This window comes from Puccinia triticina, chromosome 12A, assembly GCF_026914185.1.
Source record: "Puccinia triticina chromosome 12A, complete sequence".
NCBI lineage: Eukaryota > Fungi > Basidiomycota > Pucciniomycetes > Pucciniales > Pucciniaceae > Puccinia > Puccinia triticina.
Window position 1 is genome coordinate 549,062 of NC_070569.1, and position 61,901 is coordinate 610,962.

At 46.2% G+C, this 61,901-nt stretch overlaps 9 protein-coding genes across 9 annotated transcripts; 7 read left to right on the forward strand and 2 right to left on the reverse strand.

Annotated features, from left to right (window-relative positions):
• Nucleotides 1-25,245: 25,245 nt before the first annotated feature.
• Nucleotides 25,246-25,520, reverse strand: PtA15_12A45 (uncharacterized protein; the record flags this gene model as incomplete). The annotated part of the gene is made up of 2 exons (XM_053162071.1): nucleotides 25,246-25,424; nucleotides 25,478-25,520. 2 exons carry the CDS (start codon nucleotides 25,518-25,520, stop codon nucleotides 25,246-25,248), a joined length of 222 nt encoding a protein of 73 aa, XP_053025615.1.
• A 9,308-nt stretch (nucleotides 25,521-34,828) lies between these two features.
• PtA15_12A46 (uncharacterized protein) lies at nucleotides 34,829-35,268 on the forward strand (the record flags this gene model as incomplete). Its single annotated transcript, XM_053162081.1, has 2 exons — nucleotides 34,829-34,899; nucleotides 35,025-35,268. 2 exons carry the CDS (start codon nucleotides 34,829-34,831, stop codon nucleotides 35,266-35,268), a joined length of 315 nt encoding a protein of 104 aa, XP_053025616.1.
• A 29-nt stretch (nucleotides 35,269-35,297) lies between these two features.
• On the forward strand, nucleotides 35,298-37,247 carry PtA15_12A47 (uncharacterized protein; the record flags this gene model as incomplete). The annotated part of the gene is made up of 4 exons (XM_053162092.1): nucleotides 35,298-35,304; nucleotides 35,378-35,448; nucleotides 35,534-35,740; nucleotides 36,945-37,247. The coding sequence occupies 4 exons, from the start codon at nucleotides 35,298-35,300 to the stop codon at nucleotides 37,245-37,247; spliced, it is 588 nt and encodes a 195-aa protein (XP_053025617.1).
• A 111-nt stretch (nucleotides 37,248-37,358) lies between these two features.
• PtA15_12A48 (uncharacterized protein) lies at nucleotides 37,359-37,715 on the forward strand (the record flags this gene model as incomplete). Its single annotated transcript, XM_053162103.1, has 1 exon — nucleotides 37,359-37,715. The coding sequence occupies one exon, from the start codon at nucleotides 37,359-37,361 to the stop codon at nucleotides 37,713-37,715; it is 357 nt and encodes a 118-aa protein (XP_053025618.1).
• A 46-nt stretch (nucleotides 37,716-37,761) lies between these two features.
• On the forward strand, nucleotides 37,762-38,520 carry PtA15_12A49 (uncharacterized protein; the record flags this gene model as incomplete). Its single annotated transcript, XM_053162114.1, has 4 exons — nucleotides 37,762-38,087; nucleotides 38,157-38,264; nucleotides 38,348-38,374; nucleotides 38,454-38,520. The coding sequence occupies 4 exons, from the start codon at nucleotides 37,762-37,764 to the stop codon at nucleotides 38,518-38,520; spliced, it is 528 nt and encodes a 175-aa protein (XP_053025619.1).
• Nucleotides 38,521-51,556: 13,036 nt separating this feature from the next.
• On the reverse strand, nucleotides 51,557-53,020 carry PtA15_12A50 (uncharacterized protein; the record flags this gene model as incomplete). Its single annotated transcript, XM_053162126.1, has 7 exons — nucleotides 51,557-51,604; nucleotides 51,692-51,765; nucleotides 51,836-52,037; nucleotides 52,135-52,203; nucleotides 52,286-52,401; nucleotides 52,510-52,635; nucleotides 52,750-53,020. 7 exons carry the CDS (start codon nucleotides 53,018-53,020, stop codon nucleotides 51,557-51,559), a joined length of 906 nt encoding a protein of 301 aa, XP_053025620.1.
• A 652-nt stretch (nucleotides 53,021-53,672) lies between these two features.
• On the forward strand, nucleotides 53,673-55,039 carry PtA15_12A51 (uncharacterized protein; the record flags this gene model as incomplete). The annotated part of the gene is made up of 5 exons (XM_053162137.1): nucleotides 53,673-53,854; nucleotides 53,924-54,113; nucleotides 54,180-54,434; nucleotides 54,545-54,825; nucleotides 54,895-55,039. 5 exons carry the CDS (start codon nucleotides 53,673-53,675, stop codon nucleotides 55,037-55,039), a joined length of 1,053 nt encoding a protein of 350 aa, XP_053025621.1.
• Nucleotides 55,040-55,471: 432 nt separating this feature from the next.
• On the forward strand, nucleotides 55,472-56,736 carry PtA15_12A52 (uncharacterized protein; the record flags this gene model as incomplete). The annotated part of the gene is made up of 4 exons (XM_053162148.1): nucleotides 55,472-55,583; nucleotides 55,671-56,004; nucleotides 56,102-56,428; nucleotides 56,517-56,736. The coding sequence occupies 4 exons, from the start codon at nucleotides 55,472-55,474 to the stop codon at nucleotides 56,734-56,736; spliced, it is 993 nt and encodes a 330-aa protein (XP_053025622.1).
• Nucleotides 56,737-57,779: 1,043 nt separating this feature from the next.
• PtA15_12A53 (uncharacterized protein) lies at nucleotides 57,780-60,618 on the forward strand (the record flags this gene model as incomplete). Its single annotated transcript, XM_053162159.1, has 14 exons — nucleotides 57,780-57,841; nucleotides 57,921-57,931; nucleotides 58,033-58,090; nucleotides 58,183-58,192; nucleotides 58,295-58,442; nucleotides 58,506-58,528; nucleotides 58,604-58,726; nucleotides 58,812-58,948; nucleotides 59,044-59,442; nucleotides 59,522-59,729; nucleotides 59,838-59,914; nucleotides 60,008-60,134; nucleotides 60,259-60,362; nucleotides 60,480-60,618. 14 exons carry the CDS (start codon nucleotides 57,780-57,782, stop codon nucleotides 60,616-60,618), a joined length of 1,626 nt encoding a protein of 541 aa, XP_053025623.1.
• Nucleotides 60,619-61,901: the final 1,283 nt, after the last annotated feature.

Here is a 61,901-nt window from a genome sequence, read left to right on the forward strand (position 1 = left end):
ACGATGGCGGATTAGCTTTGTTGCAAAAGTTGGGTAAGCATGAGCGAGAAATGACATACTGCACCAGGAAAAAATTCATGTCAACTGGGGGCAGGTGACATGAAGGAACACAGGCTGAGACTCTCCCGCAATTTCAGCATGACTCTGTGCAACAATTTGTTTTACTCATTTGCACACCGGTGAGTAAGATTGAGTCAGCTCATCCACCAACATTGCTGAACTCCTGAGCTCAAAAGTTGGAGTTCAGACTTTTGTTCGGCTTCAGTTGCAAGGATATGCATTTACACCTTGAGACGGATCTCTCTTGACTATGGCCATTGTGTGGCTGGCCATTGCCATTGACACCACTCAATGGCCCATACATACTGGCCATCCAGCAGCGGGGCTTCGCTTGATGACCGGTACACATGTCCACCATCGAGTGATCCAGGGAGGCTTGCCTCTGCTCAATGGCCCATACACACCGGCCATTGAGCAGGGGCTTCGCTCTGCTCAATGGCCTACACACACCGGCCATCGAGCAGGGGCTTTGCTCTGCTCGATGGCCCATACACACCGGCCATCGAGCAGGGGCTTGCCTCTGCTTGATGGCCTACACACACCGGCCATCGAGCAGGGGCTTCGCTCTGCTTGATGGCCTACACACACCGGCCATTGAGCAGGGGCTTGCCTCTGCTTGATGGCCTACACACACCGGCCATCGAGCAGGGGCTCCGCTCTGCTCAATGGCCCATAAATACCGGCCATTGAGCAGGGGCTTGCCTCTGCTCAATGGCCCATACACACCGGCCCTGTGTTGTCCTCCTCGATGCAAGGGCTTGGCCAAGTCCACCCCGAGGCCCCTGTATCATCAAGCACAAGCTGTGCCATCGAGTGAAGGGAAGCCCCAGCTGGATGACCAGAGAAGGGGAAAGCCCAGCTCATTTGTATATATGTATGTACATAAATACATACATACATACATACATACATACATACATACAAACATACATACATACATGTATGTACATGTTCTGAGCATAATATGGCCTGATGTGTTGATGAGCTGTGCTAACCAAGTACACACATGGAGGTGAGCAGACTAGCTGAACATGAAACAAGCTCATTGCATGAGCAGTACAAGTGGTGGGCCGAGTGGAGTTGGAATGGAGACTGAACTGGAGATGCCTTCACGTCACCTGCCCCCATTTGACCTGAAATTTTTCCTGGTGCTGGGAGGTGGTGTGGAAGACAAGCCTATCCAATCAACATGGAGTGGGGCAGAGGCAGGCTGGGTGGATAGGTGGGACACATTGGGAGTACTCATCTTTTTCAGGGGAGACTAGACTTGGCGGCAGCAGAAAGTGAGTTTTGGATGTGAGTTTGAGGGAGGGAGGAAAGAAGAGGAGAAGCCGTCCTGGGAGGAATGGGGCGTGAACGAGGAGTGGCGGGTATATATGGGCTGTAGCCAAGGCGGGTGATTGGCCTTTGTGGGGCCGGAGTGTGTGAGGCCTTTGTAGGTGACATTCAACTTCTGCCTTTGAGAGGATGTGCGCTGGCGAATCATTCTGGTGATCGAGCACCGCGCGGCTCATGAATGAGGATCTAATCAATTTTCTGCGCTTGTAGATGCTGAGAGCATCTGCATATTACTCAAAGACTGGCTGGCCTGCTGCCCAACCTCAACCTAATCCGCAGGCCACTAGCTGACCACTAGCGTGTGTGTGCTGAGGTTTGGTGGACAGTGGATTGGGCCAAACACCCATGGTGGATGGGTCAGATGGCATGGTTGATGGCTGCGCAGGCGAAGTGAAATAAGCGAGCGTGTGACAACATTGCACCTCAGACAGTCCTGGGCGAACGGGATGTCATGATCTGGAGATGTCCACCGTGACGTTTGGCCGAACGTCACGGTGGACACTGGTATGCGAGGATCTCAGATGTTGCATGGTGATTGTGCAGGACCGTAGGAGGGTGACCGACTGCTATCTTTCTTAGGGGGAGAGGACTGACGCCGTCAAGTTTGGTGGTACATGGAGCATTGCACACTGCTAAGAGCGGTAGCAGTGTTGTTAATGAGATCCTTTGAACTGGTAGAAAGTGCAGAGCGCCGATCAGGAGATGTTGTTGCCCAGATGCCCAACTAAAGGGCTCACAGTTGGATCAATGTGGGACGATGGGGTTCCAGTTGCACGGGGCTGCAGCCACCAATAAGGCCATGTTACTCAGCCCCTGTCCACCGTGATGTTTGGCCGAACGTCATGGTGGACATCGGCTATGGTGGGCAGCTGGCGCGGAACTGTCACGCGCTTTTAAACCTCTACTTAAGTCACGGTACGTCAACTGATGCACAGTGGACTGTGAGGCATCAGATGCAGGCAAACAAGTGTGAAGTGATATGCGCATGTGGGTCATGCCGATACATACATGTGAAACAACCCAGCCAGAAGAAACTACAAAGGTGGAGGAGAAGACGCGCAGCGGGCATTTAGCACCCCGTGCTTGGTACCGCACAGGGAACCACCCTTACCAGATGACAAGGTACGAGTGGCAGGTTAGCAGATAATACGGGCATTCAAGCAGTAGGACACCTGAGGGTGTTGTTGATTTCACTGACCACAGGGAATGCGGCTGTTTGGGTGGCTCCAAAAATCACTAGAGTATCTCCAGCCTTCCGCGCAGGAGTAAACGGCAGCCTTGAGCGGCTGAATTGATGTTGCATGGTACTTATGTAGCATCGGCGTACATTCAAAAGTGTAGGCAAACTGACAAATCCATGCGGATGGACCGAGGCTGCGGATGTGCAGCTCAACCACCAGGTGGGCTGGTCGCCTCTCCCCTGCATCCTTGTGTGATCGAGGTGCTTGATTGTCTCGTCGCCCACGAGACGTGTTGCAGCATGTGAACAGTGTGTGGGATAGTTTGTTCAGGGCAGATGTGATACTCACTGCTTGTCCACCCTGATGTTCGGCCGAACGTCAGGGTGGACAGCCTCCATCAGGCCACGCGCCAATTGGGCCCCAAGCAGCCAGCCACAATGTCCACCGCTACGTTTGGCCAAACGTGAGGGTGGACAAGTACAGGGAACCGCGGGTGATTTTCCACAGGCAAATTGAATCCCGCGCTGGGTAGACACACTACAGCTTCCCCACCGTATCACTAAGGTGACTCAAGTCTTGTCATTTCTTATGGTCACGTATAACCAACCCCTCTTCGGAACTAGAATTACAGACATATACCATCATTCCCAAAGACACAACCCTTCAACTGTCTACCTGCATTGACGCGCCAGGTCCCGATCCAGGATTGCCCCCCGCGCTTCCACTGGGCCCAGCAGGCGCTGTGTAGCTTGATGTTGGCCCTTGATTTGACGAGTTTGATACCAACTTTCCGGCGGGCGAGAAGATCTCTTTCAGCTTCCCGGCGATCACGTCAAGACCTATTGGTTCAACCTTTGACAAAGTATCCTTCTCGTACCTACTGAGGAGACTCCAGTAGGTTTTTCGATAGCAATCACGCGGCAGGCCTTGCAGGACCCCAACAATCCCCTTGGACCTTTTGATGTTGCGTTTCGAGCAAGAATAGATCTTGGCGTGGGTCGCAATGGTTTGCCGGTGGTGCGCCTGAGCCTGGACCATCTTGTCAATGGAGTGGAGAATGGTGGTGAGGTTGTTGCTTCTCTATTCAGGGACGACGGAAATTGGCAGGTTTTCCGCCCCGCCGTCTTTGATGTCCGAGCCGCAGCCCTTCTGCTCCACGATATGTGCCAGTGCAAAATTCTGTGCAAAGATCTTGTCTACCATTGAGCATCTGTTGTCCTTAATCTGGGTAATCATTCGGACGCAGAACATTGGTCAGTGTCACGCCCTTTGAGGCTGCCGCGCAGAATTTCTTTATGAATCCGTTGCTTACCTTCTTGCGCCATCGTTGGTATTGGTCCTTCGCCGCTCGTTCACTCTTGATCCGGTTGTACTCATCGAGAGGCATGTCTTGAAATTCTCGCAGCTCTTGGGATTTTGTTTGGAGCCACCTTTGGATGATCGCAGGCGCTTCGCCCGCTTGCTTGTCGCTGACAGGAGTCGTTCGGCGAATCCACTCCACCGCCTTGATTGCAAGTAAGTCAACGACGGCCGAATTCCACCCAGACGCATCACCTGGCCCCTTTTCCCATTGGAAGGTCGCCCTAGATATTCCCGACAACGCTAGGGCTCTCTCAACATTGGCCTGTGTTTGCTGACTGACCGGCTTGCAGCCCTTTGCAGAACGTTTGACAACAGCTGACGTGAATGGCGGTAAGACTATGTTTCGTCGGATCTCTTTTTCGGCGAGCGTAACGTGGTGGTCAATTTCGGCAGCGCTCCTGCCGGATAGAGCTTCACGAACTCGGTCCAGCTGGGTGAGTATGACCTGACTTCTATTGTCAACCAAATACTGATTGGCTAGCTCTTTCTCAGTCGGAGTGCAGGGATACTCTTGAGGCTTCTCCGGATAGCCAAGGAAGAACTTAACGAATCCTTGGATACTTTGTGAGTACTTGTCGCAGTGCTCAGTTAGAGCCCCCTTCTCCGCAATTCGATTGGCACGTCGTCCACTCCGTTTTTTGCCGTCCGTCTCCTCCGCTTCATTCCTAGCTTTCCTTGCGTTCTCCACCACAAACTTTGGGTCTAACTGTGACACATCAGCAACCTTGGCTGGCGACTTTGGTGCCTCCGCAGGACGATTGCCTGGACGGGTACAATCCATCAGCTACCTTGTAATGTGTCCGTAGTTGCAGTGGTCATACAGAATAATAGAATTTTACTTGCCCTCCGTATTGGTGTGCATACCAGACTCACCCGCAGAACCGGCTCCGCCTGCCTGGAACTCTGGCACAAGGCGATCCACAAGAGCAGAAATCCATTCCTCGTCTGGACCAGGAGGGGGGGGTACATTGCCCTGCTGATTATCTGCAGGTGTCGTGTGACTCATAGATGACGCTGGCACTAATAGGAATGATCGACAGGTGCCAGCTCAATGGCCGTGAAGCAGAGTAAGGGGTTGCTTGGGTGGGGGGAAAGAGTTGGGCGGTGTAAGGTAGATGTTTAACGAGGCACCTCAGAAGTGAGACTGCGGCAAAAAGAGGAATGAATTGTGTTGCAACTCCGGCAGAAGAGTGAAATATCTGGGTAATTTCGAGATCAGGACACAGTTGCAGCTGGCATGCAACATAGGGACAAAGGAGATTCCCATGCAATCAAAACTTGGAAGGACTACGGGGTGACTTTGCACAAGAATCCAGACATGCTGATCAAGCCCACCCCGGCTGGCCCGACAATCTTCCTAGAATATCCAACGGTTCCCTTTGATCCATTGCTAATAAAAATCTTCCACTAGGCTCTCCCAGCCCTGATGAACACACACACGCACAAAGAATCCCCGTCAGATATGGGACACAAAACAAACACAATTGAATAGAAAGGACACTGACGGAGGTCCCCAATCCAACCGCACTTATTGTAGTTGAGGCAACCCCAAATGTTCCCGCAACGTTCTGCATAATAGCCACATGCCCAATGACCCGATTCTCCCCTATTAAAACCGACGCATCGTGATTGGCCTTGACCAGCCGACAATTGAGATCCAGATATTCCCCATACAGATCTTCGATCCTTTGTAGTTCTTTGAATGGGTTCACAACCAACCAACTCCGCTGAGGTGTTTGGTCAGATTGGAATATCTGCTCTATCTGACCAAATCGCTGATCCTTGCCCAGATGAAACTCCACCAGGCTGTTCCCTTCGTGATGCTGCCTGGCCGTGAAAGTTTTGTGGTCAATCTGACTGCTTCGGATGACTTCCACGGCTGGATTTAAGTTGAGCAGAGCTTGAGTCAACACAAGCTTGGTTCGTGTGCCCTCTACTCCGGAGACCGCCCGTCTCCACTTCTGTAACATGGGCGGATCTAGTATCAATCTTCCCCGTGTTCCCGTGTCGGCATTGGCCTCTTCCAACGAGCTGTTGATGGCCGGTGTGTTGTTGAGTACCAAACCAAAGTTTGAATTGACATGCCACTTGTGCAACAAAGTCTTGGGAATATCGTCTGAGGAAAACACAGCAACTCAAGCATGACAGTAGATGTATCGAGTAGTCACAGCCAGGAAAACAAACACAAACCGGGGTGGTGGTTTGTGGATAACCTCTGCAACAAGCCATTGATCCGCTCTTGCGCCCATGCTGCTGTTGGTCATGGAGGCCCAAACCGCCTAATAACATCGGAGAAGTGTTGGGTGAGATGCAAATTTGGCTTGCTGGGCTCTCCAGGCCAGCCTTTCTGCAGGCAACTTCGATAACCTAAGATCAAATTATCAAGTTCTTTTAGGTCTTTGCCCAATATCTTCGGCAGAGTGAGGAAATGGGCGATCTGCAACAATGTGGAGGTTGAATCTAACAGCGCCGAGATTCTGGTTTCTCCTTCCTGGGTGCCAGCTTCCTCAATTGATTTTACCCAAAGTGGGATGAGAGCCATGGGATAGTAGACTTTGTACAGGATCAACCACTCGGCCGCCTTCAGTGAGCCGTGGCTTTCCGCGCCCAAGTTCCGAGGGACTCTATCAATCCAGGATGGAAGAATAGTATGCATAATGGTGTGTTGCACAAAATCCAATTCCTCTGGCAAGAGCTTGGGGCGCTTCTTGTCTTCAACCGGGGCACATGTTCTTTGAATGTTCCGTTGACGCCCTGTGACCGTGTGTTCACTGCCAGTATCCTCCCCAGAATTGGTCAAATCCTCCTCAGAATACTTATTGTAGAGTGTTTTCTTCCTTAGTCGAAGCGCGTAGGAATGCGTAGACGTGGACGACGAGTCTGACCTTGCGTGAGCACCGAATGGGGACGCTTGCAAGGACTCGAGGTTACTTGCATCACCGACAGCAGATGTCAATCGACGGCTCCTTTTGCCAGGTCGATTGACAGCGGCGGTTTCTTTGGTTGAGTCCTCTAGTTTCCTTTTACCCTTTGATTTTCTTGATGATCGAACCCGCTCGTTAAAAGGCGCCTCCGTATACGACTGGTTGTTCTGCCATGCTTCATCAAGCTCCTGCATTGACGACAAAAGTGCCCCAGCAGCAGGCAGAGACAGGAATTGGATGCTGTGGTCTTTCAAATCCCCAAGAACCAACGAGTGCATCAGCTCAATGGAACAGTGCTGGATGGGTCGCCAATAGGGCAACTCGTTCAGGACACTTCATCGCGCACCCGTCCGTTTGGCGAATTTTTTACGCTCCATGAAGTTTTGGATTGCCTTCCAGTCAGACGCGTTGCGCAAGTGCTCCTCATCCGTGCGGACAGGGAAGTTGCCGGTACCGGTCTCATCTACATTGTTCTTTGTAAGCAGACAAAAAGAACAGAACAGGCTTGCCGCCTGACTCCCAAATCCGGCAGTCTTTCAAAGCGCTGGTAAGTCCGCGATTAGTGGGAAGATGGCAGCACGAATCTTCCTCCCAGAGGTATGGAGACTTGTAGATTGAAAGAAGACACCGGTCCAGAATTCTTTCAGCTCTACAACAAGAGGCTCCAAGACGTGGTTTATTTCCTCAAGTCTTGGTTCCTTGGGGCCGGGAATTATCCCAAACAGGAAAACATTCTCCAGCTTGTACCGATGAGCTGGCGGGAGGTTCAGGCATACTAAGATTATTGCCCCAACGGATGTGTGCTTGCCAAGATTTGAGCTTCCTTTGGGGCCAAACCAGTCAAGATACCACTACCAAGATGGATGAATTTGCGATGTCTTATATTGATCAATTTTTTTTTATTATTCTTCTTGTTACCTTTGTCTGTTTTCCATGTTCCCTTAATACCATTCTATAATCTCTCTCCTTCCCCTTGTGTTAGCTTCAAGCCACAGGAATCTTTTTTTTTGCCTGATAACATTCATAAATTTCTACATACACCATTCAATATTTCTTCCTGAAAAAAAGACATTGCAAGTTTTAGGATGAATCCAGGGTGGCTGAGGGGTCTCAATTTTTTTTTTCTTTTTTTTTTACTTCAACAATTGATCTGTTATCAGAAGTCTGCAAATTGACTTTTTTTTCAAAAAAGGAAAAACATTGACCCCTGACCTCTCTCATGATACAATCCTGCACACATTTTTAATTTGGTTGGTTGAACTTGCTCAAGATATTGCATATCATGCTTGAAGTGCTACATGCATAGGAGGCCTTTTTGAAATGAGTTTACCATGGTTTAGCATATTTTTGTCAGGTTCTTTTTTTTATCTACTTTTGTTATCAACCACAGATTAATGAGGAATATTTCCACATAAAATTTTGTTGGACAATTTTTCTGAATATAAAACCCAGAAATAATGTTTTTGGGGTCACATCCATTATGCAGCAGCTGCAATCTGATCAGTTGCCAAATCTCACTACTTTGTTAGTTTCTTGGTATTTCTGCAACTATATCTCAACACAGCCTGGGAATTTTTCCATGAAATTTGTACCAAAATTTTTAAAAGCCCCCATAGATTCATTGTGTAACTTGAATGACCACAAAATCCGCATATATAGCTGCTACAATCTGATCAGTGGCCAAATATCACTAATTTGGTAGTTTCCTGGTGTTTCTGCCACTATATCTCAACACAGCCCAGGAGTTCTTCCATGATATTGGTTTCAAAATGATCAATAGTCCCCAAGGATTCATTGTGTACCTTAAATGACCACGAAACTCCCTAATGTAGCCCCTACGACCTGATCAGTTGCCAAATATCACTAATTTGGTAGTTTCTTGGTGTTTCTGCCACTATATCTCAAAGCAGCCTGGGAGTTCTTCCATGATATTGGTACCAAAATAATCACATGCCGTCAAAAATTTATTGAGTACCTTTGATGACCACAAAACCCCCAAATGTAGCAGCCACAATGTGATCAGTTACCAAATATCACTAATTTGGTAGTTTCTTGGTGTTTCTGCCACTATATCTCAGCGCAGCGTGGGAGTTCTTCCATGATATTGGTACCAAAATGATTGAATTCCCCTGAAGATTAATTGAGTACCTTGAATGACCACAATACCCCCAAATGTAGCAGCTAGGATGTGATCAGTTGCAAAATATCACTAATTTGGTAGTTTCTGGTGTTTCTGCCACTATATCTCAGCGCAGCGTGGGATTTTTTCCATAGTATTGGTATCAAAATGATCAAATTCCCTCAAAGATTGATTGAGTACCTGGAATGACCACAAACCCCCATATGTAGCAGCCACAATGTGATCAGTTGCCAAATATCACCAATTTGGTAGGTTCTTGGTGTTTCTGCCACTATATCTCAGCGCAGCATAGGAGTTCTTCCATGATATTGGTACCAAAATGATCTCATGCCCCTGAAGATTTATTGTGTACCTTGAATGACCACAAAACCCCCAAATGTAGCAGCTACAATGTGAATGGTTGCCAAATATTACTAATTTGGCAACTGATCACAGTGTGGCTGCTACATTTGGGGGTTTTGTGGTCATCAAATGTAGTCAATGAATGTTTAAGGGCATGTGATCATTTTGGTACCAATATCATGAAAGAACTCCCATGCTGCAATGAGATATAGTGGCAGAAACACCAAGAAACTACTAAATTAGTGATATTTCGGAACTGATCACATTGTGGCTGCTACATTTTGGGGTTTTGTGGTCATCCAAGGTACTCAATGAATCTTTGAGGGCATGTGATCATTTTGGTACCGATATCATGGAAGAACTCCCATGCTGCGCTGAGATATGGTGGCAGAAACACCAAGAAACTACCGAATTAGTGATATCTGGCAACCGATCACATTGTGGCTGCAACATTTGGGGGTTTTGTGGTCATTCAAGGTACACAATGAATCTTTGAGGGCTTTTGCTCATAATGAAAGGGCTGCCAGGCTGCGCTGAGATAAAGTGGCAGAAACACCAAGAAACTACCAAATTAGTGATATTTGGCAACTGATCACTTTGTAGCTGCTACATTTGGGGTTTTTGTGGTCATTCAAGGTACTCAATGAATGTTTGAGGGCATGTGATTATTTTTGTACCAATATCATGGAAGAACTCCCATGCTGTGATGAGATATAGTGGCAGAAACACCAAGAAACTACCAAATTAGGGATATTTGGCAACTGATCACAGTGTGGCTGCTACATTTGGGGGTATTGTGGTCATTCAAGGTACACAATGAATCTTCAGGGGCATTTGAGCATTTTGGTACCAATATCATGGAAGAACTCCCATGCTGGGCTGAGATATAGTGGCAGAAACACCAAGAAACTACCAAATTAGTGATATTTGGCAACTGACCAAATCTTGGCTGCTACACTTGGGGGTTTTGTGGTCATTCAAGGTACTCAATCAGTCTTTGAGGGCATTTGATCATCTTGGTACCAATATCTTGGAATGACTCCCATGCTGCGCTGAGATATAGTGGCAGAAACACCAAAAAACTACCAAATTGGTGATATTTGGCAACTGATCACATTGTAGCTGCTACATTTGGGGTTTTTGTGGTCATTCAAGGTACCCAATAAATCTTTAAGGGCATTTGATCATTATGGTACCAATATCATGGAAGAACTCCCATGTTGCGCTGAGATATAGTGGCAGAAACACCAAGAAACTACCAAATTAGTGATATTTTGCAACTGATCACATTGTGGCTTCTACATTTGGGGGTTTTGTGGTCATCCAAGGTACTCAGTGAATGTTTGAGCGTGTTTGATCATTTTGGTACCAATATAATGGAATAACTCCCATGCTGCGCTGAGAACTAGTGGCAGAAACACCAAGAAACTACCAAATTAGTGATATTTGGCAACTGATCACATTGTGGCTGCTACATTTGGGGGTTTTGTGGTCATTCAAGGTACCCAATGAATCTTCAGGGGCATTTGATCATTTTGGTAGCAATATCATGGAAGAACTCCCATGCTGCGCTGAGATATAGTGGCAGAAACACCAAGAAACTACCAAATTAGTGATATTTTGCAACTGATCACATTGTGCCTGCTACAATTGGGGGTTTTGTGCTCATTGGAGGTACACAATAAATCTTTGAGGGCATTTGATCATCTTGGTACCAATATCATGGAAGAACTCCCATGCTGCGCTGAGATATAGTGGCAGAAACACCAAGAAACTACCAAATTAGTGATATTTGGCAACTGACCAAATCTTGGCTGCTACACTTGGGGGTTTTGTGGTCATTCAAGGTACTCAATCGGTCTTTGAGGACATTTGATCATCTTGGTACCAATATCTTGGAATGACTCCCATGCTGCGCTGAGATATAGTGGCAGAAACACCAAGAAACTACCAAATTAGTGATATTTGGCAACTGATCACATTGTAGCTGCTACATTTGGGGTTTTTGTGGTCATTCAAGGTACCCAATGAATCGTTAAGGGCATGTGATCATTATGTTACCAATATCATGGAAGAACTCCCATGTTGCGCTGAGATATAGTGGCAGAAACACCAAGAAACTACCAAATTAGTGATATTTTGCAACTGATCACATTGTGGCTTCTACATTTGGGGGTTTTGTGGTCATCCAAGGTACTCAGTGAATGTTTGAGCGTGTTTGATCATTTTGGTACCAATATAATGGAATAACTCCCATGCTGCGCTGAGAACTAGTGGCAGAAACACCAAGAAACTACCAAATTAGTGATATTTGGCAACTGATCACATTGTGGCTGCTACATTTGGGGGTTTTGTGGTCATTCAAGGTACCCAATGAATCTTCAGGGGCATTTGATCATTTTGGTAGCAATATCATGGAAGAACTCCCATGCTGCGCTGAGATATAGTGGCAGAAACACCAAGAAACTACCAAATTAGTGATATTTTGCAACTGATCACATTGTGCCTGCTACAATTGGGGGTTTTGTGCTCATTGGAGGTACACAATAAATCTTTGAGGGCATTTGATCATCTTGGTACCAATATCATGGAAGAACTCCCATGCTGCGCTGAGATATAGTGGCAGAAACACCAAGAAACTACCAAATTAGTGAGATTTTGCAACTGGTCAGATTGTAGCTGCTACATTTGGAGGTTTTGTGGTCATTTAAGGTACAGAATGAATCCTTGGTGGCTTCTAATCATCATGATACCAATATCATGGAAGAACTCCCAGGCCGTGTTGAGATATAGTGGCAGAAACACGAAGAAACTACCAAATCAGTGATATTTGGCAACTGATCAGATCATAGGGGCTACATTAGGGGGTTTTGTGGTCATTTAAGGTACACAATGAATCCTTGGGGGCTATTCATCATTTGGATTGCAATATTGTGGAAGAATTCCCAGGCTGTGTTGAGATATAGTGGCAGCAACACCAAGAAACTACCAAATTAGTGACATTTGGCAACTGATCAGATTGTAGCTGCTACATTTGGGTTATGTGGTAATTTAAGGTACAAAAATGAATCCTTGGGGGCTATTGATCATTTTGATACCAATATCATGGAAGAACTCCCACGCTGTGTTGAGATATAGTGGCAGAAAGCGCCAGAAACTACCAAATTAGTGATATTTGGGAACTGATCACATTGTTGCTGCTGCATAATGGATGCGACCCCAAATAAATTATATTTTGTAACATTTCTGGGTTTTATATGCAGAAAAATTGTCCGATGAAACTTTATGTGGAAATATTCCTCATTAATCTGTGGTTGATAACAAAAGTAGATAAGAAAAAGAACCTGACAAAAATATGCTAAACCATGGTAAACTAATTTCAAAAAGGCCTTCTATGCATGTAGCACTTCAAGTATGATATGCAATATCTTGGGCAAGTTCAACCAACCAAATTAAAAATGTGTGCAGGATGGTATCATGAGAGAGGTGAGGGGTCAATGTTTTTCCTCTTTTGAAAAAAAGTTGATTTGGAGACTTGATCTGATAACATCAATTGTTGAAGTAAAAAAAAAAAGAAAAAAAATTTGAGACCCCTCAGCTACCCTGGATTAATCCTAAAGCTTGCAACGTCTTTTTTTCAGGAAGACTTGAGTGGTGTATGTAGAAATTTATGAATGCTATCAGGTAAAAGAAAAAAAAAAATCCTGTGGCTTGAAGCTAACACAGGCAGAAGGAGAGAGATTATAGAATAGTATCAAGGAGACATGGAAAACAGACAAAGGTATCAAGAGGAATAAAAAAAAAAAAATAAAATTGATTACTATAAATTGATCAATATACGACATCACAAATTCATCCATCTTGGTAGTGTACAAGGTGAAGACAAGGTTTCCAGAATAATGCGTATACTTTCCTGTGCCATCGTCTGAGTTGGGAAAATTCCGCCAGGTATGACCATGCCAGACGTCTTCCATAGGTTGATGTTCCTGCCAGTTGCTAGCTGCCAGACTGCACTCCAACAAGGCCTCAAAACACGGTTGCAAGAGGCGTCTTTGTAACCAAGACTTCAGAGTTACATAGGTGAATGTTTGATCAGGGGTCTCTCGTCCGCGGGAATTGACCTTGTAAAGCGCTGGTCACACGTTGGGGCAAGTTGCTGTGACTCAGCCCACTTGCAATACCCTTGTTTAGGCGATAAGAAGGGCTCCGTACATCTTTTCTCACGGCCATGTACAGCGGCCATTGGGTACAGTTTGAAGCATCTGGTGCAACATACTTGACTGGTCAATTCGGGGTTCAAGCGGAGCCAATGGAAGACGGCCTCTTGGGTCTTGGGGATTTGTTCGACAATAGCTGAGGTATCGATCCTTCTCGGAAGTGTTGAGCTCCATATATTACCAAGCAACACGACATTCTCCCGTGCAGCATTCAAGAAATCCACTGCCCCTCGTTTACTGAGTTTGTTCGAAAATACCAACTTCACCATTTGCATCATCACCTGCTTGCAAAAGCCCTCCTCCAGATACACCTTTGTGGCATCGGTGGTGGCTGCTGAGACAGAAGTTGAGGCCTGCGGAGATCCGTCAAATCATGGTATTTCAGCAGCGCGCTTCTCAACATCAGAGAAACAGTAATTCTGGTGTGGAATGCTACTCACGAGCCTCGTGTTCAGGTATCCTGCTGAATCAGTTGATTGAACCACTGAGTTGGCCAACTCTAGAGCCGCTTGACTCTGGTGCTTCTTGAAAACCCTTTTCGTCACAACCCTGCCCTGGACAATTCCTCTGCCCTCCTCCTCGTGTTGAATGAACTTGCACCCCGCGGGTTCACAAAGGCAGACGTAGGCGGGTTTGTTCACCATACTGAAGATCAGACCGTGCTATACTATAGTAGTTTGTTGGTACTTTTGCTTTGAAATAGATCAAGATGAGCTACTAATGGAACGGGGAGTTTCCTGCACAACCAATGTTATCTGTTGTACGAATTAGGTCGGTGCGGATGGTTGGTGTGAAGTAACAGCATGCCAAGTGGCTCTAAAGAGCCACTCGGCATGCGGTTTTACTTGGCGGCTGCATACACAGTTCTGTGATGCACCGCGTGGCCCTACCCTTGGTCCATCATGCTACCCTGTACATAACACACAGCCAAGACGACTCCTATGTGACACATTCAAATGCCCTTTGATGCCTCGCATGTGATTGTACTGCTGTATCAAACAGGATATATTTAAGTATGTCCGATTAGATGTCAAGTCGAGCTGTGTAGCACGACTGCTACACATCTCATGAGCTCTCACCCTTAACTCCACCATTCCATTGCGGGCGCACAAATGTAATTGATGAAGTTACACCCACCTTAACTCATCCGCTTGCTGTATGGAAATTGACCTCCTGGGGTCCTTCCAACGTGTGTAAGAGGGCCGGACCCCTTTTGATGTTAGTGATGAAGTGGTTAGCGTTGGAGGGCAAAAGCCTCTCATGGTTTTCTGCACACCCACAGGTGAAGCGATTGGACCACAGTCTCACTGCCAACACCATTCAAACATCTGATAATATCTACTCATTCGACCAAACACCAGAGATGAAGAACACTTTTGAATTCAACCCTTCCCAGCTTTGGTGGCTGCAAGAGAAGCAGAAACTTGTTGGTTCAGAAATGGAGAGGATTGAAAAGGAAACGGCTAGCAATCATAACGACTGGACCAATTGGAACCTTGCTTATGGGTTTCAGGCCAAGTTGTACGCAGATGCGCAAAGCATGAAGATACCTCAATCCGCAGTTCCAAATGTGACCGCGACATGGAACGCAATCAGGAATCGAGTGGGAAAGGGTATGTGCAGGAGGCAAGCCGCTCCCTCTCATTGACTGAATTTTTGACCTTCAACCCGCCTCCCTTAGGACCTGTTAGCTTCCAGAACGAATTCCCAGTCCACGAATGAATCAGACATTGACTTGGAGGGCCATAGACAAACAGAACACTAGGGTGAGGTTTGGATTGTTCTATCACCCAGCAAATTCCTGCCATGCTGACCACATGGATCCCACCACACAGTGCACAACCTCATGTGATCAATCATTTGCCACAGGATCCAGAGCTATCAGCTGTCAAAAAAAAACCCCTGCTGGGAATCCCCTGTATTGTCTCAGAATGCCCTTGCAAATCTGCCCGTCAGCCACGTAATCCCATTACTCCCAAGTGAATATGTATCCTGTTCCCAAGTGATACAGATTCAAATCTGAAACATCTTCATGGCAGTGAGGTCTCTCTCTAGAGATGCCAGATGCATGGTGTTCTTGGTTTTTTGGCCCACTGGCAAGCAGTGCCAACATGTGGCCTGGAAGAGCGTGGCACATGCATCCTCTGATCTCCTCATGTCCCCTTCTCTACTGCTGTGGTCTGCCTGAAGTGAATATCTATGTGGGACATGGTAACACCCTTGCTTGATTATGTCCTATGCCGTCAATGTGCGTTCCCCAAAAGTGGTCTACACACCGGCCAGCAGGCATAAGGTGGCTTGTCTGCCCTGACAAGTGAGTTAAATGTGTTGGCACAGATCACCAACCAGCCCCATGCACCAAGATGACTTATATAGGTTTTGGTGAAAGGTCAGTTGGTCCCACCATGTTAGGTTGCCTGCTTTCAGATGGGGCGGAATCATATTCACTTGTTGCCAACTAATCACCACAGGTCCTGCAGAACACAACTCGGTGAACCGCAATGTCCCACATGCCTGGATGTCCCACCAACCTGGGATTGTCACAAATATGTTGTCGAGTTGGCTGAACCAGGGCTGAGTGTGACGCATGCCCGGGCGGACCGTGTTGAAGAATTTCAGATGGCAGCGGCCTTCCGCAAGGGAACACCAGCAGAGATGCGGAAACAGGCTGCTGCATGCCAGAGTCCTTCCTGCATGTGCACTAGTGTACAGATGCTTAATGCATCGGCTGCCCACAAACACACACATGATAAACGGAGGGCTGGGAGAGGCCCCGCGTGTAGGTCAGTCTTGTGTCCACCCTCACGTTCGGCCGAACGTCGCGGTGGACACGATTCAGCGTGTGACACTCACTTAACAGACCACCTACGGTCATACTAAGTTTGGTTAGTCAACTGTCACATTCGTGGTAACATCTGCACGCGCCGTGGGCTTGTGTCCACCCTGACGTTCGGCCAAACATGAGGGTGGACATTGACCCCACACCCACACCAGTGTGCTCCACCGGCCAAATAACAATCACCTCTTCCCATTGTCCAGATCCTTTGAGTGGAAATGGCTCACCGCCCATTGTTCCCACGACACCCCCGTGTCTTCACAACACAATATTAAATGTGACCTGCTTTCGTTCCTCCCTCCGCCTTCCCACACCTAACTGACTCCATCTCCTTCCTCCCCTGAATGCCACCATCCAAAACCAACTCTCCAGGCGGAAAGCACGCCTGCAGCATTGCAAAACTCAACTCCAATTATTCAACCATCCTCCCAATCTCCAACTCACCATGCGCTAGGAGCATGTCAGCTTTTGTCCGAACTCTGCTTAACCTGGTCACCTTGCCTACCAAAACACCCTCAAATGATTGGCAGCTCCGTCCCTCCTCTCATAACTTCCACGTTGGCTCTCACTTGCCCGACTCAATCCTTGTCCATCAAATAGACCCTATTCCACCAGAAGCTCTTCATTGCAAAAACCAGACAGTTCACCCGGCCTTTCAAACACTATTCCGTCAAGACCTTTCCAGATCCAACTTCCCTGCTACTTCCTTTGTTTGGGATCACCCTTGGGATGTACACTGGAACCAGCTGTTTGCTCGATTCATCCTCAAGCACTGGCAGAATGCTTATAAGGCAGGCGCATTCAGGCAATTCTTTGTTGATCCAGCTCACGCCACAAACCCGTCCATCCTACTTGGTCTGCTTCATCGTTGGTTTGTTGGGCGGCAAGATGGCTTCAGGCTTGGCAAATTTTCTCCCGAAAGGAAATTGAGGAAGAGACACTCTGAGCAGAAGTCTAAAATGTGAATGCAGGTACGTATTTCTGCCCACTCAAGTTCCTCCGCAAAGTAACCCCAGCTCCAACAACACCGTCAAGAAACACTTTGGACACTTCCGGTACTCCCCGCAGTCAAAAATGTCTTTGACAACATCAAAGCCACTTCTGAGACCGAAGACACCCCCCCAAAAACCCTCGTCAAGGTGCCGCTCCCTTGGCGATCAGAGGAATTTTCTTGCTTGGCCCAGACGTTGGATGCGATCTACACACAGAAGAAGATCCACACGAATGGACGGTTGTTTGTACATGGGGGCCACCTGGAGGCTCAAAGACAGGAATCTGGCCCATCTTCGTCCTGCAACGTCAAAGATGTACCACGCAACCTCCCGGCAAACTGCTACTCTACAACGTACTGGTCTACACTTTCTGAATCGGACAGACAACTCCTTGATCCACAGGCTCCGCTCGAATGGCCTCACTTAGAAACAGTTGGGTAAATTCTAACGGCCCTAGTGAGTTTAACATTTGCAAGTTCTCAACCCAGGAGGTTAGTCATCAGCATCTGAGCACATTCATACTGTTCATTCCCTCCTGTCGGTACGCTCAACCTGCAAACACACTGCCAATCAGTCCCCAACCCCTTAAAATTTATAGGAAAATAGGCAAATAACAGAGCTTACAACGCCAGTTCCCCCTTCCGCCGTTGTACCTGAAATATGTTCATTTCTAAGCTCCCCTGTACATAATAACAATACACGTAAACCAAGTTGATCTGTCCCAAACGATATAGACAATCAATTGCCTCAAATTTCATTGCTGGATTCCAGCTGGGTTCCTGCGACCCTCATGTATATCAGCTTGGTGCCCTTTGAATCAAGTTACTGGTGACTTACCATCAGATACACATTCTGCGCACACCGCAGATCAATTTCCACGCCTGCTGCTTGCAGCGATCCAAGTAAGATGTTGCAGCTGTCATCTGATCGAAATCTTTCCAGGTTGTTGTCGCGTTGTTGGAGAGTAAAGTCACCTCTGAGCCAAGCCGATTGGATGTGCTTCTCTTCAAGAGCCCGTCCGATGCTTCAAATTCGGGAAATCAGCATGTGATACAACAAAAGGTTGAGTGAATCTTCTCTCACATCTCTAGAAACGCCACAAAGCTGGAAAATACTACAGCTTTGGGACGTTGTATCCCGCGGTCTCCCCTCAGGAACGTTTGCAGGCTGTCCACGAGGTGGACAATCTTTGCCAAATCTTGCCAATGCCAATTTTGTTGGATTAGCATATCTTCTCGGGCGAAGATGGGATGATTGCAGAATTGGCGAATCATCGTCAATTGGCGGAAAAATTTGGCAGGGTCCCACCGCTCCTGAGAAGTACGCAGCCTTCCAAAAGGGTGTGTGAAACTTTGATGTAGTTGGTTTGAAACTTGCGCCCATTTGGGACTGTTCTGCACCAGGATGCCCTTTTCTACCTTCTCCGGCAGGTTCAGCAGGAAGGCCTTGGTTCTCCTCAAACAAATGGCTTGCATCAATTTATTCAAGCTTCTGATCGCCTCGGGTGCCCCTACCGTAATTTGAGGTATCAGGCATTGTTTCCAGATTGCTTCTTCGTCCCACGGTGAAATCCTCAAAATTGCAATTAAGCTTTGAAGGTCGGTCAGGCGGTTTTGTATTGGCGTCCCGGTTAAAAGTAGTACAAACTTTGCCTGGAGTTGCTGAATATTTTGGGTCCGGCGTGCACTCGGATTCCTAATCAGGCTGGCATCGTTCAAGGCCATCAGTTTTGTCCCCACCGTTACAGTGGAACGTTTTACGCACTGTGCTTCATCCAATACAATTCTAAACCAGGAGAGATTGAGGGACTCGATTGTGAGCTGGTCCTGATTCCCGCTACCACTGATCATCTTGTAAGTTGTCAGAACCACCAAAGATGTCTGTAGGTCCTTCCTACACAACTTCTTCCGCTTGGGGCCATGGAAAACCCGATAAGCTACTGCTGATTCCTCAAAGTGCATTTTGATTTCTTTCTCCCAGTTAGCTGATAGGGTTGCAACAGGGCAAACGACAAGGGTAGCAGATGATTGCTTTTCCCAATCGTCCCAGAGAAACTCGATTGCCAAATCGCTTGTTGCCAGCACATAAGTTAGAGTAGTCAACGTCTTTCCGAGACCCATGTCGTCTGCTAGGATTGATCCTCGGGAGCTGCGTTCTCGCAAGTCCCCCCCTGTTACCTCACAGCCACATTGATACATGAAGGCCCGAAGCCAGGCATTTGCTTAGTTTACGGCAGGAGAAGTTACCTGTTTTTGGCAAAGTGCAAGGACCATGTCTCCGTTTTAACACTTCCAGGTTGCAACAGGGCAAACAACAAGGGTAGCAGATGATTGCTTTTCCCAATTGTCCCAGAGAAACTCGATTGCCAAATCGCTTGTTGCCAGCACATAAGTTAGAGTAGTCAACGTCTTTCCGAGACCCATGTCGTCTGCTAGGATTGATCCTCGGGAGCTGCGTTCTCGCAAGTCCCCCCCTGTTACCTCACAGCCACATTGATACATGAAGGCCCGAAGCCAGGCATTTGCAGAGTCATTCCACAGCGATAACGGGTCAGTTTCGCAGTATTCATTGTTCCTGATGAAATCGAGTGCATCGAGCTGATGTGGCTTCAACTGCGTTCGACATCGTCGAAGTGCTGCTTCGGCCCATGCTCTTTGTGCCACATCCTCCGAAGGCTGGTCGATAACCACGTGGGGAATTTCAAAGAATACCGCCGGGTTGTAGTTCCAAATAGGGGTCAGCTCAATCTGCGCGGCTGCAAAAGCTAGTTGAACCCGCGTGATGTTTTCTGAACGGCTGAAGACGCAACCGCGCAGCTCAGCCTTGAAACCGCTATTGGTGACTATGAATGCGCGCAGCTTGATAAGACCAATATCGCTTGGTGGAATCTCGTTACAGCTGACGGGAGCAGAGCAGGTGGATATTGGTCCAAGCAAAGGGCCCAGGTGCTCGCTTGCTGTCTGGCTCAAATCTCCTATGTGATGTTTTGGTGCGCAGTATACATGAACTCGCAGTCGACCGCGTTGAAGGAAGCCGATCTGTGGTACATCACTGTTCCAGGGGGGCGGAGATGCATTGGCGATTGGAGTGATGAATTGCCCAAGACAGAAGGTGCTCTTCATTTCCGGAAAAGAGTGGATCGTTCAAATTGCAGACTGATGATTGGACCGGTTTACTGTGGACTCCAGTGAGGTTGTCAGTGTGTATGAGTGATGCCAAAATCACACCTCTCCTCAAAAATCTCGCAATCACCCCGCCACCTACCCGAGCATGTTTATGGGACCACACATGTTACATAGTACACTTCCTTTGAAGCAGACTGCCAAACAGTGATTCCCTGATATGTAAGGTAGGTGCATCCAGTGGGATATTCACAGTTGCATTCTACTGATGCATAGCCGGTATTGTTGCGAGATCCTGGAGTGGATTTGCTCTTCCATGCAAGTATGTATCCACAATTTTCCCTTCTTTGGAAACAGGTTGTGTCACAGTTCCTGCAAGCTCAGGCCAGCCCAAACACAACTGCCAGGAGCATCTCTAAAATTGACTACAATGGTGATCTCAACTAGGGCATGGCTAGACCTTAATTACATCCGAAAAGGCCAAGGAACCGGATGATAGAATCTGTTTGTACATCCCCCAGTACTGAATGAGGGTGGAGATCCATGAAACAATGATCAGCTTCTCCGAGCAGAGTTGTCTCACCCAGCTGCGACCATCCATCTTCAATTCTCTTGCCCAGGACCAATCACGGAGCGCACCAAACTGGTGAAAGAAATCATCATCTCATCCATTGCCCATTTTGCAGCATGGGCAGTCCCCAAATTTGTTTGACACTACATCATCTACTCAGAGAGCAGCTGGAATGGCTGTGTTTTCAACGCAGCTCTTGGGCTTGTGCCAACAACGCACGTCTGATGCCAGCTTGCAAACTGGAAATGTTGTTTTGGGAGGGAAATTCATACACTTGGCTGGTTGACCTGGTGCACTCTCCTTACATTACTCTGAGCTCCGGAAATAGCCAACACAAGGTTGACCATTCATTTTTTTTCAGAACATTTATCAATCCCTTGCAGCAAGACTCTTCCCTGCAAGGGTGAAGAACTCAAGTTTATCCTTTCACATAGCTGCTGATGGGGAGATAAACATATTCAAACCAATCCCATCGAGTGAAATCAATGGATGTATTCTAGAAGTTGCTATTGGGCACTATTGCCTGGGAATGTGTGTGAGATTTCCAAATCAGATAATCATAATGTAGTTGCTTCCAGATTTGACTTCTGATCGTGACCAGTCAAAAATCAGTTCAGTCGTGGATATGCATTAGTCCATCATGAGCTCAAGCACACTTAGAGAAGAGTTCAAATTCACTTGGCGCTCAATTACCACTTGACATCAAACTCAATTCAGACATTGCACATGATAAAATTACAGCTTGGCACTCTCCAGAGAGTGCCACCAAATCCCCCCTGGTGCATGATTGTACTTAAAAAAACTTACAGACTTACTAGAGTATTAGCAGAGTTTTACGTGACCCTTATATTTTGCTTACTGGATTGATTGTGCTTGTGGAGTTCGGAGCTTCACCTCTTGCAGATTATTATGCTGTAGATCAGGCTCATTTTGGAGCACTGGCGGCTAGCAGAAAGTAGAGGTGCGGAGCCAAGACATCAATAATCACTCAGCCCGGATATACATATTTTTGAAAAAGGCGGATAGTGGTCATTTCTACCCACTAACCAACCTTCATTCTCACAATGTGACCCTTATTTTTGCTTACTTACTGATAGCTATTGCGGACTTGCGCGTGCGGAGTGCAGAGCTTTATTCACTTGCAGATTATTGCGCTTTAGATCAGGCTCATTGCGGAGCGCTGAAGAATAGCAGAAAGTAGAAGTGCGGAGCCAAGACATCAATAATCACTTAGCCTGGATATGTATATTATTGAAGAAGGTGGAAGTGGTCATTTATACACACTTACAAACATTTATTCTCATAACTTCCATATTACAAATCGCCACACATGTCACTACTTATGTTTGGTAATCTTCTATATTTGGAGCCTTAGCAGCCCCCTTTTATTCCTTTCCTTGTTCGTCTCAGAGGTGCAACTATTTTTCTGATACAGCGTGTCAACGGGATCTGCAACTGGAGATAAAATTATTTCATGCTTTTGCATCAACACACAAGGATATTCAAATTTGTCTGCTCTCTATATCGCCTCATTTGGGTTTCTATATAATTAACTAGTTTTTAATGTTTATTCATTCAGGTTCCTTTTTCTATCTTACAAGACTGGTTCTTATCAACAGTCATTGAATCCTCTTGAGATTTGATTTACTCTTCTCAGGCAAACAGCTGGTAGGAATTGCTGCTGTCTTGTGACAGTATGAATTCTAGTTGATGCAACATGTGTTGGGGGGATCCCACAGCCTCTTTATTCACAAATTTTCAAGTTTGGCTGGGTCTTACTTGACAATGGAGGACTTCCCTTGCGATCTGGTACTCTCACAGATGTCAATATAGACCCAAAAAATCTAGATTTTCGCAGAGAAATCTAGCTTTCTTGGGGTCCAGATCACTTCTGGGAGACCCGCAGATTCCGACGGGAAGTCCTCCAATAATAGCCTGTCTGAAATTTCCTCAACTGACTATTCCAAGCCAACAATCACTGACCAAGAATATATATTATGCTTGCAATCCACATGGAGCATTGGAAGAAAAGCTACATAAGAAGTAGCAAAAAATAATATGAGAATTGGTTGAGAGTACAGTTGTAGTTTTTATCCAGTCTTTTTTTGCTTTTAATGTTTTTTTTTTTTTTAAATTTGCCCAAGTTGGGATTGGACAAATTGTGCATCTTTTTTGAAAAATCATGCCTCAACAGCACCAACTGAGCTAAGATGAGTATACCCAGCCAAATCAAACCAGATGCATAAAAATTGAACAGAATAGGATGTTGTAGCAGTATCAAGGGGTAAATAAGAACAGATTCCCTGGATGGGTAAGGTGTAAAATGATTATTTCAACACCTGTAAACCTTGATTTTTTTTTTGTTGGAAGTTTGGGTGAGTTTCATCCCTGAGAGAGCTTTTGAACTTTTTTTTACCATCTTGATTTGTGCAGATGAATTGATGTAGAATCTGTCTTCTAGGCAGAGGGGGTGATTTTGAATAGAATCAGATGAATGAAGTTGATATTTCAGTTTTCCTGAAGTTAATTAAGAAAAATTGAAGTAGTCTCAGACTCACTTACTGGGGTAGTTACTATTTGTTCACATTGCAGTTGGGGTCATGTGTGTACCCCGGGTCACCATTTGCATAGCAGTTGCACCATAAGCCTCTACCTTCATTCACATCTGGATCAACCATATCTACCAATTTGGAAGGACCAGGTACAGCTGGAGTTGGAACAGGCTTTGCCATGGTGTGAATAATAATTGATGGACCAGCACAAAATACGACTGCAATTATGCCAGAGAGCCCACACAGAGATACCATGTCTATATAAAACCTGACTGTTACTGTATGAAATATTTTCAATATTATTTAAAACTTTATGAAGTCAGCAAATAGGTTGAGTAATCAAGTTCCAAAATGTGACTGTTGACCTTTGTAAGCTTGCAGTTTTTAATAATGTTTTGTTGAAAAAGTAGAATCCTTGGAAAGATGTGAAGCGGAGCTAGGCACCCAACAGATGGATAAAGGTGCAGTATATGGATCAAAAGTGAAATGCAGATGAATGGGGAACATTACACCCACAAAAGTCAAGGGTTTAAATATCCAAGGTATGAGAGGAAAAATGGAGAAGGGCAAGAGAGGAAAACAGACAGAGGACTGCCTGGGTAGAGTCAACAGAGTATGAGCAAGAAGGGCCCCTATTGCTCATGCATACAGGCACTCAATTCTCTTACATAATATTACATAATACATATTTAACACTAGTGCCGCACCCCAATACCCTTGGTATCAACTCCAGCTGGCTCAGAGATATTACATAGCAGAAACTTGACCCAAATATTTCTGACAGGTTGCTGTGCACTTTATGGGGTATGAGCCGCCCCTTAGCGCGGCTGAGAGTCACCAGCTATAAGCCCTTGTTGTGAAGCAGCGGGGGCTTGAAACTTGTGCTAGTGATACTGACGTGGCCAATACTCGGCCAGTTATGTCCGAATAGTTTAAGCTCGATGGTGTGCTCTCAAACTGCAACAATCATGCTGTGTCATTGCCTAGAACAGTATTAATGATAACAAATGATGTGACCTCGCAGTACTCTTACTCGGCCGCGGCTCTCTGCTGCGGAGTTGCCTACATACAGTCCTCGGCCACGACACACCACTATCAGTACGGTTTTCTGAGCCCGAGTCTCCTCCCAGATAACTAGTTGGCATCCGACAACTTTTATATAGACACTCGAGTTGGACTGATTCAAGTTCAACTACGGAAGGCCATCCTTGAAACACTATTTGATCACCTTTCTACATTTACATAATCCGTGGCAAATCGGCCTCTTAAACGGTCTGCGCCTGTCAGCGCCTCCCCCCGGCCGGTAGCGGGGTTATTTTTCAAGTCATAGTATTTTTCAACTCATAGCTCATTTGCATTAATGGCAAATGACTTTTTCTGTACTTATCAAAGTCTCATGACCCTGCTGCGGCATGAGCACCTGTAGTGTGGTCCAGGACGTCTGTCCTACAATCAGAGGGATGGGACAGGTTCAGTGCCACTCCAGGCTTCTCCAGCTCAACAAACCAAATGGCATGTCGCTGTAGGTCACTACTATTCAGTGTAGATGTGTTGGTATTATGTGACAATAATGATTGCAAGGGGGACAAGAACAAGACCCACTCGTGTCTAGTGAGAAGAGGGCAAAACTCCTGTGGGTTTACAACAGGAAGCAACCAAATTGTTGCTGGTGGTGACCGGTCGGAAGACTCGACTGGTTTCGTCTCGTATGTACAATCGGGCTCGGAACGACTGGTCGGCTTCTGGCTTGCGCAAGCCACCCTGCGGGTTAGATTTTCGAACTAGACCTTGTTGTGAACCAGCGAGGGGATTAAAACATGTGTTAGTAAGTAGTACTGACGTGGCCAAGTTGCCAACTCGGCCAGTTTTATGTCCGAGTACATTTCCTCGACAGCGCTCGCAGTCTTCTAGTGTCACCGCCTATAAGCACCGCAATCATGATGATAAGAAAGAACTAGTTGAAATTGGACAACGCACACACCTGAGTAGGACTGATTCAAGTTCAACTGCGGAAGGCCATCAACTTTCAATATTTACATAATCTGATACTGTACCAAATCTGCCGGAGTCTTGAAATGGTCTGCACCCGTCAGAACCTTGCTGAAAAACAGCGCAAAAAAATCATCCGCTTTTGTAGCAGTAAGTGCCCTACTTGGCACGTTTTGCAGCGCGCTGTAAGAGTCCCTTGTTGACTCTTCGCTAAGAAAGGGAAGGATGGCACAGAGAATTCATCTTGAGTGCTGTATAGTGGCTAAGTAGGTGTATTTCAAGGAAAAAGCTACCAGAGAGAGATATCAGTATCTCTCTGTATAAATACAATCAAAGTAGAAGAGAGGGGAAAGAGTGCAAGAGAAAAGAGAAAAGAGGAAAATCAAAGAGCAGCTTAGCTAGCATATAGAGATAACATTATTTCTGCAGAGTTGGGCAGGAAGAGGAGGAGTGGGGACTTTATGGTTCCCACTTAGAATATTTGATATCATACATGTTTTGTGATACCCCTGAAGGGAGGGCTCACAGTCAGTAAAGCCCGCGCGTTGTGGTATGCTTTATGGTATCCCATATGCCAAAATCTAAATTTTCTTCTTTTCTTTCTTATTTGTATTAGTTTCACTCTTAATCTCCCTTTTCCTCTTATAAATCACTTAATACTCCTCAAGATTCAGCTTCTTGGGACAAATTCAACCCTAGTCCTGCCTTACAGAACACTCATAATGGCACTCATTCAGAAGTTACATACTCTTACACACTCACAACACCCCTTACAACCTCAAACAGTTACACAATCCACATTCACAACACTTAGTTACACACACAGTTACATAGATAGCTACATACATATTTACACATAGCTGCATCATCACTTACATACATACAGTGTACACATGCAGGCACACATGCAGGTGCTAGCTGCATGTGATAGCTGCATGCACTAAGCTGCATGCGCTAGTGGATTTTCGTTGCATAACAACAGCAGGTGACCTGGTTACAGCATGACTACACTAACATCCCGTCCTGACCAATCACACCTCCTGATTCAGCCTGCATGTCATAACCTATAATCACCTGTACAGTCCTGACGAATCGCATTCACCCATTCAACATATGTACTAGCCAAAAACCCTCATGCAGCTAGCTAAAATCTCTCATTTGGAGCTCCTTTGGAGCTAAAATCCCTCACTGTTGTCTATAAAAGGAGGCTCTCCTCCCCTGTTGTAACTTTCCCCCAGCAGACTACCTGCACTCAGTTCCCCCTATAACAAAGTACACAACTGCTCACTCCACAATATATATCAGTCACCCTATATTTTGGTTTTACACCCATTACAAAACACTTACACACGAAATGAAAACTCTACAAAACACTTACATTACATAACACAAACCTCTGAGGGGTCCTCTTTGACCAACTATCACCTGGTTGAAGTCCAGACTTCTCACTCATCACACATTTTAGCAACTTCATTGCACCCACTTTATAACAACAGCTATCTTTTGATAACACTCCACTATCACTACATTAAACCTGCCAATCTGAGATTTGTGGGCTTGTTTTAGTGTCTAGTGAACCAGGAAAGGCAGAGGTTTCCTCATACATCCCTTTCTGCACTCAGCAAGAGGTTCTCAGGAACACTTTTGAGCTTTACAAGGGAGTCCCCAACGTGATAGAGGATCCTGTTATTGTCAGCCTTAGAGTCAACACAGCTGACCTAAAGTCTGCCTCTTTTCTACTTATTACATATGAAATTACTTCATATCTTTTTCATCTTAAAGATAACCCAGGATCACCACCAAAGAGACCACCACGCTCCCAGTATACCTACCATCACAGGCGCCTAGGATATTGACAGTAAGTAGACTCTTTTCACTGAACCTTGCTTATCCAGAGTGAAACTCTGTTGCTCTTGATTGTTTCTTCTTTTCTTCAACTATTTCAATCTTAAAAGATCAAAAGGTTATCTCTGGTTAAGACCTACAAAACCAGAGCAGAGTAGTAACCCTACTTCTGAATCCCACCAACGTTTCCTTGTTGTGAGTGGAGGCTGTTGCACTCTTTCTTGGCCTTGCACAGCTGGCATCCAACTTTTCCAGGTTGAGAATAGCCCAGATCAATTAATAAAGACTTAAAGTCTAGGCCTGATCTTCTCATTTCTCATTTCATCCACATGTCACAGCCTGTATGTAGTTGACCTGAGGCAGCGGACGTGGAAGGAAACTCTCTTCATCCTTCCACAAACCTCGTCCGCTCACCACCTCGTGTCCGCTGTTCTCAGCCCAGTCAAGCTCAACATCTTTCTCTTCCTCTCTTTTAGTTTGTATTTCTTTATCCCAAGAAATCCAAACTATTCCCCCTCCTTTTCTTTGTGTCCTGCTTTCACATAAGAGACACAGGCTCACAGCTATTAGCAAGTGGCTCAATATACATCTTGAACTACTGTAGCGAAATTTTATTAGCATATTTTTAGTGAATTTAGTTAGTTTACGGCAGGAGAAGTTACCTGTTTTGGCAAAGTGCAAGGACCATATCTCCATTTTAACACTTCCAAATTAGTTTATACCAATAGTTTAGTAAATAACCCCAGTACAAATCCGGATTAAATAGTTAAATGCTCAACCAAATCACCTATAACATAGAAAACAAGGGGACCGGCGAAACTGGCATATTGAGCCTTAGGATATCTAAGTTCACTAAAACCTGCAACTCATGGAACTTTGGTTCAAGGGTTTCCCCTCATCAAAACCAAAAAAACTATGATTTTTAACTCAGTAGGGCTGGCGCGAATCCCGCTAACCAGTACCCTAAGCCCCCATTGCCTTTGACACCCCCCTGTGGCTTTAAAGTGCCTAGGTGGGGGAGCGTGGGGGAAAACCGTTGGTGAAAATGGAGGCCCTATTTATATTCTTTTCTACTGGAAGGTCTTCCTTCCAGTTGGTAGGGTTTACAGCCCTTTTGACAGGAAGGTATTCCTGTGAGAATGGGAAGACTTAAAGGGTTTTATTTTATGTCAGACTCATGTGTATACAAGCGTTGATAGTGAGAAGCGGTGATGTACCTTAAAGGGCAGTGTACAACTATATGAGACAAGAAAGAAGCTTTGTTCAAGAAACAGTAAGGTAAAGAAGAGAGAAAATAAAGGTCCGAGAATGGCAGGAGCGCGGAACGAGGTCGTCGGGCTGACGCTGATGATAACTAGAGAATAAGAAAAGGGGAATGAGACGTTTGATGGTCAACAGGTAGGAAACAGGGTAAAGGTTTTTGCTGAAGGCTTTTGCGGGTGAGTCGATGTGTGTGTACAAGGGTGGAGCGAACTGATACTGAGAGCGACTGAGGAAAAGGCCGGAAAGAGTGGGCTTGAGTTCAGTGCTCTTATAGTTCTCTTGCAGCTGAACAGGTGAAGCGTCTGTTGCTACGTACATGATGTCCTGCGGGGTTGTTTAGACCAGACCCGTCCAGGAGAAGAGGGAGGTAGTCACAGTTGGTTCCTCACAACTGGTATTGGGGGTATCAATGACCATGTTCTCGTTGTCTGTAAGACACGGTATTTTGTTAGTGTCTGACGACTTCAACAGGGCCGGTTTCTTTTCTTTGGCCTGGTTTGGTCAGAAGAGGGAAAACTTACCATTAGCAGTGTGGCTGACGGATTCCGTGGTCTTGTCGATGGGAGAGGCTTGGATCGGGCTTGAGGTGCCTGGATCGGACGAGTTCGGACCCTTGCTTGGTTGTTCAGGGTTTGGGGCCGAATTCTGACAATTCCCTTCCGGTCGAAGGGGCTCTACAGCCTCTTCAACTGGAAGGATTCCCTTCCGGTCGAAGGGGCTATACAGCCTCTTCGACTGGAAGGATTCCCTTCCGGTCGAAGGGGCTCTACAGCCTCTTCGACTGGAAGGACTCCCTACCAGTCGAAGAGGCTGGGTGTTGAGATTGGTGATGGGGAAAGTATTGCATGCAAGAGTTTAAGGGTTGGGAGACCCTTCACTGTTTGAAGGCTGAGTGGTGCAGTGGGACAAGGCACAAGGCCTGGGACGTTCTAGAACCAACGTCATCGGGGGCTATATATTTCAGGGCTAGCCAGGCGGAGAGAGATAGTGTTCCAGTTCTCTCTGTTAGTCTAGGTACAAGCAGAGAGTCAGAAAAGAGAAGAGAGAGAGAAATACACAGCTCACCTGGCCAGGTGGAGAGAGATAGCGGTCCGGTTCTCTGCCAGGCTAGGTGGGGGCAGGGTGATGGCTGGACTATAGTCACTGTCATGTGACATGGCCCGTGAGGCCTTGTGAAACCCGCAGGGAGTGCGGGGCTTCACAAATAGTTGGGTACAAGAGCGTGAACTGATCTGACCCTGATTAATGTATACTCCTGGTGATTGAAAAATTGGCTGCATCCCAAGAATATTGTTTGCCAGAAGTGCAATTCATCACTGGCCCACGACCAAGTTGTTATGGAGAGTATAGACTCACCCCTAAATGTATGTGATAACTGACCCAACAACACAAATCAGCAGCCGGCTTTGGATCGAGCATTGAGAAGGTTGCTCCGAGGCACAGGATTAGGACCTCATCTACACCTCACAGCATTAAATATTGTAGATGGTTTGCATTGACTAAAAATGTAAACCTGGGATGAGTGGGCTGTTTTTGGACCAGGTATGCTCCTGAATATGATTAGGTGAACTGGGTGAGATGTTACTTAAATTTGTTTGTTACATCACAAGACAGGTAGAGTACCAGGGGTATAGATGTGTGAGGCATACCTGGGTGAATATAGATACATACTCTATCTTGTAGGCAAGCTGGTTGGAAAATGGAAACACATTAATGTGTGGGATTGTAGATTAGCTGGACCTGGTTGATAGGTTTTGTATAGTTAATTTTTGTTGGATGAATCCATCTCAACATGGAAAGCACTAATTTGGATATAATGGCAAAAGAACACTCTGGCCACACGACCGGGATAAGAAATCCAATCTCAGTTACCAGAATTAGGCCTGGGACTATTTATTTTATGGTTTAGACTTTTTGCAGCGGTTTCTTAATGCTACAGGCACAAGTATCATTCAGTGGGCTAGAGTAGTGCAGAGGAAGAGGTGTCATGACGATCCATCACAGGATCACAAAATTAGCCATAATAGGAACAGAGACTCGTGAACATGAAGCCAGGATATGATTCCATTTTAATTACTGGAATTGGTGTTGGTGTGGCCTGCTAAGGCCCATAATTGGGCTAGGAAAATGGTACATAGGAACAGAGATTGTGACAGTGAAGCCAGGATATGATTCCATTTTAATTACTGGAATTGGTATTGGTGTGGCCTGTTAAGGCCCATGATTTGGGCTAGAAAAATGGTACAGGGCCTCGAGATGATGCAACCAGAATGCAAGTAAGTTTACATTTACATCAAATTTTACACAGTGTTACCGGTTTACGGCACATGATTTGGCGGTGGAATTGCAGTTCAGGGTTGAGTGGAGGAAAAGAGGTCAGGTGAGTTAATTTGAGCACACAGAATGGGAACATGGAATGGTAATGCAGGCAAAGCAATTTATTGGAATTGGAACAATAGTTTTGACGCGCATGGTACATAGAAATTCTGATTTGTGGAAATGACCGCACTGGGAAAAACTGCTGTGGAAACAACCAAAAAAATTGATGTGCTGCATTTGGTGTTTGGTTTCAGATAGTTCTGAGTCATGGAGATGTATCTAGAACCAAATGTTTAGAGGGCAGAGCTGAGGGGCAGGCTAGGTGGCATTAGGAATCGGGATAATGCCACTCACGTGTCATGTGCTGCATTTGGTAGTTGGTTGTAGATAATTCCAAGTCATGGAGATGTAACTACATATATCCAAATGTATAGAGGGTAGAGGGGCAGCTTAGCTTTAATTGGGAGTTGGGATACTGCCACTCGCGCAGCTCTTTCTGTATATATGTCTTGTGAGGTAAGAAGCATCAGCATGCCAAGAGCCGAGGATAGTGCGAACCCCATTGGAACAACATGCCAAGAGCCGAGGGAAGTGCAACCCATTGGGCCTCAGCTCTTTGGAAAAAAGTTGTTATGTGCTCAGCGTGTGTGTCCATGGAAGGAAATCTGCAGAAACAATGGGACTATTTTGATGTATCCCCTGGACAATAAGTGTGTGATTAACTGCTGAAATGCGCAGAAGAAGAAAAACAACAGCTGTCAAACTAATTCAGCAACTGGGTCGTGTATAGCAAAAGGAAATGCTGTGGCGAGGAAATGAATGATGCGGCTGTATCAAACGTAATAAGACAAGGGCATTCAAGACAACAAGACACATTTAGATGATAGCATAACGTATTGAGTTTATCAATTGGTGCAATGCTGCAGATACCAAATGCAATGCAACAGACGTTGTTGTGATGCTTGCCGGTTTCACGAGCGGGAAAGGTGTGAGCAAACTTGGTTGGGGGTTCATTGCAGGGATGGGGAGGTCTATTTATAGCTCGGGAGAAGGTGGAGCTCGCCTAGAAGAGCATAAAAGGTATACATGAGGACCCGAGACTTGTTGGATGAGCTCGTTGGGATCAGGGAAGATAGAAAAAGAAGGCCGGACTGGATTTGCACCGCGAGCGGCTATATATGAGATATTGGGCCGAGAGCGGCGAAAAAGCGAACAGGAAAGAAATGCTACTGACAGCTGGGTCTCTTACCTTAATAGGGCGACCGGAGGTCGTTTACTATACGAGGAAGTGGGAGACTTCACATTGTCATGGGTGGAGAACACCAATACGGAGAATGTCACATATAGCGGTGCAATTTTACGAAGATGGTTGAAGTCCCGGATGTGGAAATTGCACTTAACAATATGTTGCGGCAGAGTTAATGTTGCATATAGCAGTGCAATCACGAAGATGGTTGAAGTCCCGGATGTGGAAATTGCATTTAACAATGTGTTGCGGAAACAAAAGCAAAGCCTTCCGGAAGAGAACCTGGCTGCAGGAGGAGACCCTGGCTAGCTGCGACCTGAAGAATATAAAAGGAGGACGCTGACGGTCAGTTGGAACGGCAAAGCCGCTGGGGGGTATTGACTGGCAAAGCCATGATTGTCGTCCTCCCAGCAATGGTCTTTTCTTAAAGATCACTGATTACATCAACAACTCCTTTTCCTGCAGACCCGACATGGGGAAATACTGCGCAAAAAATGGGGTTGTCGACGTAATTAGGGATTTTTAATGCAAAGGGGGGCCAACGAGTTTAACCCCTCAAACTGCACAAGTGCAACAGCGGAGGGGGTGAGGACAAACTGCACACTGGAAGTACAGTGGCAGAGGACGCCTGGGGGATTATCCGAACACAAGAGCACCCCCCCTTTTCGAACTTGTCAAAGTCCGCGTCCCTGCTGCGGCACTTTTGGCCGGTCGAGATGTGTAGCACTGCGATCTCTCCCGCAGGGAGAGGACTTGTGACTAAGCAAGAAATTTGGCTTGACAGGATCTCCAAGCTTTGGTGGTGGAGGATGTTTTTCCCTCATAACTTTATCACCACCAACCTAGCTGCTTCTCAATTCTGATAGTTTGTTCCCCTGCATCTTGCCGTAATTTCCATCAACTCAAAATTTGAAAATCCATTTTCATGACATATGTATAATTTTTTCAAAAGCTTGGATTGGCAGAATTGGTCGGTAAGTCATAAACCCATGACCTTACCGAAGCCTGTTTTTTTTTGATCAAACTCCTCTTTTTTTATATCCGCTTCATATCGCTATTGATCACCGATCACTTCCCCCCATCTTTTCGCATACATCAACCTGTAAAGCATTCCCTCAACACCTCATCACGACAATGGATCCGGATCCAACAAAAAAGAAAACCATCCGGTCGCAACGCCGAGAGCATCGAGAGGGTTTAAAACAAGGATGACAGGTTTCTTTGACTTTGCAAACAAGTGAACTTACATCTCCGAGATGCGAGATTTCCCACACCCGGTCCCAGCCATAACAAAAGTATGTTGTTGTCGGACTAGGCTCATCACGGCATCGACCTGGACGGTCTTGGGAGGCTTGTTTTCGGGGTAGCACGGCAAGCAGTCATCAATGATTGCATCACGGAGGTCAGCGTCGTCCATTTCAAGCAAATGTTTCGTTGGGTAATTTTCTTTGACGGTCCCTTTGTTTTCTTTTGTGTTTGTGACGGCATCTTTGCGGCCGTAAACGGTGGGACAACTGCTTCAAAGGGTTGAACTAGTCTCGGGTGGCTGTTGCGACTCAAAGAAGGCTCGTATCAACTTAACGGAAGACGGAGGATTTAATTGTTGTATCCTTTTTAATTTCCTTACTCCGCTGGCGATCCCTTCCGATCTCTTTAAGTTTAGTGAAATCAGTATGGCATTGATTGTGAATGCCAAGAGGTCCGAGCGAGCTTTTAATTGTCGTGAAAACAATACTGTTAAAGCTCAATCGGACCCAAGGATTGTATTTATTTCAAAAAATTATACTGTACATACAAAAAAAGATGAGAGAAAATGGAGGGGATGGAGTGATAGCCAGGAAGCCAGCGCTTCATGAAGGTAGGTTGGAATTTAGGGGGAAGTGGGGGTTGATTTTTGAAATAACATGCAAAGAAAACTACGGTTCCAAGTGAGATCCTGTCACGCGAGGCTCTGCTTGTTAGGCATAAGCCCCGCTTGCACTTCGTGCTCGCGGGCTTTGTTACGCTCGCCCCCTTTTATGCACCATCAACCAGCAGTGCCAAGCTCGCCTCAAGCCTTCCCCTTGGATCCCCCCGCATGTATCCTTGACAACAAAGCCTCCGCCACGCCGCCGCTGTCCATATTTTTTGACCCGCAAGGCATTAGCTACATCTCAGATCTTCTGGCCATCCTGGTCAACGCATCTGATGTGCGCTACTGGAAGCTGAAATCGACCGTAGAATTTGACCTGTTGGGGGCATCGTGGCGCCACCGCCATGTTCCTTTGACACCACCGCCACTCCCGCCCTCACCAAGCCATCTCCTTCTAACAACAAGCCAACTGAAAAACAACGGTCGGTTTCGGACGGAGACGACGCAACCGGACCCCTTTGCCGCTCCGTTCTCCACCCCACCACGTCGAGGCGGGATCTTCTTTTCTCCCCCGAGGAGCTTGGACACGTTTACCGCCAAGAGAACCCGATCCGAAGACCTGACTCGCACCATTCATCGTGTTCGACCAGGTTCGACCGAAGGACGAGACTGAGACCATGCTGAGCGCTCACAGCCACCTTCGCTTCTCGCGGGTGGTCAACCGCGGCGATATGTGTCTTGATCTCGAGTCAGTGTCTCCTTGCTTCTTCTTTCACACATCTCTATTTTCCATCCGGCGTTATACTAGCTGACCTCGAGCGCGTTCGCCCAGCTCGGCCGGATCTGCTATTTCCAAGGCCTGTAGAATCTCAGTCTCCGCTCAAACCAGCTCACCGAACTTGCGTCCGAGATCGGCAATCTGCGGAGCTTGAGGGTCCTCAAGCTGGCGTACAACCGGCTCGAGTTCCTGCCCGCCTCGATCCTCCAACTCGTCGATTGCAAGCTGTTCCTGAACGGAAATCCCTGGCTCAAGCCCCCCTCTCCATCCGTCCCCCCTCTCGTCGCCACCTCTTTTGTCCCGAACATGATGATGATGGCGGACGACCGCCAGTTCTGACTTTCCCCAAAAAACGTCGAGCGGCGGTGATGGTGCGTGAGCCGGATTCTGTCCATCGTAATACAAATATTTAACTTGATACTCACCTCCACCGTTTTTTGTCGCCCAGGTCGGATTGTTCGCCAGTCGCCAAGGCCATCTCAATGTCTTGCTAACTTGGAGGAGCAAAACTATGCGGACGTACGTACGCTAATATGTCTCTTGAAAGGAAGATACATGCACTGTAGCCGACAGGTTGTTTTGGATTCGATACCAATCACATAAGGCTGGCGAAACAGCCCTACCAGGAGGAAAGATGGAACCACAAGACTTGTCACTCGAAGATACCGCTCGCCGCGAAGCACACGAAGAATGTGGGATCACCCTCAACCGGCATAAAGTCCGAAAATTGGCCACCTTATCATCCTTTCTAACTCGCGGAAACCTCATTGTCACCCCCATCGTATTTTTCATTGCCGATCAAACTTTAATGGTAAGAAACATCTCATCTTCACTTCTTACACTCCCGATTTCTAATCTTCACATAATCGTTAATCGATCTTTTCCCCCTCTCTCTCAGCCATTTCTGGAGTTTAGATAAAAGTAACAAAATACGAACGCATCCTCTTCCTTTTTTCCCTAAAAACCCCTACATTATTGCTTAGCCTCGACTCAATGCCGAGGAAGTGGATGTATTGTTCTTGCACCCTTTGGAGGATTTCCTAACAGGTGATTACCACACAATCCCAAGGAACCATGTTTCTTTGCATACTTTTCCACTCTTCATCATCGATTACTGATTGGGGGTGGTCTCTGCTTTTCTTCAAGGTCCAACATCTCGTTCATTCAACACTGATTGATTTTCAACCCACTTACCCTACCAATTGTTTGAGTTTCCCAGTAAACATTCCCCCATCGTTGGATTCACTGCGTCAGTACTCTAGAGAATCAATTTTGAAAACCTTCAAGACGCTATTGAGGATGAATTTATATCAGAGACCATCCGGCCCTGCTTTCTAATCACGGCAAAAGCTGCATCATGGAAATTTGGATGACAAAAGATCTGAAAATGTGAAGGAGGTTTTGTTGCTAACAGAATGATACTTTTTTCACAGGGACGTTCTGATTGAAGTGGCAGTTCTAGGATACGGACGTGAGCCGGAATTTGAAAGGAAAGCAGCCGGTCAATTGTCTATGTCAGAAATCATCACGAGCGCTCTGAGAGAAGCGCCCTAATTCCAATCAGATAAACAAGCTCACCACGTCGCTAAACATGATATCTTGGAAGACGGTCCAAGAAGCCCTTTGGCTTGACTCGGGTATGCTCTAAAGCTTTTGCCAAACGTCCTCATCTCTGAAACGTTTTCTTCCCTCCGAAAATTTGTAGGGGCAAAACTGTAGCTTTTGCTCCTACGGCTGTTGCCATTGAATTGGTTGGCTTGTACTTTTTTTCCTCAAAACTGATTTCCCCTAATGTCTACTGTTTATTCATCATGTTCCAATTTATCAACCTTAATATTTGTTGTTTTGTCAGGCCAGTGAGCAGCATTTTAGAATAATGAATTCACCATCTCAGACAGTCCACCAGAGGACAGATGATTTTGTTGAGTCTTGATTTCAGACAGCAAGAACAATTCGCGCAGTCTCCCGTTGGATTTGGTTTTCAATCTCCGCTACTGAGCGCCGTTGGCTCCCAGGCTGGCTCGGTGTACGAGTCCTATAATATCAACCATCTATCCAAGCTGACGGCCGCACTCCAGCAGCCAAGTTTCTGTCCTCCCATCTTCTCAGTTCAGGTCGATGCACCTGGAAATGAAGTACAAAGTTCCGGGCAAGATTTCTTCACTAATGATCCGACTTATTTCGATCTCCACCAGCACCAGTCACAGATTTCTTCTGAGGCCATGAACTTACAGGGATCTTCCAACAATCTATACGACCCCATTAATGTCCCCTATCTCTTCAGCTCTCAACCTGAGCAGACTTTTCAATCCACATGAGCCATCACCCACTTCGACTCTTTCAATAACCCAGATCCCAGTTTGGAGGATGATCAGTCTCCCTCCAACTCAACTGCACAAGCTCATGGGGATAACTTCAGCAAATCCCGCATGAGCTCCGTAGGGCCACCTACCTCGCTGGAATTCAATACCTACGACCTCATGTCCTCCTATAACCCCGCCGACTCGGTCCAGGATGAGACCTTCGCGCAAATCCAGCCACAGGAGGGTGGTCGCCGCTCTTTCCAGGACAAGAATCACAAACATCTATCTCTCCAATCACTCGAGGGCTCCCAGAACATTCAGGACACCTTCCGGAACAGCGGCTCTGGGACATACTCCGGCCCTTTGACGGCTGGATCCATGTGGACAACTGCTGGCAATGCAAGCACGCCCATGTTGACCGCCGACTACCAGCAATTGTTACTTCGCCCCGCCCGCCAGGACGCTTGTCCCAGTCAACGATAAGTTGCCGTCACCGCTGCCCAGCTTGCTCGAAACCTGTATCCGGAAGATGTGCATAACCAAGGATCTCGAGGGCAAAGAGGAGAGCCTGATTGGGGACGACGACGGCCTCCAACACGCCTACTTCTCCAGGCCGTCTTCGCCCACTCATGACTCCCACACCCCTCGCAATCAGGCTCCGGATCCGGCAGCGCTCCTGCCCGTCCAGCTCCAGAAGATCCTCGCAGACCCGGGCGCATACTCCTATCGCTGCGACTTGTGCATCTCCAGACTGGCCTTGAAGCCCGGTGCGCTTCCCCAGACCCGGCCCCATCCAAGACACGCTTTCCAGTTCGGAGCCATCAACCAACACGCCGGCCTCGTGCCCCTCAATGAGTGAATTGTCTTGAACCGTGCTGCTACCCTTTTCCAGCCATCAAACCGCTTGCTTTATCTCCGCACCAGCCAATCTCAACATGGTGATTACGGCGCCTTCGGCATCGCTCTCAATGCTCTCATGAGCGGAAGACCCGCAGATTGGGCCAATGCTTACTCAAAACCTTCACGACACTCGTGAGTCCAGAGCTTGCAATTGAAAGGCCGGGCCAATTGATCTGAGAGCACTGTTTCTTCGCGCAAATGTTGTCCAATTTTAGAAGATGGTGGCCGAGCCCCCTCTCCAGGTACGCATGCTCATCTTCATTAGGAAAAAACCCATCTTGAACTGACATTGGATCAAATTGTTAGATGTATGTGTGCCAGAGAGGCCTTGCAACCAGATGCACTGGCAGAGGTCTCTCCGGCCCCGAAGCACGTGGTCCCATCTTGAGCAGTCTACCACAAACGGTCGGTGCCGTTGGCTTGTTGCTTGGTGGGCTTGTATGCATTCTTGAACTATAGATGATCATAACTGGAAAATAGTTACAAATCTCAAACATTATCTTATGAATCTCAAACAGTATACACTTTTAACAACCAATTTTGAACAGCTAAACCCTTGATATCTTTCTAACAAAATGTTGATTGTTTCCTTTTAGGTATATACTTGTCCTGTGAATCTTTGATTGATTTTCTGTGATTTGTAGTGTTGATCAATTAGCCATTTGATCCATTTTTGATTTTTCCTCTTTTTGGATGTGACTTTTGATCATTTCAAATTACAAAAAATTCACTTTTTCCAGCCAAGTTTGGATATTTTTAGTCAATTTGCTCCCCGAATTTTTCTGTACTGCTTAACTCGTAAGCCAAACCAATGAATCATCATGAGCAGATTTGAACTCAACAAAGCCCCTCTCTGCAGTGGGCATGTGATCTTCCCAAGCAAGCCCATGACAGCCCTTGGCAGGAGGTAATCGCACTCTACAACACAGGTCTGTTACATTTACCCATGACTTTAACATATCATAAAATAAAATAAAATAAGATAGTTAGCTAATGGTAGACTTGAGGGATAAAAGAACACCCTTGACAACAGCAGTTACAGGTTGGTTTCTTCAAACATAGCCTGAAACACATTGTAAGGTATTGTGAAGTACTGTAGGATTGATGATTTTTTTTATCTTATGACTGCAGGAGAAGAAATGAATTATAAGTGATATGCTGCAGGATTAGAAGGAAAATGACTGCTAACATGTATGAACAATGTTTTACACACCCAAACAGTCCAAAACTCTCAGTAATTCTTCAATTTTGCATATTATTTGAGCTGTTAAACTATTGGCAATGATGTTTTTTCACCAGAGAATGAAATTTAAGGGGCAGGCGGAGGGCTCATTGGGAAAATGACAGCCAACTGGATAATTTTTTGCATAAAAAAGCAAATGATATGGGGAAAAAAAAATCATCAATTGTGCTGATTCAAGAGATATTATTGATTTTCCAGTGGTTTTGCCAATTGGATACCGGTGCAGCAAGACAACCAGTTTTCTTGAGCTCCGCAGCGGCGCAGCCGCCTTGGCCTCTAGTAAATCTATTAAAACAGTCAAAAACAACTTACATTAAAAAAAATACAAATAGGGGGTTACTAAACGTACCCGGGTATTTCTGTGTTTGTACCCGGTTTTTGCGTACCCCCTTTTCTGCGTGCGTACCCGGTTTTTTTCTATTCATTTCTACGCGACGCAAATAGGCTTAAAATTCATATGGAATCCTGAAAAGAATTATTATGCATTCAAAATTTGAAAAAAGCAACTTTAAATGAATTAATTAATTTTTTGCATACCCCCTTTTCCCAAGTGTGTACTAAGGGAATATCTTTTTTGTTACATTCACAAGGGTTCCAAAAAATTGAGGGAACAATTAAACATGCATTTGAAGCTTCCTTTGAAATTTTTGAGACAAAAAAATGGGTACGTGGCGGGTATGTGGTGTGCTTAGTAGAAAAATGACTGCTACATGTGTAACTTTTTTGCTACACATTTAAAGAGTCTAAAAATTTCAGAATTGTTTCTATGGTGTATATTCTGTGCGCTATTAAATTTATAGCAATGGGGTAAACGCCAAACATGAGATATAGGGAGGCCGGGCAGCCTTAATAGGATCAATCTGGCTAATTATTGAATATTGTTTTTGATAAATTTCCCAGAAGTCTAAGGACTTAAGAGGTTATATAATGATGCATATTCTCTGCGCTCTGAAACTTTTGGAAATATTGCTACCTCAGAACATGAAATATAAGGGGTGTGTGGTAGTCATATTGCCTTACTGCGCACCCCTTATATCTGATGTTCTGAGGTACCAATATTGCCAAAAGTTTCAGAGCGTAGAGAATATGCATCATTAAATTACCCCTGCAGTCCTTAGACTTCTGGTGAATTTATCAAAAAAAATATTCAATTAGCCAGATCGTTCCTATTCGGGCTGCCCGGCCCCCCTATATCTCATGTTTGGTGTTTACCCCATTTCTATAAATTTGATAGCGCACAGAATATACACCATAGAAACGATTCTGAAATTTTTAGACTCTTTAAATGTGTAACAAAAAAGTTATACATGTAGCAGTCATTTTTCTACCAAGCACACCACATACCCGCCACGTACCTATTTTTTTCTCTCAAAAATTTTAAAGGAAGCTTCAAATGCATGTTTAAATGTTCCCTCAATTCTTTGGAACCCTGGTACATGTAACAAAAAAGATATTCGCTTAGTACACACTTGGGAAAAGGGGGTATGCAAAAAATCAATTAAATCAACGGGTTTACTTCGCGCACGGAGGGAAACTCGTTGCGCACGGGAATTTCCGTTGACTCGACGTCACGTGACGTCGGGCCCCCCTCCGTGCGCGCCACCAGCTTCCCTCAAAAAACCATTTGCACACGGGGGTGCCGTGCGGTGACAGGTGGCCGGGGTGAAGCACTCCGGCCATCCGGAGGAAACAAAACCCTTGATGACCGGTCATCGAGAGGGTATATCACATCTCTCTCGATGACCAGCATTCCGGTCATCGGGAGGCTACATCCCTCTCGATGACCGGCATTCCGGTCATCGGGAGGCTACATCCCTCTCGATGACCGGTACAGACCGGTCATCGGGAGGCTGCATCCCTCTCGATGACCGGCATAGACCGGTGTGGAACTACTCTTTGGGATGAATAGAGCTGGAGAGGGAATGGTGCTTTAATGGGCTGCCTCTCTGGGAACAAGAAAAAGATATAAGAGTGTGGACTCTTATGGAAAGGTGTGGCTATAGAGGATTCTTGAGGTATGTCTTGAGGGTTACTTTTCTACTAATCTAATATTTTGTACACAGATAACAAGCTTGTCCAATCTGATTTATTGGCATAAGCAAGGCTAATGATAGGTGACCAGTGATCTGAATTACTTTGACAGGATCTGATGGGGAACAAATGAAGAGGAAAACAACCCAGTTTATATACACAAGAAAGAGGAGCCATGAGGAAACAAGGATAACCAGAAGGGAAGCATAGAATATTCTACTTCTATAGGATGAAACAGCCATGTGGTCAGAGTAGTGGGTCAAGGAGTCACATGATGGTGTAATAGTGGGTGGGGATGATGCCATCTTCTGGGGGCTATGGTTCAATCTTCCTAGTTAGAGGAGGGGATATGTGAGACATAACAGGGGTAGAATATTCTATGATCTAAGATAGGAGTAGTTAGGCGTTTCAGGAAGTGTTTCAGGAAGAAGTCATCTAGGGATTGAAGATAGGAGGAGTTAGGTGTTTCAGGAAGCGTTTCAGGAAGCGTTTCAGGAAGTGTTTCAGGGAGAAATAATCTAGGTGGGGTTTGGGGCTATGTCTAGTATAATGTGTATCATGTTGGGTTTGGAGGGTGAAGGGTTTCAAGGTTGCTTATACATCTTTGAGCACATGGTTCTAAGGAAACACTAGAAGAAGGGGGTAACATGTGATCTGGGTAGATGTTTGAGACTAGGGAGAGGGTTTATCCAAGAGAGGGGGAGTGTGGGAAGAGGGAATACTATTATCCAGGGTATGACCATTGAGTGGGGATGTTGAGGACCTTGGGCTTTGCTGACAAGGGGGCCAGAGGTATGGGATTTAGTCTTGAGGTGTGACAGCCTTGTGATTGATGATTTGCTGGTTTTCTGGGTAGATCAGGATTGGCTTACCACACCGGTCATCAATAGGCTACATCCCTCTCGGTGACCGGAATAGAACGGTCACCAGGAGGTTACATCCCTCCCGATGACCGGAGTAGACCGGTCACCGAGAGGATACATCTCTCTCAATGACCGGCATTCTGGTCATCGAGAGAACACATCCCTCTCAATGACTGGCATAGACCGGTCATCGAGAGGGATGTGTCCCCTCGATGACCGGTACAGACCGTTCATCGAGGGGGATGTGTCCTCTCGATGACCAGAATGCCAGTCATCTAGAGAGATGTGTCTTGATGACCGGTCTATTCCGGTCATCGAGAGAGATGTGATATACCCTCTCGATGACCGGTCTATTCCGGTCATCGAGAGAGATGTGATATACCCTCTCAATGACCGGCTATTCCGGTCATCAAGAGGAATGTAGTCTCTCGATGACCGGTCATCAAGGGTTTTGTTTCCTCCGGATGGCCGGAGTGCTTCACCCCGGCCACCTGTCACCGCACGGCACCCCCGTGTGCGGATGGTTTTTTGAGGGAAGCTGGTGGCGCGCACGGAGGGGGGCCCGATGTCACGTGACGTCGAGTCAACGGAAATTCCCGTGCGCAACGAGTTTCCCTCCGTGCGCGAAGTAAACCCGTAAATCAATTAAAGTTGCTTTTTTGGAATTTTGAATGTACCATAATTCTTTTCAGGATTTTAGATGAACTAGAGGCCAAGGCGGCTACGCCGCTGGAGATTTGAGGGCAAGTTTTGAATTTTCCAGCTCACCACCTTCTAGCTAAAATCACCCACAATCACATCCCACCAAATCAGAGGACATCCTGGATATTACATTTCTCTCCTTGCTTCTGATTTATCATTTGTAACCCAGGTGCTACCCCAGTGACAGTGTGAGCCTGAGTCTCTTATGTGACAGCAGGACACAAGAAAAAGGGGGACACTGATTGAATTCCTTGGGATAAAGAAATACAAGCAGTGGAGAGAAGAGGAATAGAAGAGAGAAACTGAGAAGAGAGAAACTTGATCTGTTTGAATTATGATTTAATATGGGCCAAGCTCTACCTGGAAAAGTAGGCTGCCAACTGTGCTAGAGATGCAACAGTCTCCACTCACACCAAGGAAACGGTGGTGGGATTCAGAAGTAGGTTGACTACTCTGCTCTGGTTTTAAAGGTCTTAACAAGAGATAACCTGTGGATCTTTTGGAGCAGAAGAGAGAAACAAAAGCAGGGAGAGAGCAGTCAAGAGCAACAGAGTTTCCTCTGAGATAAACAAGGTCAGTAGAAGAGGGTACTTACTGTCAATATCCTGTGGTGATACTGGGAGTGAAGTGGCCTCTGGTTAGTGATCCTGGGTGTCTCTGGGGTATGGTTCTGGTGTGCTGAAGTCTGTAGATCCTCCTCAGGCTGTGGGGGATCCTGACTTCGAAAATTTTCAGAGTTTTCTTACATAATTACATATGTACAAGTGGTTGGCGCGCCTGGTAGCGCTGCCACGTCACAACTGCGCATGCGCGCCATAACTCAAGGACTCAGGGAAGGAGTAGAGTTATAAAGAAGTGAAAAGTTGTAACTAGGGTTAAAATTGCATGGGAAAACAGAATATGAAGTCAAAACAAGGTTATCTCTTAAGATGAAAAAGATATGAAGTAATTCATATGTAAAAAGGTAGAAAAGGCAGCTTTTAGGTCAGCTGTGTTGACTCTAAGGCTGACAGACAGACTGGCCATCAGTTCAAAATTTTGGTAAGAATTTGTTGGGATTGGACCCAACCACCATGATTTTTCCCCAATCAAATCTTCACAGAACTTGTTTATTTTAAGTTTCAATGTGGTCAACCCTATAAGGCAATCTGCAACAAATCTTGACATTGTTTGGTTTGAAGCAGATCATGCTAAGCCCCTCCCTGAACATCAGTTCTTGAAATTTGAGCAAGCTGTGGACTTTAAATTCAATCAAAAATTCATTACTCATAACATCATCATATGATACATAAAACAAAAGGCACAAATCAAGTAGAAATAGAAGTGCCTACCGTTGACCAAAAAATGTGAGTAAATAAAATTGAGTATAGATAAGACCAGATGAGGGAAGGCACATGAGAATTGGAAAGAATTTGAGTTGTACACAAAGCAGTTCTCCTTCCAGAAAGATAAGACACAATTTGATGAACTAATATTTAAAACAAGAGCAAAGGAATAGGCAGCTGACAAATCTTCAACTTGTATTGCGGGATGGTGAAGTAAGGATGGGATCATAAGAATCAAGCCCTGGATCCTTTGAAATTGAATTGATAGATTGTGAAAGCAGGGGAGATGTGCCCAGAGAAATTGATAGAGGCAGACTTGGGGCCCTTGATGACTCCTTTGAGGTACTTCTCTTGGACAGAAGACAAGGAGAGGTTATGACAAGGGAGGGACTTCTGGGTGTGGCACATATTGAAGAAGAATGCTCAATAATATGTGGTATTATCAGGAAATCCATGGAATTCAAGTGACATACCGACATACCTTCCTTTGATTCTCCATTTTGGATCAATCAGACACTCATGCCTATTTGACAGCGGTCAACCCAGTATAAACATCTGCTTTACAATTTCTACAAAGAAAGAAAGGAAAAAGGAAACATGAGATGTGGGTGATTAGGAGAAGGAGAAGAGAGTTGGAGAAAGAAATCAAGTGAACCTAAGCAACATAAGTTTCAACAATGCAGTTGATGATCCACCCACTTCTTTCATCCTTGTCTCTATTTCCTACAGAGCATCACCTGTCAACTCTGGGTAATTTAATTCACCCTAGTGAGAAAGGATAAGTTTATGCTTGTTGCTTAGTGAGGTTGACCAGAGTGCAGGCTAGTTTGTGAAGCATGAATGAAACATTGAGCTGTTAGATGCAATATATCAGGGGAGATTATCAGGGTAAGGTTGATCATTAGTTTTGCATCCCTGACTGTGCTGAAGGGGGGGTGGGTCTGCCAGCCAAATGACTGTACGCTTTGAAAGTGGGGAGGAAGATTGCAGCACAAAGAGGGTGGGTGGTTGGCAGCCTCTAAGAAAGGGTGAGCACATCAAGGAGGATGCGTAAAATAGTCAAAGAGGAAGGCCAAGAAGGTTGGAGAGGATGGGCGAGATGGTCAAAGAGGAGTGGGCGATAACATCAAAGAGGGTGGCGAGAGGAGCCGGTCGCGTTGCATGACCAGCTTCATCTAGATCCTGCTGAGCGCCCCGGCGTGCTCACCAGCCTGTCTTCGCGAGAGCTAGGAGGAGAGGGTGTGCGGTGTGCGGAGGAGTATGCCCGGGGTCCCAGCACTCGACGGGCTGGGCAGGTGTGAGCGAGCCCGGAAGCCAGAAGGCCGGCGATGTACCGCCGCATCCGCAGTACAGCAGCTCTATCAGCTCCGCATCCGCTGTTGTTGACGCCGGTACCAGCCGGGGCTCATGCTGCGACGCTTTGATACGCACCCGTCGGCCAGTTGTTCGCAGCTTCACCTTTTGCGCCAGCGGCACCAGAGTCAAGGGGGGAGACAAATTGAGTAGTTGTTTGGAAGAGGGTGCAGGACAGCAAGAGGGAGAGAGAGAGACAGATGGTTATTTGGCGTACCAGCTAGGATGGCTCGGGCGAGTCTTTCTATCCGAGTTTGCTGGTGAGGAACAAGGCGAGGGCGGCCTGGTTGGCAGGCGTCGTTCAGATTGACAAGGGCGGTGCTGGGCAGGAACGGGCTGCTTGGCGCAAATGCCGGCGGGCGGTAACGGCAGCAAAAGTATGGCTGTTGGTTAGGAGAATGATCCGAGCCCTAGTGCTTGGCAGCCGAGCCTCGCTACCTATTTCTAGTTCGAGTCATATGCCAACTAGTTTGCATTCGAAGTTTGACGCCGTGCCCGGTGGTCCTAAAAAAGCGAGTTTGGACAGAGTACCATCCCTACAGACGGCTGCTGCTCCCAAGCCCTCCTCAGGATGATCAGAACCATCAGTAAAGATCACCAAATTGGACACCGGGTCTAAGCTTTCAAGGAAGGATACTGTTTCTTTTTTTGCCTCTTGTTTGGTGGTCTTATTGATGTCCAGTTCCATCTTCCTCCCCGATTTCCAAGGAGAGCAGTTATCGAGTAAGAAGTTCACAGTCTCGAGGTCTTTCGCCGCCACGACGGCCAGTACCTCCCAGGTGAGCGCAGAGTGGACTGGGCTAGGGAAGGAGCGCGAAACGGGCGGCTGAGCGTTCGATCAGACCCAGCATCAACGACACCTTCTGTTTGTTCTGGTTTGTGAACCGATGTTGTTGTTATGAGGATGATGATGACATATGTATACGTACATACTGCTGCTGAGGCGTGTTGCAGGTAAATTTTAAGCTTATTTGCGTCGCGTAGAAATGAGTAGAAAAAAACGGGTACGCGGAAAAGGGGGTACGCAAAAACTGGGTACGCAAAAACTGGGTACGTTTATGAACCCCCTACAAATAATCAACATTTTTTTTCTTTCATATCTTCTCCTTCATCTATCAACTCATCAAAACCACAAAACTCAAAACATGGACATCAACAAATTTCAACAGAACTCAACATCAAAATAAATCAAACATAAGTAAACCTCACAATGAAATTGTCTGGGGACAGACAATAAGTTGGGGGAGGATGTGGTATGCTTTATGGTATCCCATATGCCAAAATCAAAATTTTCTGCTTTTCTTTCTTATTTCCATTAGTTTCACTCTTAATCTCCCTTTTCCTCTTATGTATCACTTAATACTCCTCAAGATTCAGCTTCTTGGGACAAATTCACCCCTAGTCCTGCCTTACAGAACACTCATAATGGCACTCATTCAGAATTTACATACTCTTACACACTCACAACACCCCTTACAACCTCAAACAGTTACACAATCCACATTTACAACACTTAGTTACACACACGGTTACATAGATAGCTACATACATATTTACACATAGCTGCATCATCACTTACATACATACATACAGTGTACACATGCAGGCACACATGCAGGCACACATGCAGGCACACATGCAGGTGCTAGCTGCATGTGATAGCTGCATGCACTAAGCTGCATGCACTAGTGGATTTTCGTTGCATAACAACAGCAGGTGACCTGGTTACAGCATGACTACACTAACATCCCGTCCTGACCAATCACACCTCCTGATTCAGCCTGCATGTCATAACCCATAATCACCTGTACAGTCCTGACCAATCACATTCACCCATTCAACATATGTACTAGCCAAAAACCCTCATGTACCTAGCTAAAATCTCTCATGTGGAGCTCCTTTGGAGCTAAAATCCCTCACTGTTGTCTATAAAAGGAGGCTCTCCTCCCCTGTTGTAACTTTCCCCCAGCAGACTACCTGCACTCAGTTCCCCCTATAACAAAGTACACAACTGCTCACTTCACAATATATATCAGTCACCCTATATTTTGGTTTTACACCCATTACAAAACACTTACACACAAAATAACAACTCTACACAACACTTACATTACATAACACAAACCTCTGAGGGGTCCCCTTTGACCAACTATCACCTGGTTGAAGTCCAGACTCCTCACTCATAACACATTTTAGCAACTTCATTGCACCCACTTTATAACAACAGACATCTTTTGATAACACTCCACTATCACTACATTAAACCTGCCAATCTGAGATTGGTCGGCTTTTTTTAGTGTCTAGTGAACCAGGAAAGGCAGTGGTTTCCTCATACATCCCTTTCCGCACTCAGCAAGATGTTCTCAGGAACACTTTTGAGCTTTACAGCGTACCACAGACTCATCAAGAATTCACAGACTACGGTGCAGGTACCTGCCTGAATTTGGACCCAGACTGGACACACACACTGCCACCCGGCTGGTACCTGCGCACTTCCACAGGTACCCTCCCCTCCCCCCCCCCTTTCCCCCTGTGGGTGCCAAGTACCCCCCATTGGGTACTAGGGGTCAGCTCTAGAAATATATCATTCTCGTGGTAAATACCTTGTTTCTGCCAAGTATTTGATATTGCTTTGCAAGGTAGTTGAAAATGTGTTCTAAAACAGTTCCATTAATATCTAGAGTCAAGTTGGAGCTGGTTTACAATTGAATTAAACCCCTTTCCAACATGCCTTCAGCTCAATTGAGCATAAGTTAAACATAAATTCATCATGAATTCAGCATATATTGAGGCTCAAGTTCCATGATATATCTAACAGGGTTCTTGAAATGTATTTTGCAATGGCACTTGCATGCAATTTCCAAGCAAACTCCCCTGGTGATATGATCAGTATCCAAGTTACTTAAATCCACACAAATGTGCAAACCTAGATCTAAGTTTTCGCGTATTCTCAATAAACAAGGACCAAAAAAACAGAGCACACAATTTGGACAATACACACAGCTGTTAAAAATATCCACAAAGGCCCAAAGGCTGTAAGGATTATGGTGTTCAAAGTTGGTTTGCATAATTTTATGCATGCATAAATCATAAAATCATAAAAATGTTTTGGTGAGGAAATTTTGTATGACATAATCAGACAGTTATATCCCCTGCAAAAAAGATTTTATGATTTTACAATTTATGCATGCATAAAACTATGCAAACCAACTTTGAACACCATAGATGTAAGGAATCTGACAGTCCTTCACTGGGAGTGAGCTGGAATGGGCACAAGGGACAAGGCAGAGAGCCTAGAGCGGTTCTAGGACCAAACACAGGGGGGAGGCTTTTAGAGAAACAGAGAAAAAGAATACAAGCATGGTCTAAGTACATATGCTAATAGTAAGATATAACCATAATCCATAACAGAAGCAGCTTCCAAAATTGTTTTTGGGTCCCATGGGGTCGGAAACAAGACCTCTAATAGGAGAGGGGAGGTCGCAGGGGGCTGTATCCTTGATGATTGAAAGCCTTTTTGAAGTTAGCATGGACAGTATTTGTGGCGCTTCAGGGGGAGCGTTGGAGCTAGTCCTGGGGACAGGCAGGTGGTGTTCTTGATGCAGACGGAGGGAGTGAGCCGGAACTAGGGCCGTGGGGCATTTAGGGATCTTGCTGGGTGGTGTAGTAGCCGGCACCGCTATATTCTGACGGGGAAAGTATAATTGAACAAATATTTCCACTTCCTTGTCCATTTGGGGCCAAAAAAAGGTCCGCCTGATTGCTTGGGTTGTTTCAAAACAGTTTGCATTTCCCAGGCGTCTGTGTGTCCTGTTTATGAGATTCAGATGGATCACGGGATCTGCTGGGAGGACTATGCGGCCCTTGATGAACATCAGGCCTTTGATCAATCTGCCTTCCTTGTGCCGGTGAATAGCAGTCTGGAGCATCCAAAAACAAGATTCAGCCGCGTAACCGGAGAGAATCCTGCGCTTCAGCTGGTCGGAAATAGCGGCTGTAGCATTCAAGGTTAGAAGGAGTAGGAGGACGACTACGGCAAGGCAAGTGAGAGGGGAGAATTGGGATACAATGTAATCTATCACTATTCTAGGTTTATCATGTAAATAGTTATAGCTTCCATTGTATCCCCACTTTCTTCTCTTTTCTTCTCCTCATCACTCATCTTGTTGATCAAACTCCCCGCACCTCAATAGGTGCTTGTGGTTTCTCTCTCTCTCTCTTTGTGCATTGTTGGCCTATGTCCAAGGGGTTTCACACAACATATATGTGACTTGCGGGGGCTTTAATGGATTTTTGACCAGTTTGTACTTGTAATGGAGCTGTGAAAGGCCCCTCCAGTGGTCTGTCACCCCTGTCACCTCAATGTACGCGCGTACACAAAGGTGACATTGGCAAAGTGAAAAACAGCTCACATGCATGTGTATGGAGACATTTGAAAACAAACAAACACAAAAACAACTCACAAGCTTATATCTATTGAGAAGCCAGGATGTCTAGCTGAAATCTGGTACCACACACCTCCAAGCTTGACTTGACTCATATTTTCACCCTAATTTCATCCTTTTTTGGCTCAATTCTAGATGATACCGACCTTCTTTAGGGGAATATGCCAATTCAGATGGGCCTTCCACATCATTCTAACAGGGGTGTACATGTTTTTGATCTGTGGGAGGCCCAACTTGTGATTTGTAACAAACTTGTATGTGAGCACGTGAGGGTTACTGTAGCAAAGTGAAAACAATGACCACCTTCATGTGCATGTAAATAATGTGAATTGAACCCCAACAATTCATCTCAATCAACAAACAGTTCAAATTGAATGATGATTTGATTGTGGCCATTTTCTCTTAGTGGTTTCAACTATGTTCCAGTTGTGTTCCAGTTGACTTCTGCATGACTTCTGGATGATTTATGCATGAATCCAGGATCAGTTTCAGATCATTTGTGGATTAGTTCCAGAATTTTTCATTAATTCTTACACTAGCTTCATCAAATGCATCCAGCACAGTTACAGAAAAATGGCACAGTATGGAACTATCTGGAGAGTGCGTCAAAATCTCCCTTGGAGGTAGTGAAACCATTCTCAGAGGAGACTCAAAATTCAGCAGATGCATCACTAGCTGTTCCAACTGAGGACAACCGGGGCAATCGACAAAATCACACACTTGAAGAACACCAAGGAGTTGTAGGAGGAATGAGGGAGGAACAGCAGATAGGGATAGATCTTTTGTTTTGGATCATTTTTTGCAGGAGCAGTATCCAAAGGCGTAGGGTTGCATTTGTCAGCTCAGAGCCAGTAGCAACATGGACTTTGGAGTGAATCTTTTTTCACTGAAAAATTGCTAAATTATAGTGTTCAGAAGCCCACTCCAGTATTCAATGGAGTGAAAACTTGTGCATACTGGAGTGAACTTCTGAACACTCCAATTATATTGGAGTGAACTTCTGAACACTCCAATTTAGCCCACTTTTGGAGTGAACCTTTGTTCACTCCAACATTTATTGGAGTAGACACAATTTCACTTCTTTTTTGGAGTGCATGTAGTAAATATTTGGAGTGCATAAAGCCGGCCCCAAACGTTTTGCAGGCCCGCCGCCCAGACTCATAGGGGCTAGCAGGAGCTCAGGTGTGCCTTTCCCCTTGGGAAAAATCCAACACGCCATGCGTTCACTACAAAAAACCGCAGCGCAGCTCAGAACCCCTCTCTCCCTGTCAGATACAAGAGCGCTATCTTAGAAATTAATCAACCAATGTGATTTGTGCCGGACTTGAAGACAAACAATATGAAAGAAAAGGCAGAAAGGAGAAACACAAAAAGGGAAAAATCGAGTGAAAACGAAGTTTGTTGGTTGAACGCAGTTCAATTTGAGCAGGGTAGGTATGTAATCCTTCCGGAGATTATTTGCTTAGTAGAGTTCGAGCGAGTACTTCCTAGTTTGCAAGGTGCCTGATCCCTAAAAAATAGCAATAATTCGGAGATATTAGGGAGCTGGAGAGGCAAAGTAATAGGGCGGGTATCGAGTCATGAAGTAAAAACAAACCTTGAAGATTTCGATTCCGGCACCGACGCTCACAATATACTCATCTGGACTGAGCCCGAAGGCAGTGAGTTGACCTGAAAGTAGAAAAAATGTGTTCAACACGAGGAGGTTGATAAGAGATGGAACCTGGCTGAGAGAGCTTACTTAGGATACCCTTGAAGTCTGCCTCGAACGACGTAAAACTACGGCCCTTCTCAGCTGGGATGATAGAAATAACGGGTACGACGACCGTGCCTTGGAAGACTTGGAATTCGTATTTTCTACCGACTGTGATGATAGGTTTTGGATTACCATTTGCTGGGCTATCATCGGCAGGCATCGCCCCACCAATCGCCCCTAACCAGACCTGTTGAACACGAGTTCCATAAGCGTGAGTACAGAATACCAAGGATTACGAGACCTCTTGAGTGATAACTCCATCGCTTTGCTCTCTGTTGGCTCACCATAGCTTCCCTCGAGGCACAATCTTGAGTGCGGCAGTTTGGATCCTTCGAGAAAAATATATCATACGACTATTTTTGCCAGAAAAAGTGCAACGCGAAAAAAAATCAATGGTTGACTGGCGGAAGTTTCATACAAAGATACTGTACTGACAACATCCGCGACGAGGTCTGGTGATGGGTCCATCAGCTTCCATTTCCAAGCGGATTTAAATGCCTTCAAATTCTTGACTTGAATCGTTTCTTGGCCAGCCCAAGCTACATTGGTGTCTGGGATAGATCAAAGATTGTCAGAATGTCGTGTCTAGTGGAAGGAAGCTAAGAGTACGCTGGCGCGTATTGCAGGTGTGTAGGACTAGGCCAAGAAAGACGACCTACATGTTTTGACCATGTTGTTGTGTTCAGTTTTGCAAGGCATGGAGAACTTGGTGTCCCATGACAATATTCCTCCATTGAAGGTGTTACAGGTGATTTCGCTCTTCCCCGACTCTGTGACTATGTTTTCTGCGTAATTGAAATGCAAAGAAAAAATCAGAAAAGATCGCTACAAGATGCAAATCCAGAAGAAATCTTCAAGGTTTGAATTGGGTGTTCAAGAAGACGAAAAAAGGAACATACGTCGCCAGACGTTCTGGTACAGATTGAGGTTTTGAGCGAGCTGTAACTTGCCCCAACTACTACCGGGGTTGGATTTAGTCCAGGTCATCTTTTGTCCTTGACAGTTACTTGGTTGGGCCGCTCCCATCGTTTGCATCACACTATTTCTACCATCGGAAAGGTCTGTGCCGGGCGATTGTGTGGTACTGGCCTTGCCCGCTGGCGGAGGGCACTTCACTGAGACCAACCTCAGGAAGGAGATTGCAAGCTGAACGAATAAAGTTTGCTTCATGACGATTGACTTCGAGGAGTTGCTGGTTTTCGCAGTGTGAGTGTCAAGACTTGCTTGCTCCAAAGGCTGCTAAAGAGTATGTAAAGAATTTATAAACGGGATATAAACAGGATGAAAGAAAACTGAGACAAAAGATGATTAGTCGGGTGAGTGGTACGGTTGAAAGGTAAGTTTATTATGATGGATCGGAAAATGCGAAAAAGCACACGAAAAAGAAACCAGTTCTGAGAAGCGGAATCCGTAGAGGAATTAGGGTCTATGTAGGGTGAGCGAGGCAGATGCTTGGCCTTAGGCATGGGGCATTTATATCTCATCTACCAGGGACGGGCCGATGAGTTACAATCTGGAATCAAGGGTTCTCCATACGCGGTTACCGGCCGCAGACGGAAAGATGGCGTGAGTACATTGCGATAGATTACGATCCATACTCGTACCCAGGGCACGCCACTCAGCATGGGGTACTTGAGGCACCATTTGGGGCTAATTGTTGCCGCTTTGGGATGCGCCACGGCCCGTCGCCAGCGTGACAAAGTCCGGACGGGTATGCACCCTGAGCCGACCCTGACACTGTAATGTCTGCGCAGTGGCCGGTGCCCCCGGCCCGGACGGGGCAAGAGGAGCGCGGCAGACGGAGACCTCCGGGCACGGCAACATGAACCAGCTCGGCGCTCTCCTCGGTTCGGCAACCTGCCCGCCTTCAAGCTTGCTACGAGCCATCCACTCTCAGGGCCGGCGACAGATCGGATACCTTCGGAGGAATCAATCATGTGCAACAACGGCTCAGCAGCTCATACAGGAGAAGTATGCCGAAAAGATTAACCAGAAACTGAAAGAGTAAACAGATACATATTCTCATCTCAAGAGCGTTTCTCGGTGGACTGATTTATCTTGTGTTTCTGATAGGAAGGGCCTGCGTGATTTGGAAGAATTGAAGAAGATCAATCAGGATAAGATCGAAGCAGAACGAGTCCAACAACGGAAACTTTACGATGAACTGATCAAAAAGGCCCGCCAGAAACTTGCGCCTACTGATCGACCGGAAACGACGCCTACTCCGATTTCGAAACCAAAGAAGTATTCATCTCCTATTAAGGTGGGCAACTCGGTGCTCTGCCCCCATAAAAAATAAAGATTATCAGACTAAATTGATTTTGATCAGCCACTTGACAGTATCATTGACGTGAACAAGTTGGCCACCGAATCGGCGAATGAGATTCGGAAGCTATGGGCAGCCTACCATCTCTCGAAATCGAACCCGCCCCGATTGGGCGCCGTGATTCCCGCGGAAACCTACCAAGAGATGGTCGAATCTGCAAAGAAATTCCCTAGTTTTGTGATCCCTTTGACCAAGTCTTCCACGGACTCGGCCGATAAATCAACACCTACTAACGCCCCGTTTGAAATGCAGTATCTCGTCAGTTTGCATCTTCGATTTCTTTAATTGCTTCAATTCTAAGCCTGATCAAAAGATTACAATCACTTAATCTCTCTCTTCTATTTTCCGGTGGGTTGATGGAATTTTAGCAATGGGACTTTGTGAAGCAACCTGAAGAACCGAATCTGCCCGACTTCCTCAAAACAAAGCCCGATCTAGCCCCCTCCAGCCTACCCGCGACGATCGTGATGTACACGCCGCTTGCAGAATATAAACTTCGACAAGCGTTTGCCCAGCCTTCGTTGATTTTGACCCATTACACCGATCTGGCTGCTAGTCATGGGATCGTGTTGATGAGAGGGGACATCACTCCTCACTCGAATGGCAGCCCCAAAATATCAGCAATCGAAGCTCAAATGCTCGTCTTGAGGTCAGCCTAATTATCGTTATTCACAGCAAATCGATCTACTAACTGTTGTCCTTCTTTTTCATCTGATAGGCTGCAGCAGTTTTATCACACTACTGGACCCCCCAATCAAGACCAATCCGTCCACCAAAAACGGAAATCGTTGCTCCAAGCATTCCACCAAAGTCCTGCTCAATTCCAACTTTCCGAGTTAGTGAACTTAGTCAGCGACTTGTAAAACAAAAGTGAAACAGAACGGGCAGTTTCTATGCAAGAAAACAGGAGGATTAAAGATTGAGTTATTTTACTTGGGTGGGATGGATGTCTACTCGTAATACCTGTGCCCAGTGTCTGAGTTGAGCCAGAGGGGGCGCTAAACTATTCTACATAGCAATAATCGCAAGAGCAGTGGAAACCTGCATCTGAGTTTGCTGGGATGGACCGTGGGCCCACAGCCCGGCCTCCCGAGTCCCCGGGATGAGAACCCTCGGCCGGGGGTGCCACTCACGGCTCACCTGCTGTCCTCGCCCATCACACCCACATCTCCCCATCCACCACGATGGCCCAAGGAAAATTCTTCGACGAAGACGACCTCGACAGCCATGAACTCCGCTCGACCCACTACCAGCCATACCAGCACCCATCCCAGAACCAGAACCAGAATCCACCCATGAGCTCTCGAGATCACAACGCGTTCGGCGACGACAGCGATAGCGAAGACGACCAGCCTCGGCTCGGCGCTCCCGAAGACGACGCTCCCCCTGAATTCGATGTCTACAAGGGTTCGTTCCTGAAGCGGATCTCATCGCCCGATTTATGTACAAAAATCCCCCAAATCCTCATCAGAAGCTGTTTTTGATATCTCGTAGACTTCAATAATACCGGGGTTAGATACACGACCCTGCTGCAGGGAACAACAGATGAACCGAAGCTAGATCGAGAAGAGTTTGAAGAAGGCCACCCAAACCAACTCTCCAAGACCCAATCACCCATCCTTGATTCAGAAAAATCACGCCAGAACCGAGGCGAAGATTACTCGACCATCGGCGAGCCCCTTTCGGCCGCCCCGTCTCAATCACGATTTCAGGTCGACCAGCCCACTCTTGCTTCTGCCTCGAAACCTCAAGGGAAACTCTCACAGCTGAAAAACTCGAAGAATCGCTGGAAAATCGGATCAATCATTGCTTTCGTGGCTATTGCCTGGTCAGCATCTCATCTGAGCCCATCCAAGCACTCAAAACAGTTCGAACTGACCCATGGTATCTGTGTGTACTGACGCAAATGAACAAAAAAAAAACAGTTTGGGAGTGGTGGTCTTTTTCTTGATCCCCCGCCAGCCGTTCATATCCTTCGAAGCGCCGCCAAGGCTGAGCAAGAAGGAGGACAACCACCTGATCTTCAGCGCCTCCAAGCCGACCAACTTCTCCTTCGATGCCCAGCTCGACCTCTCCCTCGACGGCCGGCCCTCCTACCTCCCCACCCTGATCCGGGGCTTCAAAGTGACCATCAACGACCTCGGCGCCACACCTGACTCGGTCCGGCTCGCCACCGGCCGACTCGATAACGGATTCACTGCGAGCACTAAGAAACTAACCGCGTTGACCCTCGATGTTCATTTCAAATACGAGTATGTCTCCGCCCACCCCCTCTCTCCTCGACTCCTGCTCATTCTCACCAACTCAAACAATCTTACTGTGTGTGTGTGTGATCAACAGGGCCAAGTTGCCGTCCGATACGCTCTGGCAAGTCTGGCGGAAAGCCTGCGGGAATATCGCCGAGTCCACTGTCAATGGCACCATCACCCGGCCCTCAGTCCAGCTCTTCCTCCTCATCGAATTCAATGTTATCGGGATGTTCAGCACCAGATATGATAGCACCCAGCTGACCAATGTCGGATGTCCCGCTGAACTCCCCCCTGGCGCCCCTTCCTTCTAATCATTTTTCTCTCGTCTCTTTGTCCTCATTTACTTTCGGTTCTCCTTTCCATGCATCATCCATTCCTCTCTCCTACCTGCCTCTTTTCGTTCGCTCAATCATCCCATCTCGTAACTTATGTGTTTGCACCGTTTAGGATCCTGTGTTTTTCGCCAATTCTATTATACCCCACTATTATTATTATCGTTGGTTTATTTTCTGGTGGATGTATACTAGTCACAGACCATGTCATTTAGGAACAATCGCAACTTTTTATCTCCTTTGTTTTACATTAGAATAAAAAACTAATCTTGGATAACTATTTATAAATAGATCTGATCATTCCATCATGATGGAGAAAAGACCGAGTATTCCATGCATATTAGGTCGTCTTTTGCTAGTTTTGATCGGTTCTGGATTTGTATGTAACTTCACTCATCTTCACATTGTCAACCCTTATTCAATTCATTCAATATTTTCTCAATCTGCCAATCAGCACCAGAGTCCATTTGCAATACGTTTTCTATCTCTTTGGGCCTTCTGAAAAAAGATCAAGTTTATCGCATCCACTTGATATGTACACTTCTGTTTCTTACTTGCAGATATTTGTGTCATTAATCACCTTCACTGAGAGAAAAAAATTGCCTTTCTTTGTCCATATGTTCTCAATAGTACATACATAATCTGGCATTTTCCTCGGGGAGGGCGAGCTGACGGGCCGGGTCCCGCGCCGGCATTCTTCGGGAGCGGGGCGCCTGCCCGCATCAGAACGGACGGAGAAAAAAACTGGGCCGGCCGGACGGAACACACGGATGGGGCCAGGGGGGAGACGTCCGAGGAAATGGAAGAAGGTATATTCTGTATTCTTCTGGTGGCTGAAGTCGAGCTGAGTTAGGAAAAACGGGATTCCGGAAACGCAAGCTTCCTCGGAGTGGCTGTGCCGTGCGTGGTCCGGCTTAAATGCAGGCCTCCTTATGCTGAAGAGCTCCGCACACATAACATACGAGAGTTCTTTCCCATTTTGAGCAAGTCCTCCATCAACATATCCACAGTGAGTCGGCATCATGATCACCCTTATATTGGTAGATCTGCTGGTATGTAGTTTGGTGTACCTTCTCATCAAGTTGTGAGCCGAATCCTGCTTAAAAGACCTATCAAGCATGGCCTCCCTGAACTGATGTTCTTGAATCTCGTCAACTTTGTAGTCGCAATCGAGGTATGCACCCTCTCGAAGTCGTTGTCGTTTTTGCGAGATATGACAAGCGCCACCTGCAGACTGATAAAATCATGTCCCGCGTTTCTTCATTTTGCTGCAAGCAATCGGGACGCCAAAGAGAAGGGATCCCAGATTTTCCGATGTACCCGGCTGGCCATTGTTCGTGACCGTCTGCCTGCCTGACATCCCTTATGCTGCGTTACTTCGTGTTCATCCAACTTCATCTTTCATAATTACTTGCCATTACGAAGAATCGGACACGTACGTGATGCTATGACCTCGTGCAGTGGCATAAGAGTTCAACAACTTATTGATTTGGTCGTTGTCATCGCGACATCATAATGGCCATCATGTCCGATCTAGCTGCCGAAGATTCTCCAAAACAGGACCCGAACATTAGAGGAACTTACGACGAAGGGCTTGCAATATGGCCCTGGTTCTAGTACGACCGTTCCCGGGGTCAGGATCATCGATATCAGCAAACCAGAATGGATCGAGTATGCACAAAAGAGTAAGCGTTGATGCAGTCTACCATGCGGCAGAAACCTCGATTGACCTTCTCTTTGAAATCTAGCCAATCTCGTCGACTATATCAAGGTACGTTGCATCAAGTTTGAGCTATGCTTCGGCCGCCACTTAATGAGATCCATTCGTGCCTCTAATCCCCTCTAGGGACCGTTGGGCCAAGCCATAATGTATGATGTCTTGGGTGATAGCTTCTTTCTGACCGATGGTCCAGGCTGGAAAAAAGCTCGACGTGCCACCGCCGCAATTTTCACAATAAAGACATTCAAGGTGAAACAAACACATGGAGATGGTTTGTGATACAAATAGTAGTTTGAACTGAACTACTTGTTTTCGCTGCGATTTTCTCCAACAGACTATCATCATCCCTTGCGCCAACAACAGCGTCGATAGGCTGGTCGAAGTGTTGAAGTTGACGGCGGAAAGAAACCAAGACATCGATTTCTGCAACCTTTTTTACCGCTATACCATGGAGTCCTTCATGCAGATGACGTCAGTTGATCTTGCAACCAAACGCTTTCCGTGTGCATTTCACAAGTGGGGCTGATGGCTCGACCCCTTTATTCTGCTTCATGACTGCCCAACAGCTTTGGGACCGATCTAGGCCTCCTTGCAACCGAGAACTTTCAAGAAACAAAGCCAAAACCGCAATCAAAGCTTTCGCAAAGAACCAGCTCGTTTGTAGAAGCGTTCGATGTTGCGCAGGATCAGCTGGATTTCAGACTCGCGGTTGTCATCGGATGGCAGCTGGTGGAAAAGCTCAATAAATCCATGGGACAGCGCATGAAGAACGCGTGCCGTGTGCTAGATGAATATGCTTATTCTTTGATTGACGAGCGAATGGCTAGTGTGGCTCATATGTCTGATGTCGAAGACGAAGAATTATCTCATACGGACCTATTGAGCATTCTCATGAATGCTCGTGATGAACGTTTGGGACGCACTGAGCTAAGAGATACGACACTAGGTCTCATCCTTGCCGGTCGGTACGTCAATTATCAACTCGAACGAGCTTCACAAGGAAACTTGAAGATACTAATATAAACAACCTGAAAAAAATTGCAGTGACTCCACCGCCCAAGCACTTTCCTGGGCGTTCTTTCATATACTGATGAACAAACATCTGATTCCCAAAATCCGTGAGGAAGCAATTGGGATCTTGGGTGATGAGAATAGCGATCAAGAGCGCGTGACATACGAGAATTATAAACGCTTTGTTTGGACTCAAGCGGTCGTACATGAGACCCTCAGGTTACATCCGAGTCTTCCCAAGGTGAGTCAAAACTTGAAATCAGGCCGCGCGGGGCCGTCCGACGGTGACATGGCTCTCATCGTATCTACATTGACTGTATTGCATTCTTGCGCATGTCGGAAAACTTAGACTGGAAGATACGTTGCCTCAGATGGCCAAATCCCTGGCGGGCCAATGGTTGAGGCTGGTAATTTAGTTCGATGGAGGTTGTGAAGTCTCCTTGATTAAATGTCCTGACACGCCTCGAGAATGGATCTGATGCCTCTTCTTTCCACCATTGCAACTTCCTTTGACTGCAGTGCCTGGAAAATGGGCCGTGATGCTTCGCTGTGGGGACCGGATTGTGGGGAGTTCAAACCGGAACGTTGGGTTGATGAGAAAGGTCGCTTGAAGCAATATGGGCCGTTCAAGTTCCCAGCTTTTGGGGTAAGGATCTCTCTTGAAACATCATTCCTTTTCAGTTCTGACGCCAATGGATAGTAAATACTGACGGGGGATTTGGATTGTGAATTTCTTATTTGGCATTTTGATTGATTGATTCTGATGACAGGGCGGTCCAAGGATTTGCGTAGGTCAGAATCTGGCCTTGTTACAGGCTGGTAAGGTCATCATAGAAGTTCTCAGGCAGTTCGAGGTGGATTTCGCGCCGGGATGGTCAGTTTTCCATCTTCAACGTTCATCCAACTACCTTATCAGCGAAGCAAAGAGAGGATGGCATGTAATTCTAACAGATGGCTTATATTTTTCATCCTCAAATGCGTTTAAACACAGGTTAGAAAATGTCCCTAAGAGTGAGGCAATTCAAGGCGTGCCAAGTCGATATCCAACTCCAATGTATCGGCCTTCCTTGACGCTGCCGATGGCCAATCCTATGATGCTCTCAATTAAGCGCCGTGCTTCAGAAGCATAGTCCCTATATCATTTGTGGAAGCCACATTGATGCGAAAAGGGCAAAGAAATGGGCTTCAAACTAACTTTGGAGTGGCAAGGAGGAGGGAGGACAAGCCCAAAACTGATCGTGGATGAATGTGTGCTTGCTTTTGAACGTGTTCCTGTATGTCTCCAGCTTCCATACTATCCGTCGAAACCTTCAAAATTACGTCTTTTTTTATCCTTTTCCACCCATCATGAGATCAACATGTAAGAACAGCAAAGTAAATAAAAATATGATGTTGGATTGTGCCATGTGGGGCTTGTTGGCAGGGTTGGCTCGACCTCTGATTCTTACGAGGTGCCGACCCATCCGAACTTTTATTTCCCTTGCCATCACTGCTGGGCAGGCTTTTGCCAAAAATTGGTTTTGAAAAATTCTGTTGGCAACACGAGTTGCATCTATAATTTCTTCAATAGAACCTCTTGAGACGCCCGGAATCACTTTTGTGGCAAGGGGACACCACATACTAGGGGGATTCAAAGTTGGCCATGCACAACTTGCATGCACTTTTGCAAGTTGGTGTTCAAGGCTTTTGTTGAATATGTACCAAATTTAAAAAAAAAAAACATCCAAGCAGGCTTAGGGGGTGTAGTACAGTGTGGCTTGCATGTACTTTTGCAACTTGGTGTTCAAACAAGTTGGTGTTCAAGCTTTTGCAACTTGGTGTTCAAATGAACTTGAACACCAACTTGCAAAAGTGCATGCAAGTTGCATCTGGCCAACTTTGAAACCCCCTACTATAACAATATGCAGCCTGCTAAAGTTGAGTTGACCATGCCCGCCACATGTCTATCCGCTTCAAGGGCCCAAATCACCCGCAGGAGACATTTTTGGGAGGATATATACAGCTTCCAAGTCCTATCCTTACGGGGTTTGTACTATCAACGATGGGAAGTTACATACGTTACGATATCTGAAGTGATTTTCGTAACGTAACTTTTTCTGTTATCTTCTCACCAGTTAAAGTTTTTTTTTAACTTGAAGCAAGACCGGGCTCAGGAAACGTAACTTATGATTTTTCCTTCCTCCTGAGCCTGGCAGTAACGTAACTTTCTTTTGACAAAAAAAGTGAAATAACGCTCTGGAGCAAGCTTGCTGCCGTTAGTTCAGTGCGCCGCGGCTGTACTGTCGGATTACACGTAAACCGACAGTACAACTGCGGCGCGTACGAACCCAGCTTGCTGCTGTCAGTTCAGTGCGCCGCGGCTGTACTGTCGGATTACACGTGAACCAACAGTACGACTGCGGCGCGTGCGAAC